The sequence below is a fragment of the Sphaeramia orbicularis genome, chromosome 21 (assembly GCF_902148855.1).
Source record: "Sphaeramia orbicularis chromosome 21, fSphaOr1.1, whole genome shotgun sequence".
In the NCBI taxonomy this organism is placed as follows: Eukaryota; Metazoa; Chordata; class Actinopteri; order Kurtiformes; family Apogonidae; genus Sphaeramia; species Sphaeramia orbicularis.
The window spans coordinates 6,825,614-6,897,702 of record NC_043977.1 but is presented as its reverse complement, the minus strand read 5'-3'; the positions used below and the strand labels follow the sequence as shown (position 1 = coordinate 6,897,702).

General features: G+C 35.5%; 3 protein-coding genes across 3 annotated transcripts in view; 1 reads left to right on the top strand and 2 right to left on the bottom strand.

Annotated features, from left to right (window-relative positions):
- LOC115412803 (leucine-rich repeat and calponin homology domain-containing protein 1-like) overlaps window positions 1-30,791 on the bottom strand; it is a 100,142-nt gene extending 69,351 nt beyond the window's left edge. Inside the window, exon 1 of the mRNA XM_030125464.1 lies at window positions 30,449-30,791. Coding sequence (XP_029981324.1) covers window positions 30,449-30,656 — 208 coding nt within the window. The 5' untranslated portion in view covers window positions 30,657-30,791. The remainder of the gene's footprint in view (window positions 1-30,448) is intronic.
- An 8,376-nt stretch (window positions 30,792-39,167) lies between these two features.
- rubcnl (rubicon like autophagy enhancer) lies at window positions 39,168-65,207 on the top strand. Its single transcript, XM_030124030.1, has 17 exons — window positions 39,168-39,245; window positions 42,366-42,447; window positions 44,863-45,091; window positions 46,082-46,275; window positions 47,849-47,946; window positions 48,968-49,352; window positions 51,510-51,555; window positions 51,640-51,745; window positions 53,528-53,661; window positions 55,360-55,424; window positions 55,811-55,850; window positions 56,796-56,873; window positions 57,150-57,270; window positions 59,083-59,144; window positions 60,210-60,363; window positions 62,560-62,650; window positions 64,219-65,207. Exons 1-17 carry the CDS (start codon window positions 39,243-39,245, stop codon window positions 64,320-64,322), a joined length of 1,992 nt encoding a protein of 663 aa, XP_029979890.1. The 5' UTR covers window positions 39,168-39,242; the 3' UTR covers window positions 64,323-65,207.
- A 2,190-nt stretch (window positions 65,208-67,397) lies between these two features.
- On the bottom strand, window positions 67,398-68,549 carry LOC115411824 (leucine-rich repeat-containing protein 15-like). Its single transcript, XM_030124031.1, has one exon. The coding sequence runs from the start codon at window positions 68,514-68,516 to the stop codon at window positions 67,443-67,445; it is 1,074 nt and encodes a 357-aa protein (XP_029979891.1). The 5' UTR covers window positions 68,517-68,549; the 3' UTR covers window positions 67,398-67,442.
- Between the last annotated feature and the right edge of the window lie 3,540 nt (window positions 68,550-72,089).

Genomic DNA, 72,089 nt, shown 5'->3' with positions numbered 1-72,089 from the left:
TTTGTGTGAAAATGTAGATGAATATTGGAGAGGACTGTTCAATCCTCCTGCTGCCTCCTCACTTGCTCTACTTTCTTTCCTCTTTGGAAGGAAAAGTAGGACGACGACCAGAGCGATGAGACTGGCTCTTTATCATCACCCCCCCCACACACACACATACATTGACGAAAGACCACAAGTCGGATCCAGAAAATTGGCTTTTCAATTTGTTGCACCTACGATATCAGTGGTTTTAATGCGTCAGAATGGAAAACAGAGATGACACTTTACACATATTGAAAAAGAGCATCAATAACAGAGCAGCAGTAGGAAACACACCTGGAATATCACACAAAGAAGGGCAATAAAACAAAATACAGCAACATTCAGAGAAGATAGGGACAGAACTGGAGGAAGTATCAACTGGGAAATACAACCAAAACTGTCTGTATCAACACTATGGATGATTGAGCATGAAAAGTCTCCAGAAGAATAATATCGATTTTGGTTTTTAGTAATTTTTCATGAATTTCAGAATGAAGAACAAGACAAAGAAGAACAAGAACCAGAACAAAAAGAAGAACAAGAACAAAAAGAAGAGCTACAAAAAGAACAACAAAAAAGACCAACAAGAAGAAGCCTCCTATTTATCAGTGAATTCCTGACGTGTTATTTTTCTGTCTCTGAGCTTCATTCTACTTTTACAGTCTCTGATCTCTGCTCTTAACACTTCCTGTCATGTTTGTAATCCTGAAACTGAAACCTTAGCTAAACTGGAAACTGAGAGAAAATCCACCAAAACACTATAACAGCTGCTATTTACCTAACAACATTTTACCACATTATTCCAACATTTTATATTCAATGTGCTGTAAGTAACAGTATTTTTTTTTTTTTTTTTTTTTTTTTAACTTTATCTTACCAGGTAAATTCAATTGAGAACAGCTTCTCATTTACAATGATGACCTGGCAAGAGGCCCCAACAGACAAAACAAAACAGAAGAAAAACAGATAATCTTCTATTCTATGTCTTCCAGTCTATATCCTAAAATGATCATGTGGAGTTTTTCCCATGCATTTGTTGATGCTGTACACAAATATTTTAGCAATCACTGCATTTTCTTGACTTAAATAATCATTTTCTGTAAGGTTAACCATTTTCTGCAGATATTTGAAGCCTCAGGTGTTGTTAAAAGTACATGACTGCTGCCGATCATATGAATGAGCAAACCTGACCACAAAGCTGAAGGTCAGGATGATCTACTATGGTGGATGATGTAATCACATCAGCATCTGTCAGAGTATTCAGACAGAGATAAAAGGAATCAAATACCACCATGCTTGGATCATAAGTACTACAAGATCATCACTGAGCCTGCTCAAGTGTGTCTTCACTCATACAGTTGTGTAATTTCACTCAGACTCATCACCAGAGGATGATCCTGACAAAGATAATGGAGATAAGTCCAGGAGGAAACAGGAAGTCTGGTGTGAAAACCAGGAGAAAAGACAAACAGGGGTTTCATTAGTCCCTTTTCCACTGGACATATACACAAAACTTGACTGATATTTACTAAATGTCGAAAAAACAGAAGTGCGTAATGTCGGTTTTTCCATTAAATCGCAAATGCAATGACTTGTTTATTATCGTGAGATGATACAATAAGTCATTCCATAAACATGTCGACAAACGTAAATATGGTGCTGACTTACAGATATATTCATTATTATTATATATTACCCCTCCATCCTATACTAAATTAAAAAAGGATTCAGTTTCCTGGTGGTTCTTTTAAAACTCTTCTTCTTCACTTGTAACGACCATCAACCTTCTGGGGTTTTTCATTCATGTGAATCTAGTTGTGAAAAAAGGTCTTTCCGTTCCAGTTTTGCGTGATATACCATTTGTGCTATGCCTGAAAAACCACCTCTTGCCAACGCAAAAACTTTTAATCAAAAAACAAGACTTTGGGCGAAAATGTCGTTTTTCCATTAGGTGAATTTTTATACGAAAGTTACATTTGCACAATTTTGAGAATCAATGGAAAAGCAAATACTGTTAGTCTTAGATGCAGAAGCTACGACAGACTCCAAAAAAAACATAGAATCATCATGTAGAGCAGGAGTGTCAAACATGTAGCCAAAATCGGCCGCCATGTTTGTTTTATATTGTGAATTTAAAACCAAAAACAGCAAAGAAAAACTAAGAAAGAAAAAAAAAACATATTCAAAAAGGAGTGAGATGAAATACAGTTTATATATATACTCCCACCCCCTTACCGCATCTTTTTCTACTGGCCACAAAATTTGATGCCAACTCCACAAAATAACTCCAAAATATTACACATGTAAAATTATATATACATCATATTGAAAATGCTCTTGTCTTTGATGAATTTAGTGAAAATCCTATAATCCAGACAGCACTAAACCCCTGGGAAAACCCTAAAAAAAAAATCTTATTTTTGGGCGGATCTATGACCCTGACATGACCCGTCCACCACCAGAAACCTACAGGAATAGTCAGCACTGGTACTAATTATAACAGCCACCAAACTAAAATATCTCCAGAGAAGCAAAGCAAGAACCACCAGAACACAACTGTGGATGCTCTTTAATTTAGTCGGATGTAAAGCAGCTGTATCCCATCTGGCAGCGAGCGTCTGACCCTGAGATCTGCAGACAGTCATGGATTAGCGCTACAGTAGATTTACAGCGCTGAGGTGATTATTACAGGGGCTCCACCAGATAAATACTGAGCTCTGAACAACACAATGCTTTAACCTCACATGGACTGGAACACATAAATATGTACGAGGTACAACAGTGATTTTCTTGCTTCTTGACTCTGAAAAGTCCATTAAACACTATGTGGACACGCTGAATTCAGATGTTTCTTTTCTAACAGGGGTCTGGGATACAAAACAATATTGACAAATGTCATAATATAGTTTTATATTGGGATAAATATCATTGCATTGGGTTAGTTTGGGTTAAATTATCTTTGCTTCCAAAATGCCAAAACATGATTTTTACTTAATTTCTCTCGACATTGATTTTGTTTTGTTTTTCTTTTATCAATGACTATAATTTTAAAGGACTATGATGTTTTTTGTTTTTTTTTTTAACCATAATTTTATTATTGAAAGTATTTCTGTTGCTGATGTTATTAGGGAACATCTTAATTTATTGTGGTGCAAATTAAATGTGTGTATGTATGACTGATGCGTTCGTATAATGTTAAAAAGTAAAAAGTCAATAAACATATTGTACAAAAAAAACATAAAGCATCTTTATTTGATGGTGAGAGAAGGTTTTTAATTCATTTCTCTCAACACAGATTTTTCTTTTTTTAATCCGTCCTCAAAATTTCTAAAATATTTTTCATGCTCTGACTGTAAATAATAATTTTCTACCACAGCTAACCATCTACTTTCTTCAAATCTCACTGAGGAAGAAAAATCTCCCATTAAACTTTAAGGAAATATTGATGTTTATATGTCAAATCCTCATGAACAGGACATCTTACAGCATCTTACATGATGTGTTCCAATACTTTTTTCCATATAGTTTATAAACATCAATATTTATAAACTTCAAATAAACATCTAAATTCAACGTGAGCAAATACTTTTGTCCATATAGTGTATGTATAAAACTCTAAATATACAGACATATATACAGTATATAGCTCTAAATATATACCAAATATACATATTAGAACACAATTACAACAGCAATTTGTATGTACTAGACAAATATTATCAATATAAGTAAAAATACATATATATAAATAAATGATCTTACAGCTGTAGCCATGATGTGTCCCAGTATTTTTGACCATATAGTTTATAAACATAATTCCAATCATAGTCATTTAATATCATAGTCATAGTTCTATGAGGATGAAACACACATACAATAAAAAAAAACAAACTGCAGATTCTCCTAAACCTGTCTCAGTGTGGACGGCCCCTAAAATAATAACAAAAACAAAATAGTACTATCTGGCAACATATCATTTTCTCTAGATATTGGTGCATCCCTAGATAAAATATAACTGAAAAATACTCTGTCTTTACTGAAGCTTAAAGTGAACAAACACATTCACAGGCTGCATTGTGAATTTGTTGAGCAACAAAGGTCTCCAGAGGAGTCGTCTCAATTTCAGAAAGAGAAACCTCAGAATCAATCCCATAAACTGCCCAGTCTGAACCCTTTCTGATCCAAACTGAGATCAAATCACATTAGGACCAATAAATTAAGCCCTAAACTGAAAAAACATCAGTTCAATAAGCAAGAGATAAAAGGCAAAAAGCTCCCTGATGTTAAAGTAAAGACAGGATGGTGTACAGACGGAAAGAGAGAGATGGAAAAAAAAAACCAAAAAAACAGCACGATTAAAAATAGGGACAAAAGAGAAGAGGAAGAGCGCTGGCAGGCAGAGACATTAATAGGATTAGATAGGGGGAGTTTCCTCAAACTGGCAACCCACACCGCTATGCTGACAGATACTCACACACAGCATCATCATCAAAAACAACCAGACCCCCCCACACACACCCCACCCCCCACATCTACCCCACATCCACCCCCTCCACCACCGCTGACCCACATCTTTCTCTACTGTCAGCATATCAATGACCTGTCTGTCTGTCTGTCTGTCTCTCACTGTCTGTCAGCCTGTCTCTGTCCGTCTGTCTGACTCTCTTTGCCTGTCTGTCTCTCTTTGCCTGTCTGTCTGTCTGTCTCTCTTTGTCTCACTGTCTACCTTTCTAGTTGTTTGTCTCTCTCTGTCCATCTGTCTGTCTCTTTACTTCTCTGTCTCTCTCTGTCTGTCTCTATCTGTCTCTCTTTGTCTGTCTCTGTCTCTCTTTGTTTGTCTGTCTCTCTGTCTGTTTGTCTCTCTACCTCTCTGTCTGTCTGTCTCTGCCTGTCTCTCCATCTCTTTGTCTGTCTGCCTCTGTATGTCTGTTTGTCTCTACCTCTTTTTGTCTGTCTCTGACTTTCTGCCGCTCTGTCTCTCTCTGTCTACCTCTGTGTGTCTGTCTGTCTGTCTCTGTCTATTTGTCTCTCTCTCTCTGTCCATCTGTCTGTCTTTGTCTGTCTGACTTACTCTGTCTGTTTGTCTCTATCTCTTTTTGTCTGTCTCTCTAGCTCTCTATCTGTCTGACTCTTTCTGTCTGTCTGTCTATCTACCTCTTTTTGTCTGTCTGTCTCTCTACCTCTCTATCTGTCTGACTGTCTGTCTCTGTCTGTCTCTCTTTCTGTCCATCTGTCTGTACCTCTTTTTGTCTGTCTCTGTCTGTCTGTCTATCTGTCTGTCTCTTTCTCTGTGTCCATCTGTCTGTCTCTCCATTGGTCCATCCTCAGGCTCAGCTCTACAGACAGACAGACAGATCACATTCTGCGTTTCCACCTTCTTCTGTACATTTAGTTTATGTATCCTTTACCCTCGAGCTCTGATGGAGATTCACAGTCTTTCCTTCCAGAGTGGAATTAATACAAACTCTCATCCCACAAAAACCTTTCTGACCACAAACCTGTCCAGATTTGCTTATAAAGTACATTTAAAGACAACAACAGCTGCACAATCAAAATACTGCACAATCAAAAATAGTAGGAAAAACAACACAGTAAAAACACAAAAGAGCAAAGAACCATAAAAATAGATGTAAAAATACTAAAGGGTACAACAACAGAAAAAGCCAATTCTTATGTTGTGTTCAAAGACAAACAGTGAAAATATTTTGTGAATGTTTTAAGATGGTTTTAGTGTTGGAGTCGGTTTCACATGTGGAGTCGAGTTGTTGCAGAGTTTGGGGGAATGTCCTCGGCTTCAGGCTGCAGCGCTGCCAATTACTCAGATGATTAATCAATTAGCTGCTTAACTGTTAATTACCCACAGCCACGAGTGATTTCCGTTGACCCGATTTAGCTTTTATTCAGCCACCAGTCCAGAAACCTAACATAATTCTGTTTCTGTCAGATATGATACAGAAGATCTTAAAATCCTCACATTTGACAACCTTTAAGGTGTGAAGCCTAACCCTAACCAAGTGTGTGTGAAGACAGGTGTGAAGATAGGTGTCAAGACACACCAACCTGACTGCTGATCTTTGCCAGAAAAGGTAGCCCGACTAATCAGTTTGCTCCCATCTCCCCAACACAGTCAAAAAAGTGTGAAGGACACACCAAATCGACTACCAACTTCAGCGTATGTTCTAAGCTTGCACGAGACATAAACCCAGAAATGACAGAACATCTCTCTAGACCAAAACACAGAGCTCGCTATCGTCAGTCATTGTTGTCAGCAGAGTGTTCAGTAGTCCAGGAGGGTTGTTGTTGTTGTACTTGTGAAAGAAGAAAGATGTCACAGGTGAAAACTGAGGAAAAAAATCGCACTATGCTAACAATGCTAACAGTGTTCACTTCATGGAATGAATGAAGTCCATAGGCAACACTGACTGGTACTCATTCAGATACAATATGGGCAGTGATGGACTATTATAGAAGACAATAATAGTGTGAAGTACCTTGGCATAGCTGTAGTCACATGGAAACTTCTCGTTCACTGATTCACTAGTCAAGGGCTATCCCTCCACCAATCAGATTGGTCCAACTGAACGACAGGTAGTGGTCGATTACACACATCGAATTGGCTGAAAAGACTGGCGACGGCATTAACGACAGAAGATCACATGGAACACACCAACCAGACTCATGTCACCGACCTCGCCAGACTGCCCAACAATGTCCGACCACCAAAAACCGGATTGGTACGTCTTCACCTTAACATTTAGTCCTTGACAAAAAAAACAGTAACTATAACTGTTCATGCAGTTCTATCAAATACCAGCAATTATGGACAAAAATGTGTTGTAAGCGCTCAGTACTCCACCAGAATAAATCTTCACTCACCAAGGCCATGGCAACTAAATGAAACAAAAATGCACAAATAAACTCCCACGAATATTTTGTACCATCACCTATGAACTATTCACACCAGCAGTGATGTGACTGGCTGATGCCTTTATTTGTATTGCAAAAGCTTAGAGTTCAAAAACATGTTGTAGAAATTAATCATTTAAAAAATGTGTGAAGGCCTTAAGGGTGAATATTTCTGCTGCAGTCAGCACGACCTACGTTTTAAGACATGTTAGTAATAGTCCATGTAGTCAGAGGATGTTCTGTTTATTTAAAATGTGTTTGGAATTTTTTAATAAACACTGATAAAGCACTTACATGTCGAGTCAGTATTACACACTACAGCCTCTAACAGGATATTATATTGGGGTGTCAAACATTTGGCCTGCGGGCCAAAACCGGCCCACCAAAGGGTTCAATCGGGCCTGTGGGATGAATTTGTAAAATGCAGAAATTAAACTGAAAACATTAACTATCATGGGTGTCAAAATCATTTTAGTTCAAGGTCACATACAGACCAATAATAACTCAACGTACAATGATAACACCAAATTTTTTTCTTAGTTTTAGTGTAAAAAAGTACACGAACATGAACAACCATGTACAACCTGAAATGTCAGAAAAATAACTGTAATTATCACAATATTCTACCCGTTACCAAATGTTTTTTGTATTTGTAGATCCAGTGTGATCTCTAAGTTATAATGTACATGTGTAAATGATAAACTGAGGCAGAATATTGTTAAAATTGCACTTACTTTTCTTGATAAATTTCAGTTTTTTCATGGTTGTTCATGTTATTCACAATTTTTTAAAGCATAGTTTGAAAACAAACATTTTCATTACGTAAAAAAAAGTTTGGAGTTATCATTTATAGGTTACTATGTTATTATTTTGGCCCACTTGAGATCATATTGGTCTGAATGTGGAACCTGAACTAAAGTGAATTTGACACTCCTTCATTAACGTTACCGACAGCAGTTATGAAGTACAGATGACAGATCACAAAAGAGTTAGACGACTGATACTGTTGGGATGGTCTGAGGTCCAACATCCTTCAGCATTTATGACCCTAGTGTGCATTTTGTTGATCAAAAATCAGACTCTTTCCCTCTTTGAGAACATAGAAAGTTGGCCCACAGACATTCTTAGACTCAGTTCATAAAATATCAAGTTCCTTATCGATTAACTAAAACTTCCAGAGCTCTGTCAGTGTCTCTGTCACTGCACTTCAAGTGTAATTACATAAAGATGAAAGAAACATTTCCACTGATGGTATTAGCTCAGCTCACCTTGACTTGACCTGGTTGTACCAAGTCAAGTCACGTACTTGGTATAGAACATCTCATTATGACTGGTCGTCGTAGCAACATAGTGTGATGTCATCTTCAACACATCTATGAACAACATTACAACGGAACTTTCTTTCATAGTTTTTCTTAGGAAGGACACAACAAACCTACATAAAGATGTTACAGACTGCCTCCCAAACTCTGAATAAAAGCTTTTCAGTCATGTAGAAATCAGGAGCCAAAGGGGATAAAAGGTCTCCATGCTTCTATCAGCAGACATGGTTGGATGCTTTCACACACCTGATCAGCAAAAGCAAAAGAAAAGAACAAAGAGTTCCAGAGGACAACAAGTTCTTGTGTGAATGACCTTAGAGGACTGAAATGTAATCCAAATGTTTCAAACACCTAACGTCAGCTCAGTTATAGAAACTGAATCTCTACTACAGGTCTTCAACCTCAAAAAGCTAAAGCAAGTTGCTGACTTTCTAGGCCATGATATTTGTCCACAGGGAATATTACAGTCCAAGCAGCCCAGAAAACCAAAACCACTTCTTCTGATGGACGAGGGGTCATTACAACTCTTACACTGGTAACCTATTTAAAAAAAAAAACTCCATTATCAAAGAATTTAACTTAAATCCTGGGCTGTTTTCAATAAATAAAATAGCTCTAATATCCTTGTATGTCAGTGTCATGTTCAATCAAGAATCAAAACCAAGTTGAATTTGTGAGGTTGCCAGGTTCTATCTCTATGTTAGGGATGTCATGTTAACAAAAATTCAGGAATCAACAGCGATACCACTACAAGTACACAATTCTCGATACCAAATCAATACCATGTACATATGTAGCATATTTATAATACTTCAAAACTTTGTAAAAAATGTAAAAATATAAGTATCTCCAAACTATGAACAAACTTTGCAGACATTGTCCCAAGGAAGAGACATAAAATTTTAAATTAATCCAACCAGTAGTGACGTAGACAACACTGGACACAGCGTATTCACAATAGCTCATGGCCTATCAGCAGGTGAGCTAAGTGGCAAAGAAAGATTACACTTGTGAACCTGTCTAAAACTCGTGACGCCCCGTTTCTTCAGGAAAACCCACTGAAACGCCTTCACCTTGGACAGTTAAAGACTAATCTCAACTTCTTAATAAAAACTACAGTTGGTTAATCATTTATCACCCAACAAGTACAGAACAGTAGGTATTTAACATCAACACTAACACTACAGAGTTTGACATGCTGTACCACTTCAGCTAATGGTGTCAGCATGATGACACCAAATGTTACCATAGTCTCTAAATATGTATACAGATGATGCACCATACTTCGCCTGTGAAACAAAACAGTTCACTTCCTGTCTTTGAAGAGGCTGAGGTGAGAAGGGTTTTATAGATTATGTAGATGGAAAGCAGATTAAGATGATCTAAATGCACTGAATAAAAATATAAATGCGGCACTTTTCATTTTACTCTTGTTTCTGATGGGTTCAAATCAAAAACGTATAACATTTTCTGTGTACACAATAGAGCTATTCCTCTCACACTGCATCAACAAATTTGTGCAGATCTGCATCACCAAGCATTTCTGCTTTGTTGAGATATTACATCCACTTATTAGATATATCAGGGATGTCAGGATGCTGAATAGACAGCAGCATTATTACACAAGTTTACTTTGAGTTGGTTACATTAAAAGGACATTCTGAAACAGATAATAAGATAACAGATAATTCTCTCCTGATGAAAGTGTCTGAAAAGTGTCATTTTAATTTTAGAATGTTTACAGGATATATAGCTTGTGAAACATATGTCCAATATTTATTTCTGGACATTAGGGTCAGAGAATCAGCCAAAAAATCTGAAATGAATGGGACTGGATCTGCCTTTAGTCTCCTACAGGGACCATGTGACCCAAAAACAGGAAGTCATTCTCCAGTGAACCATGTTTTCTTAAAGTCTTTGGTCTTGCGTAGTCAGACCTCTCTCACACAACAGCAGTGGCAAAAATAGAAATTGATGACACAGAGTGACAGCAAAACAAATGTTTAACATTAACACTCAAAAAGTCCATTAAGTGTACATGGCTGCTGTGACAGCTTCTTCAATAATTTAATGTTTAATGGGTATTAGTGTAGAGTTTTCAATGCTGTTACTTGAATTAAATTCTGTTAATGCAGTTCATAAGGTCGGAGGTTTGCACTTAGAGTTGGTATTTTTAGTATACCTTCTACAGGCGTTGGTGGTGTAGTGGTTAGCACTTCCACCTCTCAGCTAAAAGGTCAGGGTAAAGCTCTCTCCTATTTCCTCTTGGTCTTCTTCTTGTATGTGGGTCAATTCTTCTATCCGTGCCCTTAGTTGGTCTGAAAGGGCTTTTGATGACAGGTGTTCTTACTCCTAATGTTTTAAATGTTAATGCTAATTGCTAATGCTAAGTGCTGTGTGCATTATGATAGGTAAAATGCAGAGAGGAAATTAATCATCAGTTTGTAAAGATGTTTTTTTTTCTGAAACAGGTCCCACGATGTCCTCGATAAACGAATACATTATACGTATTCAAAGGCTAATAGAATAATTTAACCTCATATGGTTAGAACATGTATGTGGAACATTACTATTTATTCCTGTTGGCATATGGTGGTGGTTTATGCACTGATACAAAAACGTTTTTCCCCACAAAATGTTGTGAATGTTTAGTCAAAGCTTTCTGTTTTTTATGCTGACTGCCAAATTTAGAACCAAACCAAGGTACCAAAGAAGACCTAGAGTTTGTTCCTCTGCACCTTCAGTGGTAGTTGCACATGCTTCTAATGTGCTAAGTGCTAATGGAATAATGCTAATGCTAATGCAAAGTGTTCTGAGTATTAGGATGGGTAAAATGCAGAGACTGAATTTCTCTACTAGGATAATAAAGTAAGTTAAGCTTCAAGCTATGCTGTTTACAGTAAACTAATAAATTATATATATACGCAAAGGCTAACAAGCTAATTAAAGCTCATATAATTAGAATCTATTTGGAACATAATGATTTATTCATGTTGGCATATGGTGGTGATACGTGCACTGATACAATCATTTGTAAGTGCCTAAAAAGCTTGTAAATGTTTAGTCAAAAGTTGCTGTTCTTTATTTTTCCTTTCCTACACTGACTTTGCCAACTTTAGAACCAGACTAAAAGGAGGAGGTGGAGGAACCAGCTGCGTCCTGAAAACAATGAGGTGGGAGCAGCCACTTCCTGTCTCTGTACTGGTGTGAGGTCCAGCAGCTCCGTTGTCACCGCTCCACCTCAAAGTGTTGTTCTTAAGACCTGAAGTCCAGCTGTCAGCACCTTCAGTGTCATTCGGTCTTGCTGTATTTGGTATTTTTAATCTTGCACTAACCACTTCCTATTCTTCAGTTTGATATCTCTGCACATTTAACCCATAAAGACCCAGTGCTAGTTTTGTGGCAGGCCCCAAATGAATTTTTCTCTATATTTAACCTTTCTTCAGTAATTTATCCCCATTTTTTGTAATATTATCTTCTTTATTTTGTAATTTTTTCAATGAAAATCAGGCATTTTTCTACATTTAATTTACTTATCATATAGAAATTCATAAATGCTCAGAGTAAAGTGGAGGGTTATTATATCAGACAGAAAATACTGAAGAAAAAGTGGCTTTTTCAGCAAAGATAGCATTAAGTGTGTGTAAAAACAAGCATCTCCATCCACTGTCATTGATCCAGCTCCATGGGTTTTACTGGTAAATCAATGTTGTAGAAGATGACAGTGTTTCCACGGTAACTATGCAGCCTCCAAACATCCAAATGGGTCATATCTGATGACCATGAAAAGATGACAAACTGTATTTTACACCACTTATTTACACGTATTGATAGGATTAATGGATGAACAGGTATTAAACAGTTTAGATCAGTAGATGTTTTGGTCGACAGTGGATGTTTGGGTCTTTATGGGTTAAGGACCATTTACTCAGGCTGATTAGACTCTGAAACAATTACACCCATTTTACAAACCATATCATCAAGTACCAGCACTACAGACCGGAGCTAATGCCTCCTAAGGGTGCATTGTGTTCACTGAGTCTATCAGAGGGTGTACAGTTCATGGAGTGTGCGTTTCTGTCACTACATTCAGGTGTGGCAGGAACACCGAGCGGATAAGACCCTCCTCTATCCGACACCACGCCACATTCCTGGAAATCCACAGCATCCTCTGTGTGTGTGTGTGTGTCTGGAATGTAAATGACAGGGCAGGAAGAAGCCATGAGGTACAGGAAGTGAGGGTGTTAAACCCGAAGCCACATGATGCCTCACACATCATCCAGACACGGTACAAACACTGCAATCACATCTGGAAGCCACTCAGAGTCACAACTAAGGCTGGGGATCTCAGTCTCAGATCACGATCAATGTTAATTTGGCATACAAGCTGCTTTTTAGAGGAGTTGGACCAATAGTGTCATTAAATATATGAAACAGCATTATTAAAGCTTTACCAATGAGCTGACATTAGTTTGAAATGACCCGAATACCAGTTTAATTACAGTATTTTACACAAACTGCTGCCAAATGAGTTTACAGTAATAATGTTGCTAGGCTCCTGAGTTTAATTCATTTATGGTGATACTTTAGCACGGTGGTGTCAAACATACAGCCTGTGAGCCAAAACTGGCCAGCCAGAAGAGTCAATCTGGTCCATAGAAGGAATTTGTGAAATGCAAAATTCATGCCATACAAGATATTAAGCATAAACGGTGTCCAAATCATTTTAGTTCATGGGCAACATAGAGCCCAATTTGATATCAAGTGGGTCAGACCAGTCAAACATCATCATGAGAAGCTAAAAATAATGACAATTCAAATTATTCTTTGTTTTACTTAAAAAAAAAAAAAAAAAAGTAAAATTAGATGAAAATGTTTACATTTACAAAGTATTCTTTTTTTAAATAAGGTGTTGCTTTTTGCTCCACAAACTCATGGTTAGGAACAGGGATGTCCCGATCTGATCTAAGGATCGGTATCGGCTGCCAGTCTGGCATTTTTTTAGAAGATCCGATTGGATCAGATGTAGTCACGTGATCGGGCTGATCCAGTTTTCAGTGTAGTTCCGCATAAGGGCTTCCATAAATAAAAACTAAGCATCATGCAACATGTTAGCTGCGTGGGAATATTTTTCCCTGGAAAGCAACGAAAGTCGAGCAGCAACTTGCAAGATGTGTAAACTGGCAATTGGGCGAGGAGGGAGCATCAGGGCTCACTTTAAAACAACAAATTTGATTCATCACTTACAAAAATATCACATGACCAACTATGGGAACTCCAAGGCTGCGGCGAAGATGAATGCTGAATGAAAGCTGAATGTACACTGAATGCAGAGCCAAGAGAAGAAAAGGTTTAGTTCTTATCCAGTTCTTTACATGTAAAATCTAAGTTACTGATTGCGTGATTATTTCTTTTTTTATATTTAAAATCTTATTTTAAAAGTCTTGTTTGTTTGGGTTTTTTTTTTTTTTTTTTTTTGGGTGGGGTGGGGTGGGGTTATAAGAGGTATAATATACCACAAATACTGGATTGGATTGGACTTGGTTTTTAATATGACCTGACTTAGAGTAAGTCAGGTCATATAAAACTTCAAAGACAAAATTGAAACAATAAAAAACCTTTGGGTAATACTTTGGTTGCATTTCATTTTAATGCTGGGAAGAGCTATTTTGATGTTAACCATACACCAGAAATTAATTTCATTTCATTCATTTATTTTGTTTAAAATCAAAATTTAACAGTAAAAGGTATCAATATCAGCAAAACTAATCATAAAAAAATCGGGTCAGAAGCAAAAAAAACTCCAGACCGAGACATCACTAGTTAGGAATATACAGGAGCATTTATTTTTCTTGTATGCTTTTTAAATTTTACAGGACAAATGGTAACTGGTTTAACTGAGAAGAAAATAGATGAAACATGTCAAAGACTAGAAAAGCACTCTGAGAGCGCAGACCTCCGCCAAGGCAGATCAGTGCCCCCCCCCCCCCCCGATCACTCCCAAAATTAAATAATTTGTTCCTTGTGCCAGTATCAACATTTCCTGAAATTTTCAGCTAAATCCATCCATAACTCTTTGAGTTATCTTGCACACAGACAGACAAACCAACACCGGCAAAAGCATAACCTCCTTGGCGGAGGCAATAAGGCTTCAGTGGTTCAAATGACACAGAAATCCAATAAATTCTGTGAAAATCCTTCTAAATCTAATACAGATCTAATTCCTCCTGCCTGTCTCTATGTCTCCTGTACATTGGACCCTGTAGGGTGTCCAATCACGGGCATTTTTCCAGTTACTCAATTCCTAAAGGAAATAAAAAACGTTCTGGTGAGGGTATGTTGTCAGGGGCCAACCAACACTATGCACCAGTCAGCGTCAGAAGTCTGGAAATATTTCAGATCAAAAGGGCCTAAATATATGCTGTTGCGTCCCATTTCTAAACCCAGCAGCGACATTTCCAGCTGACAGCGGCAGCATTTAAAGAACAGCCTCTGACGAGTGTGTGAAGTGGGAACAAAGTGACGTGTTCGGATGTCATATAGAAAAGAATATATGTATGTGTGTGTGTGTGTGTGTGTGTGTGTGTGTGTGTGTGTGTGTGTGTGTGTGTGTGTGTAAAATGAGAGTCTGAAGCTGCAGGTTTTAGTCATCGCTGGAATATGTCAACAGCAGTCGGTGAGATGAGGGGGAGTTTGTGTAAGTGGTGTGAGCGCTAGTATTAGGAAAAAAAAAAAAAAGAACAAAAAACACCATTCACAGACCGTCAGCCAACCATGTGTATCAGCGAATCACATCTGATGGTACGACAAGTCAGATTCCTGTACGATGACCTACAACAACCATCCCATTCATGAGAAGATCCTGCATCAGTTCATCTCTACATGTATAACAGGCTAACGGTACTACTACTACTACTAATAACAATAATAATAATAATACTAGGTATTTAACTGAGTGAAGCCAAATCTGCTTTCCGGTGGCCATGGAAAATGGGGGGTGTGCGGACGGCACCTCCGCTAAATTCTCGCTCCATCGTGTCAGCTAGTGATGCAAATAAGTCAGAAATGCCTATTTCTTCTAAGCTGCCCCTCTTCATATCCATTTATTTTATTGAATTTCTCTGCAGAATTTCTTTAGTTCTACTCCATAAATGTCATTGTCTGTACTCTATCCAATGGTACAATGAATCAATCATTAAGGAAATGACATGCTTTTTTCATTAAGTATATAAACAATATTTAGCTTTTATTCTTATAGACCCTACTGAAAGAGAAATTCAGGTTCTCAGGAAAATTGCCACTTATCAATTAATCGTTAATCAATCGATAAGGGCAACCAACTAATGATTAATGGATTGGGTTAATGGATAATTCTTTTCCCTACTACTAATGTACGGCTGTAATTTCTACTTTTTATAACTTCTGTTGCTGTTGTCTTGTGAGGACACTCTTGCACAAAGATAATTTCGTTCATGATCATCACTTCTCTCCAGATGGGACAACAAACTGAATTCTGTTATATTTAGGGTTTAATCCAACATCTGCATCAGAGATATAATTATGTTTGTTTTTGCATATTTGGTACTGGTTAAATAAAGGATAAAATAAAAGAAAATAAATACATTTACAATGTGAAAATGGACTGAACTCTAACTGCCCCCCTTTACAGAGTAATAGGAGTAAAGAGAAAGGAACTGTTTTCATTTTAAACAAACTGAAAGCAGACTGACCGGTTTGGAAAACACCTTCCACATCTTTCTGTTTTGTGGTCTTTTCTAATTTTAGCTTTTACTTTCGTATTACCACCTTACACAACAGCGTCACTCCGATTAATTTCTTGTTATGTTTAAGCAAACTTTTAAATTGATCACAAAGAACAGATAGATACACTATATGGACAAAAGTATGTGGACACATTGAGTTCAGGTGTTTCTTTTCTAACAGGGGTTTGGGATACGAAACAATAATGACTAATGTCAAAATATAGTTTTATATTGGGATAAATATCCTTGCATTGGTTAGTTTGGTTTAAATTGTTATATTTGCATCCAAAATGCCTCAGAGATGGTTTGACTGAATTGCTCAGTTTTTTTTTAATCCATGACTATGACTTTAAATGTTCTTCCTCTAAATTTATACAATATTTTCCATGCTCTGACTGTAAATAATAATTTTCTACCACAACTAACCATCTACTTTCTTCACATCTCACTGAGGAAGAAAAATCTCCCATTAAACTTTAAGGAAATATTGATGTTTTTATCTCAAATCATCATGAACAGGACATCTTACAGCTGTAGACATGATGTGTCCTAATATTTATGTCTTTATATTTATAGACATTTACATCAAACTAACCAATACAATATTTATCCCAATATAAAACTATATTTTAACATTAGTCATTATTGTTTTGTATCCCAGACCCCTGTTAGAAAAGAAACACCTGATTTCAACATGTCCACATACTTTTGTCCATATAGTGTATATCCCTCAACCATAATAATCAGTTAATATCTCATCATCGTCTTTATCTTCTTTGTCTTCTTTATTGTTGTGTTATATTCACTCTGATAAATTTGTACCACTGATTTTCTTCTCATCGACAGATACTGCAGAGCTTTAAACTGAGCTCAGTGGTTTTTATACATGAATTCTTTGTTTCATTGGAGCAAAAGGCAATAAATGCCAACATAAAAACAACAAAAACCGAAAATAGCATCAGCTTCCAGACAACTGGCCCAGAATCTGACAAATAATGCATGACTATTCTTAATTCAATCTTATCTTTTCCTTCTGAAGCGTGTATTGGTGTTATCTTATTCGTTTTATGCTGCTCTGAGTATTTCATTGTAAGGTAACTTCAGTTCCCACTAGCAATAAAGCTGACTTTTACTTACTTTTGTCCACATGCTCTAAATATACAGCCATACATATAGCTCTAAATATATACCAAATATATATTGAAACACCATTAGAACAGCAATTTGTATACTAGACAATTATCAATATAAGTACAAGAAATAGACATAAAAAAAGTGTGCAGAAATATTGTTGTGTGTATGTGGTTTTAAGGGATATAAATATACAGATCCTGGCCAAAAAAATGAGTCCCACACTAAAATTTTTTGCATGCATTCAAAGGTCATGGACCCAAATGAAAGTCCATATATGACTGCAGGGCTTTAGATTACCTTAATTTGGGCACATCAGATGCTGGAATCGGCGGAGGGGGTGGGTGCGGGATTAGATTTTTCAACAGTAATTCCTGTTTTCTCAGACTATTTCAGATATATTCAAGAGTATGAAGGCATGGATTCCACAAGTCTAATTTCCAGAAGTATTGATCAGCATATGGCCAGCTGATTTTAATTCCAAAATCACAGGACTGCATGCAGGCAGATAATTCATATGTCATATGTTTCACTGCGTTTGTTATGTGAGTGGCCTGAACTTATAGGTCGCCCACGAGGCATGGTTGTTGAGAGAAAACCTTTGGCGTACAACGTACGAGTCAATCTCCAAGCTCTCATCACCTCTCATTGGCCGAAACGGGTGATTTAGACCAATCAAACGGCGCAAATATGTCATACCTGCTGCCAGACAATAGTCTGGTCTTGTCTGTCTTTTATGTTTTGTGTGTCACTTCCTGTTTTATTTTGTTAAGTTTTCCCTCATGTGTCTTGTCTGTCGTCTTTACTTCCTGTTCCCCGCTCATCCTGACCTCTGTCCTGATTACCTGTCTCCGCCCTAATTTGTTCCACCTGTGTCTAGTTGTCTTCCCTCCCTTTTGTGTATTTAAACCCTGTCTTTTCCCCTTGTCAGTCGCCAGTGTGTAACTCCAGTAGTTCAGACCAGCGTACTTGACCTCGTTTGTTCGTTTGCTTGCCTGTTTTTTGACCTGTTTTGGATTCCTCGGTTTCTCGTCTTCTGCCTGATCCCTGTCGGTTTTGTCTGCCTCATCTGATCTGGTTTTGACCTTCTCGCCCTGACTACCGGTACGTGAGTTTGCCTAGTCCTTATGTCCTGTTGCTCGGTTGTTAGCCTGCCTGTGTATGACCTGTTTCCGTCCCTGACCTCCCTTTGCTTTTCCCCAGTCGGGGAAAATACTCCTAACACCGCTCGGGGAGACGGGCTGCTGCCCTCGATCCGGAGGACGAATCTGAGAAGAAAAACCCCAACCATTATCCTCAAGATTCTGTCACTCATTATATTTTTTCACCTGTGTGTGAACAATAAACCTTTTGGAACTAACTTTTGTTGTCGGAGTTCTGCATTTGGATTCTGTGTTTGTGCTAACGTTATCACAAAATATGACTTCTGCGGGAAGCATGAATACTTGTGCTTTCCTGTTCGGTACATATGTGTTGTTGTTGTCAATGTTTTCTCTGTCGTTATGAACAAGCCTTGTATATTATAACCGATGTGTTTTACGGGAGGAAAAAAGCAGGGGCGAGTGAGTCAATACTTTCGTTTACACTCTGCTCTGGCCTTTTTTTATTTTTAATTTGGGGACATTTAATTTGGGCACACCGTTAGTCGGCCCAGCCAAGGTGTAATCTAAAGGCCTGGACTGAGCTTAAAATGAACTCAGTGGTTTTTATACATGAATTCTTCTTTATTTCATTGGAGCACAAGGCAAATAAATGCTAACATAAAAACAACAAAAACGGAAAATAGCATCAGCTTCCAGACAACTGGCCCAGAATCTGACAAATAATGCATGACTATTCTTAATTCAATCTTATCTTTTTCTTCTGTAGTGTGTATTGGTGTTATCTTACTCGTTTTATGCTGCTCTGAGTGTTTTAATGTAATATAAATTCAGTTCCCACTAGAAATAAAGTTGACTTGTAACTAAATACTTTTGTCCATATGCGCTAAATATACAGCCATACATATAGCTCTAAATATATACCATATATATATATATATATATATATATATATATATATATATGTATATATATATATGTATATATATATATATATATATATGTATATATATATATATATATATATATATATATATATATATATATATATATATATGTATATATATATGTATATATATATATATGTATATATATATGTATATATATGTATATGTATATATATATATATATATATATATATGTATATATATATATATATATATATATATATGTATATATATATATGTATATATGTATATATATATATATATATATATATATATATATATATATGTATATATATATATATGTATATATATATATATATATATGTATATGTAAAAGCACCATTAGAACAGCAATTTGTATACTAGACAATATAAGTACAAGAAATATAGATAAATAAGTGTCCAGAAATATGTGTATGTGGTTTTAAGGGATATAAATATACACATCCTGGCCAAAAAAATGAGGTTAAACTGAACTCAGTGGTTTTTATACTGGAATTCTTCTTTGTTTCATTGGAGCAAAAGGCGAATAAATGCCAGCATAAAAACAACAAAAACCTAAAATAGCTTCAGCTTCCAGACAACTTGCCCAGAATCTGACAAATAATGCATGACTATTCTTAATTCAATCTTACCTTTTCCTTCTGAAGTGTGTATTTTAATTGTTTTTAATTCATTTAAGTGTGTATGTAACTTCAGTTCCTGCTAGAAATAAAGTTGACTTGTAACTAAACTGAACAGCTCAAACAGCTGATTTGTTCCTGGTTTGTAGAAACACAACCCTCCTGTAGTGATGACAATCGCTGACAGACAGGAGGCTGGGTCTTAAACACTGAACTCATGACCCCGTGCTCCGTCTGCAGTGTTTTGGCGTTCGTTGAGACGGGGTCGGGTCTCTTCGTTGTCACGGCGCTGTTGGCTGTGTTACCTGGAGACCTAAACTGTGTAGAAACCGGGTGCAGTTTGTGTTTCAGTACGTGTTTGGGCTTGTGCGGCGTCTGATATGAAAGCAGGCTGCAGCTTTGTGTGTGCATGTGCGACTCAGGCTGCTCTGAAGCCCTTCGGTACATTTACTCGTGTACACGTTGACAGTCGTCTGCTGTTTTGGTCTAATTTGATTTCACGGGGTTCATCACACTTCTGAGCCCAGGGATTATTAAACTAACAGTTTACTGCCATTAGTCCATTACGTTAATGATCTGTTACGTGTGCTCTGATGTAGTTTGTATTAACATGTTCACAGCTGCAGCTTTTGAGCCCATTTTAGTCTGTAAACCTGTTCGTTTTTGATTTAGTATTATGGGATGGATTATCACAATCATCAGAATACTAATTAATCACAGGGGAAATTGTTGTGTGTTACAGTTGCTCTGTGCAGGTATAATAAAGAGTAGCAAGAAATAAATTATCAATACCACAAAAATATACACACTATATGGACAAAAGTATGTGGACACGTTGAATTCAGGTGTTTCTTTTCTAACAGGGGTCTGGGATACTAAACAATAATGAAAAACGTCATAATATAGTTTTATATTAGGATACATATCACTGCATTGGTTAGTTTGGTTTAAATTGTTATCTATAACTATGTCTTAAGACATTTAAGATACTTAATTTCTCTCAACATTGATTTTGTTTTTTTAATCCATGACTATGATTTTAAATGTTCTATTTCTAAATTTCTTCATCCTGCATATTGTGTTAAATAAAGTGAATTTAGCCAAAAACATACAAATGGACTGTTAACTATGATTTTAAATGTTCTACCTCTAAATTTCTAAAAAATATTTTTCATGCTCTGTCAGTAATAATAATAATAATAATAATAATAATAATAATAATAATAATAATAACAACTTTCTACCACAACTAACCATCTACTTTCTACACATCTCACTGAGGAAGAAAAATCTCCCTTTAAACTTTCAGGAAATATCGATGTTTTTATCTCAAATCATCATGAACTGGACATCTTACAGCTGTAGACATAATGTGTCCCAATATTTATGTCCACATCAATATTTATAAACTTCAAAGAAACACCTGAATTCAATGTGTCCAAATACTTTAGTCCAAATAGTGTGTATATAAAGCTCTAAATATACAGAGACACATATGTGTAGCTCTAAATATATGCCAAATATTCATATTAAAACACAATTACAACTAAACAGCAATTTTTAATGCACAAGACAAATATTATCAATTTAAGTAAAAGACATATACATAAATAAGTGTGCAGAAATATTGTGGTGTGTATTTCTAATTTTGTGGTTTTAAAGTATATAAATATACACACCATAGACTGACTTATATTACCAAAGGAAAACTGGAGGAATATGTACAATTACCAGAACCTTATACGAACATTATGGTATCTGGAAAATAGGGACATGACATCCAAATTATTACTGTTTTATTTTTATTATTATGACTGGTGTATTTTAATTTTATTTCTACATATATGTATACACGTTAATAAGAATATAATATTTCATATATATTATATTTGGTGCAAGTCTAAGTGGTGTGAATGGGTGTGTGTATGGGTGTTTGTGTTGTTTTAATTCATGTTCTTCATGTATATTATTATTTACTTTGTTTAGCTTTCATTATAAAACTTAAATACCAATAAAAATATTGGGGAAAAAAATATACACACCATGGCCAAAAAAATGAGTCCCAGACTAAAACCTATTGCATGCATTCACTGCAGCACTGTGTCGATAAAATTATCCAATGCCACGACATTTTTTAGACACTTAACATTGTGAACCTCGACCTGACCAAAATGAACCGACCCCAGATCATAACACACTGTAGGAGCTAGGCATGATGGGTAATCCCTTCCTCTGCCTGAAACAGGGTCAATCTGGACTCATCAGACCACATGACCCGTTTCCATTAAAACGCGGTGGAAAACATATCTAACATGAGAAAGTTGTGTCGAGAAGGGGTTAAGATGCAGACTCAGGTTTATAATTCTGTCAAACCAAACCAACACTGACTATTGATAAAGTTCATAAAATGTATGATTTATGATTGTGTGAGGAGGAGCTGCTGCTGCTGCGTTCATTCAAACACATTAACTTAATGAAATGTAAATTATTCTAGTTAGTCTAGTCAACAGAAATGCACAATTGGGCGTGAACAGATCTGAACTGCCTTTTAGCGACAGTGTAAGTGGAATTTTTTTCCACTTGATAAGTTTCCTGAGGATTTATGAGTATGCTTTAGAAGCACACACGGAAAAGAGGAAGAACTGAGATACTAATGAAATGTGATTATTTAGAGACTAAGCTGCCAAACAAACTCACACATAGATGAATTTACCCCAATATAACAATCCATCTGTGTAAACCCAGATGGTAAAAACTATCCAGCAGCAATAACACGTCTGATATCAAAACAGGAAAAAGTAAATCATCACAGCAGGTAACTGGTCGGTCAGCAGATATCTTCATGTACAGACCAGAGTCAACTCCAACTGGACAACACTTTATGGAATATAAGAGTTCCAATTTCCCTGTATGTCAGCGTCATATTCTATCAAGAATGAGGTTGTCAGGTTCTGTCTCTATAGTCACTTTTCCATTGGACATCTACGCAAAAGTTTACTGATATTTACTAAAAATCAAAAAAACAGAAAAGCGTAATGTTAGTTTTTCCATTAAATCCCAAATGCGATGATTTGTTTATTTATTATTGCGAGATGACATGAGAAGTCATTCCATAAACATGGCGACAAACGTAAATATGGTGTTGATTTACAGATATATTCATTATTATTATTACTATATTATCCCTCTATCTTGTACTAAATTAAAAAATGATTGGGTTTCCTGGTGTGTCCACACATACTGCGACATGTTTCTTCTTCTTCTTTGCTTGTTTTAACGTACATCAACATCTGTTTTTTTTATTCACATGACTCTAGTTGTGAAAAAAGATCTTTCCATTGCAGTTTTGTGTGATATACCATTTGCGCTACACCTGAAAAACCACCTCTCGCCAGCACAAAAACTTTTAAACGAAAAATGAGACTTTTGGTGAAATTATCATTTTTTCCATTAGGTAAATTTTTATGTGCAAGTTATATTTGTCCAATTTGAGAGTCAATGGAAAAGCGACTTATGTTAGAGTCCTGTGGTCTGGATGCAGATCAATCTCCCAATAGAAGTGGGCGGGACTTTCACAGGAGGAGAACTCAACTAATTCAATCAAAGTCCATATATGACTTCTGTCAGTGATCAATAAGAACTATATTGATATCTTTAACCATTTACATGTTATAAACCTATATATAAACCTTTATTTACCTAACTGACTATTTTCTGACTGTTTAAATTAAGGACAGGACTCAAATATACTCTTAATTTACTCAAATTTCATGTTATATACACCTGGAAAAACACAACTACAAGAGGGGAACAGGAAGCATTTTGTTGAGACAAATCATCTTGATTTTGCATTTGTTCACAACATTTAGAAAACATAAACTTGATTTAGCAAATGACTTTAACCCTTTAGTTTGTTTTTGTTTTGTTTTACAAAAAAATGTAATTATGATATCAAGATTTCCAAAAGCTGTATCTTGGAAGTGGTTTGAGATAAAGTTATACTGTAAATTAGAAAAATAGTGGGTTTGAACCAAAGTTTACGATAGAAGTAAATGTACTCATCTAATTTGCATATTGTGACATCACAGGGCGATGGCCATATTGGAATGCATAACTTCTTGTAAAATTGAACTCCAACTCTAAACTATTGATATATCAGCTTTTATAAATCCTCTATTAGACGACAGAGTATAACATGCAGGTTTATAATGTGACATTAAGAGATTAGACTGATCTTTACATATAATAGAGTTTTTAAGACTGAAAATATTTACAGACGACTTGAAGGGATTATTTTTTTTCCTGAGTTGTGTCTTTATTTAGCCTGGGGCGTCTTACACAGAAATCATTAAAAACATTTTCCTTTCAGCTGCACAGATCTAAACCATAGTAACCCTAAAGCTGTGTGAGTGTTTTCCTGAGACACTCAGACCCTTAACGGCCGTTTCCACTGTTTAACTTGAGGCTGCTGTGTGTATTTCTGTAAACCTGACTCTGTGGTTATGTAAGCCACATTTTCTTGAAGTCTCAATGAAGATAAACAGAGATGAAAAGTGAAATACAGCAGCATGATGTCACACAGCCTTTCCAACACAGCAGACCCTGATTTTCATGCTGCGTTTAAAGACTGTACGGCATGTTCAAGGATCACATTTTTTTGACATCCAGTGAGCTAACAAAGCTCTGGGTTTTACTTATTTAACTGTTAAATGAAAGTGAAATCATGTCTGTTTCATATTGGTTTTGGTTTAAAGATGCAGGTACTGGTTTAACGCTGAGAGAACAGACAGAAATATGTTTTGTCACTTGCATCAGCATTAAAATGCGATGCTGCTGTTGATGTACTGACACCAGCCCACAGTCATTTCTGATTTCCTTCACATTAAAACATATCATCTTCATCCACTGTTCTCAGAATATATGCCTACAGTCTGACATGATGCAGGAGCAGGTGCTGGGAAGTAATGACTTCATGTAGCTCAAGGCTTGATGCTTAAATCTTGGCAACTGGATCAACCAAAACAAACAACCACTGTTTATTTGCAGGCGTCTAAAGGCTTAGACTGGAAGATTTCCTCAACAATCTAGTTTATCGCAGCCACGCTGTGCAACACGGATGTAATAAATGTGGATAAGGCAGGTATGTGATGATAACAACGACTGAATTTTGCACAAAAATTAAAATCATCAGTGCATGTCATCAATGAAGCTAAGCTGGGGTGTGTCAAACATACGGCCTGTGGGCCAAAACCAGCCCACCAAAGGGTCCAATCCGGCCCATGTTTCCCCTACAATTGTATTAGGGGGCCGCCTCACCCCCCAATGGCACTTCCCACCCCCCTAAGACTGCAGACCGACCCCCTGTACAAAACTGATCTGGGCAAGTAGTACGTTAGTTAGAAAATAAATACATGACTTAGACATAAACAGGCAGTCAGAGAGATAACAGATAGCTGGATGGATAAAATAGCTAGGTAGCCAGCTGCTAAATAATAACAATAATAATAATAACAATAACAATAAATGAATCAATAAATTAGACAGACAGAGAGAGAGAGAGAGAGAGAGAGAGAGAGAGACAGACAGACAGACAGACAGACAGACAGAGAGAGAGAGAGAGAGAGAGAGAGCGCGAGCAAAAACTGAACAATGTACCCCCACCCCCCAAGGATGCAAGACTGGGGGAAACACTGAAGAGTGTCAAAATCATTTTAGTTCAGGGGCAAAATACAGCCCAATTCAATTCCATGTGGGTCAGACCAGTAAAATATTGCCACAATAACCTATAAATAATGACAACTCCATTTTTTTCTCTTTGTTTTAGTGAAAAAAATTTCAATTTCATGAAGACGTTTACAATTACAAATTACCCTTTTACGAAAAATGTGAATAAACTGAACAAACATGAACTTCCACTCAGTAGAAGAGAAGAAATGAGACTACCAAAGCCCACCACTGAGCTGAGCAACACCAGTAACGCACCTCTAAGCCAGTCAGACAACTACCAACAGACATTAAATAACACAAACAAGTAGGTGCAGTATCTTCAAAGCTATCAGGAAAAAGGCAGTCATGCAAGACCGTGATCAGGTTTATCGTAACTGTTTTCTTGCAGTGTTTACATGCTGCGTTATCTTCAGTTTTACAGCTGTAAACTCAACGCTGTTGCCGTATTGGAGCACTTTTCATCTCATGGTCTTCTAATCATCCCCTAAAAGCACATTAACATCCTGGTAAACAAACATAACACACACTGTGAGCATCTTCCTCCTCTCTTTGCTGAAATGTGATCTTCCTTCATGTTACCAGCAACAGTAAATCACTTCCAGTTTATCGGACACTAGTGGCTCTGTTCGTCTGTTTACAACAATTTAATAGTATTATGTTGATCATGTTGCTTATTATTGAGGCAAAACCAGGTGAATTCAGGATTATGATACCATTACCAATTTTTTCCTAAACAGGACACTTTTTAATTTGGCAAAAACTGCACCAGACCAGACCTGACAAACCACAAATCGGCCTCAGACGTCATGTCTTCAAAGCAAACTCCCTCTCAGAGAATATTTCCTATTGGGGACTCTAACGTGGAGCTCCTCATAAGCTCAACTTCAGGTTCTTTTAGTACCTGTGAGAAATTAAATCCAACATATGTAGATTCATTCATTTAAAGCCCTTCAGACACAAAAAAAAAACCCTACACCGAGGTTGATTATACAGTGACATCCTTTTATAGCTTTATTTATGTTTTACAACTATTCATATGAAGAGCCAAGAACTGATCTGAATGCAGCCTTAAGGGGATTCACTGTTTTACGGCTGTCATACATAGTTAAGAGACAAATGCAATGGGATTCACAACAACAACAACAACACAGCTCTTCTTGTAGGTTTTAGTGTGATCTCTTAAAGAGCAGCAGTAAATGAACCAAAAGACCTGATCCCACCTCGATGATCAGCTCTCATGTCAAACACACAGAGTGCACAGCAAGGGGGAGGGATTTGTGAAAGGCAAAAATTACACTGAAGATATTAACAATCAATAATGTTAAAATCATTTTAGTTCAGGTTCTACATACAGACCAATATGACCTGAAGGGGTCAGACCAGTAAAATATGATCATAATAACCTAGAAATAATGACAACTACAATTTTTCTCTTTGCTTTAGTATAAAAAAGCAAAATTTCACAAAAAATTTGAATAACCCAAACAACCATGGACAACCTGACATTTTTTAATAGAAAAATAAGTGCAAATTTGACAATATTATCCCTATTACTAAATGTTTTGTGCATTTTAGATCCACTACGATTTGTATGTTGTAATGCACTTGGGTAAATGAAAAGCTGAGGCATAATATTGTTAAAATTGTACTAATTTTTCTTAAGAAATGTTAGGGAGTTTGTGGTTGTTCAGGTTAGTCATGTTATTTTAAAGGAGTGATATTTTGCTTTTTTTTAAATGGAATTATGCATTTTTTAACATTTCGCTGTGGTCTACATAAACTGTAAATGCTCTGCTTGGCTCTGAATTCTTCCTTCATTCAACTCCACAGGTCCATCTTCAACCCTATTTCTGACTAATGACACCAGAAAGGTGGTTTGGAGCGCTGGCCCTTTAAATGCACATGAGATACTTCAGGCCCCACCCCCTCCAGGTTGTTGACTGTGCTACTCTGTCCCATTCAACCACTTGTGTTTGTTAATACAACCAACAACTGAACATTTTAGGTAATTGACTCAATGTTTGGACATATTTTCAGTATGGACTACAACCGCTGCTGCTGATAAACAATTATGTCGAACTGGAGAAATACTCGTCTCAAGTCTGGACCTTACATGTGCAAATGTTGTGATGTAACTTGTTATAAAACGTAACAAATTAAGCAGCAATTCAAACAGGTTGTAGAAATCCACTGGATTTATGCTGGAATCAATATATATAGTTTTGCAGCACCTGGAGGGTTCAAATTCAAACTGTGTGAGCTATTAGGGTCCAAATACACAAATAAATGAACCAAAGACTAATAAAAGTGGGTTTAGATAAATATGAGCCCTTTAAATGATACTTTGTAGATGTAAACATTTTCATAAGGTAATTTGACTTTTTTCACTCTAAAACAGAGAGAACATTTTGGAGTTGAAATCATCTACTGGTTATTATGTTATTATTTTACTAGTCTGGCCCATTTGAGATCATATTGGGCTGAATGCGGCCCCTGATCCAAAATGAGTTTAACACCCCTGGTTTACTGTGTCTGTATACACTCAAGCAAAACAAACCATTTACATACAGCCAAAGAACACAACTCAGTACAAAACCTCTAGTCATCCAGTCCAGTACGGGAGTTTGTCCAACTCTGCATCTAAAAAAAGACGCTTAATCACAAATCACTGATGAATGAGAGAAATTATAAACCCTAATCCTGCAAATTAACAGCACAGACTGAACTTGTCTAATCTAACCTGGCCTCTAAATGCATTATGGGAGGGAAGAGAAGTGGTGGGGAATTCCACTGCAGGCCCACTTCACAGTCAGATCCACGATAAACACTTCAGTGCCCACTTTCACTGCATAAACCTGCAGACGTTTACTTCTGGCAGGAAATCACAAGCTGCGTTTTTCTTTTTCTAATTCCAACAACCTTTCATAGGCATTTGGAGTTAAACGGGACCATGAAGTGGTCATCAGTGGAGGAGGATTTAACCCATAAAGACCCAAACAGCCACTGGAGACCAAAATCATCTATTGATGTAAAATGTTTAATATCTTCTGATCCATTAATTCTATCAATACATGTAAATAACTGGTGTAAAATACAGTTTGTCATCTTTTCATAGTCATCAGATATGACCATTTGGATGTTCAGATGCTCCATAGTGAACGTGGAAACACCGTCATCTTCTACAATACTGATTCACCAGTAAAATCCATGGAGTTGGATCAATGACAGTGGATGGAGATGCTTATTTTTATGTATAGATAATGATATCTTTGCTGAAAAAGCCATTTTTTCTTCAGTTTTCTCTGTCTGATATAATAACCCTTAACTTTACTTTGAGCATTTATGAACATCTACATGATCAGTAAATTAAATGTAGGAAAATACCAGATTTTCATTGAAAAAAATTACACACTGTCATCTTCTACAACACTGATTCACCAGTAAAACCCATGGAGTTGGATCAACGACAGTGGATGGACACACTGGGTTTATGAATGATCTGGTTTCATTGGACACTTTTAAGAGGATGTTGTATGACTTAAAGAGGGAGATATCTGGCTGCAGATGTTTTGCCTGACGCACTTTTGTCTACATTCCGTGAGCACTTTTTGAAGAGTTGACTTTGGAAGGTTTGACTTGTCTATGTGCTTTTTGTGTATTCATTTAATGTATGGAAGTCTGTCTGTAACTATTTAATGTACTGCTGTCTATCTTGGCCAGGACACTCGTGAAAAAGAGATTCTTAATCTCAATGAGGTTTTCCTGGTTACATAAAGGTAAAATAAAAAAAATAAAATAAAAAATGTTCAGTCTATTACACTGGGTTACAAAATAATGTTTTTTGCAAGTTGTCTAGGTTTTTTCAACTGAATTAGGACCATTTTGCACCGCTAAATCCAAAAAGGACATCTGTTTTTTCAATCAGGTCAGGTTTTTTTGCTAATTTGATTTTGAAAAATTTGATCTTCTCACAAAAAGATCTTCTAGTCGAAGCCATTTCATTCACCTGTAATATTAAAAAAACCATTAATCATAAATTGGCAAAAATAAAATCTTCAGGACTCGTTTATTGCAAGAAATATGAAAGAATTTTGTATCATATGATGTGAAAAGGCCCATAAATGTAAGCAAAAATACTGTACTGTATGTTGTCACTGTATAATGAAACTGTATGTTGTAACTATGTGTTGTGCTGCCTCTTGGCCAGGACTCCCTTGGAAGAGAGGTTCCTAATCTCAATGGGATTTTCTTCCTGGTTAAATAAAGGTTAAATAAATAAATAAAATGAATAAAAATGTTAAAAAGCCAATATGTAGCATAGTTCAGAAAGCTGACCTGATTGAGCAAAATTAATGTGATTTTTGGATTCAGCACACCAAAATTATCCTAAAACAGCTCAAAAAACTTAAACAATAAATTTGTTGTTGACCAGCGTTATAGGTTTTACTAAAAAAAAAAAAAAAAAAAAAAAAAAAAAAAGTCATGTTTTCTTTAGTTTTATTTGATATAATAACCCTCATCTTTAATCTGAGCTTTTATGGACATTACATTGAATATAGGAAAATACCAGATTTATACATAAAAATGCAAAACACAGAATATAATATTAGAATAAATAGTGATAAATCAGTTAAGAAAAAAAAAAAAAGGTTAAAAATAGATCAAATGTATGTAGGAACAGTCATCAAAGTAGCACTGGGTCTTTATGGGTTAATTATATAATCTGCTCCAGGTGTACACACTGGGATCTCTGCATCCAGACTCCTACAGTGGTCCAGATCCAGATGCAGTTCAGTAACCCAAGGGTTGTGGGTTCGATTCCCACCAGTGTCCATAAAGTTCACTGCGTTTAAGGAGTATCCCCTCATACCGCAGAGCAGCAGATAAACCCGGCTGTGTCCTTACCTGCCTCCACCGTGTCGGTCAGGTCGTGGTTGGCAGCAGTGCGGGGGAACTCCTTCAGTTTTCGGCTGCTCAGGTTCAGGACGCCGCTGGCCGCCGCCTCCTCCAGCGCGCGCTCCAAGCCCCGGTTCGGGGGCAGGTTCTGGATCGACGGAGAAGAGCCGAGCTGGGAGAGCGGAGGACGAGCCGCCTCCGGTCCTAACGTGGCCATAGTGTTTCCCCCCGGTCCGCCGCGTCGCTGTGGAGTGTTTGTATCCGACAGAAGAGGCGTGGGCTCGGGCTAACGCAGTGCAAACCCACGGAGCTCCGCGTTCCCGGGCGGTCAGTTCCTCTTCGGTTGATGTCGCCGCCGCGTCTGCCTCCCTCTCTCACCGCGCGGCGTCAAGCACGCAGCACGCGGCACGTTGTACGTAGCACGCACGGTGACGTCAGCCTTTCAAAATAAAACGCATCCTACTGTTTGATGCCAGGAAAAGAGGAAAATTTCTCCCAGAGCTAAAGCATTATGGAATTCAACTTTTTCTAAAACTGAGTGGTCAAAAGCATGGACATTACCATATAAATACTGTATTACAAACAAAATTAGAATTTTACATCTCAAAATTTTACATAACATATAACGCTACGCAACGCTATTTTGTGTCGATTTTCTGATATGGAAGAAATATGCAACTTATGTCAGTCTGAATGTGAAACTACTCTACATGTATTCTTTTTATGTGAACATTCTTCTAATTTTTGGTCCAAAATGGAAAATTATATCATTTCTAAAAGTAACAATAAAATAAATATAACATCCCAAAATGTAATTACTTATTTTAAACATGATACTAACAATCTAGAATTTATTGTAAATTTGTTCATATTATTTGGAAAATTTCATATACATAAAAACAAATATACTAAAACACTCCCAAATTTTAAAATCTTCCTATTAGAATTTGGAAATTATATTAAATCTTTAGAACTCATTTATGATTTAAAAAAAAAAAAAAAAAGCACTAGCACCTTGGTTATTTATAAACATTTTTTTAAGACTAACTGAACTCTCTGTTGCATTAATTTATTTATTTATATTTGTCAGAACTATTATTTTTTATTTATTACTTTTTTCTTCTTTTTTTTTCCTATTATTTATATATTATGCTTTGTATTTTTAAATCTATGCATTATTTTCTTAAACTTATATGTTCTAATGCATTTTCCCTTTTGACATCTTGTTGTTTGTTTAAAATGTTGTACTGCATATGCAAATGTTAATAAAGTTGAAAAAATATATATATATATACTGTTTGCTGCCAGATCAGTGTCAACCCTCTTTGCTCATTTTGTCACAATACTGATGAAACATTAACTCATATGTTTTGGCAATGTGCCGTCAGTCAAATTTTTTGGTGTGATATCATATAATATTAATAGCTTTATTTATATAGCACCTTGTAAAAACAAAGTTTACAAAGTGCTTTTGACAGAAAAGTAAAGGGCACAACAGCAGGATACAAGATGTAAATAAAAACCCTAAAACAGAAGCAACGCAATAGGAGAGATGTGTACAACAATGCAGAAACATGACACTTAAGAAATTAAATGAATCAGAATAAAGAGGGCAGGGATAATGTAACATGATGCTGTCAAATCAATGCAAAAACAACATCATGTTTGAGAATATAAACCAACAATCAAACAGGATGAGATTCAAATTAATATACATATATATATATATATATATATATATATATATATATATATATATATATATATGTCAGAGTAGAGATTGAAATCCAGTAGGATTCCTAATCCTACTAGGACAGATAATAATTTTAGTAAGACATTAGGATCTGAAGACTGGAATTCCAATCTGTCCTAGGAGAATTTGCAATCCTACTAGGACAGATTGTAATTCTATTTGGAAGTGGGATCTGAAGATTGGAAAAATACGGCAAAAAATATAAGAATTCTGTCAGGACAATCTCGAATTCTATTAGGAGAATGTCAGATTATATCAAAATGTATGGAAAATAGACTGAATCATTTCACAGCCAAAATTCCAGTCAGTTTCAGCATAGGTAAGCATACAATTTCGCCATCACTATTCCAGCTGAATTATTTTCATATCTTTCATATCTATATCAGTGTAAGGAAAAACCTTTGTGGTATTACTTGTTTGAAATTTTGAAGTTAGCTGTAGACTAACGTTAGTGTCACTATTGAGTAGTATGTAGCACCTTTAAGTATTAGAAAAAAACAACTGGCAAAACCTCTGTAGTATTACTTGTTTGAAATTTTGAAGTTAGTACTATAGACTAAGGTTATTGTCACTTAACTAGTGAGTAGTATGCAGCACATTTAAGTCTTAGAAAAAGTCTTTGAAGCTTAGCTATAGAATATTGGATTCAAAGTCTGAGTAAATTCTGAATAAAATCATGGTTTGTAAGAATATTGTTGTTTCTATAGAATATTGGATTCAAAGTCTGTGTAAATTCTGAATAAAATCATGGTTTGTAAGAATATTGTTTCTTTTACTTTTAACCCTACCATCTAGACCAGGGGGCAGCAAAATGCCAATGCCAACTTTAACATCGTACATTTTCTGAATGGCTTGGCAACAATTAGATAATAATAAAATTGTATGTTGCCATGGCAACGGGTTGTTTACAGGTACGTTTTTCAAATTCTACCGATTTCTGAATACAAATGTGTCTCATTTACATACCAATGACAGTTACAAACGGCCATTGAATAAGGTTGGACCAGATAGGACAGCTGGCATCCTGGTTACAATGTGTATTGACCTAAGGGCCATATACTGTTTCTAAGATATGAAAATAATTCAGCTGGAATGGTGATGGCGAAATCGTAGGACAGACTGAAATTCCAAAATTCCAATCTTTAGATCCCACTTCCAAATAGAATTACAATCTGTCCTAGTAGGATTGTAAATTCTCCTAGGACAGATTGGAATTCCAGTCTTCAGATCCTAATGTCTTACTAAAATTACTATCTGTCCAAGTAGGATTAGGAATCCTACTGGATTTCAATCTCTACTGTGACATATATATATATATATATATATATATATATATATATATATATATATATATATATATATATATGTGTGTGTGTGTGTGTGTGTGTGTGTGTGTGTGTAGGCACGCCTACTCGTGCCTTTATTCTGAAAGTTTGCTTGTTGTGTTTCCGGTGTCATTTTATCCGTCTCGACGCAGCTGGCTCACTGCGGCTGCGCAGTAGATGGTCTATATGTGAAACTGCAGGGTTGAAACAGAACAAATGAAAAGTAGTTTAACAGCGACATCTGGTGGATTAGAGTAGTACAACATGAAGAAAGTCATACAGACTCAAAGGAGAGAGGGAACAGGTTATAAAAGCCTCTGAAAGGAGTTATTCATGTTGTACTTTGTTTTCATAAATCTTTAGTCTAATTCATGTAACTACATTAGTGTCATTGTCTTTGTTTCATTTGTGGTCGTTAGTGTTTGAGACAGAAACTCCCATTTCCTCTTATTGTGGACGCCACAAACAGTAGCTGGAGTTTTCTGGTATTTTCCTGTTTTTAGTCTCAGTCTTTAAGAAAGTTTTCATGCAACAAAATTTTTATTAAATTCAGGTTTAGAGTAAGTGCAGTTTTAATAATATTATATGTTAGCTTTTCATTTCCACATGTGCATTACAACTTACAGATCACAGTGGATTTACAAACACACAAAACATTTAATAATTTTGAGAAATTTGAGAACCATGAACATAATTAACAGGGGGAAAAAATGAAAAATAACAAATATGAACAAAATAAAGAGGAACAAGAACAAGATTTGTTCAAAAATTACAAAAACTTGTGAAACATCAACAAAATGACACTAAAATTGCATTTACTTCTCTTCAGACATTTCAGCATGGTCATATTTGTTCAGGTTTGTCATATTTTTTGTAAAAGGGTAGTTTAAAAATGTAAATATTGCCATGTAACTTTCCTTTTTTTTTACACTAAAACAAAGAGAAAAATGTGTATTTGTTATTATTTATAGGTTATTATGACAGTATTTCGCTAGTTGTACTCACTGGCAAAATATACATACAGACATATCTGTCTGTATGTCCCGAAATAAAATGACTTTAATATCTTTAATATCTTTAATTAACGTTAATATCTTCAGTGTAAATTTTTAATTTCACAAAATCATCCCACATGCCAGATTGGACCCTTTGGTGGGCCAGTTTTGGCCCATGGACCATATGTTTGACACCCCTGGAATAAATAGATCAACAGGTATTAAACACTTTAGATGAGCGGATGCTTTTGGTTGACAGCTTTTAGACTGCTCATGTCTGCCATCTGCTGGAATAAAAGGGTTACTACAGATGATAAAAGAACCCCAATAAGACAAGGTTATTATTGGCTTTTATAGTATTACATTATCATCAAACTTTATATGAGGTCACTTGTCTAATAATACTGTTTCTCCCAGGTCTGTGTTGGACATTGTTCTGTTGTTGATACCAAACAAATCTTCAAATAATGGCTTGTGGACAGGAAATTCTCAGATACACTCTATTTATTATGAAATCTGAAGAATCATTTTATGTCTGCTTTATTATATACTGTTTTTGAATCCGTAGTGTCATGTAACAGGAAAAACCTGGTGTGATTCTTATATATATGAACACAAGTGTTATTTTTCCTTCACTGAATAGAATAGAATAGAATAGAATAGAATAGAATAGAATAGAATAGAATAGAATAGAATAGAATAGAATAGAATAGAATAGAATAGAATAGTCAGTTTTACTCCAGTCAGTGCAAAAATATTAACAAAATACTAATACTTCAGAAAATAAGAATAGCATGAATATAAAATTACAAAAAATAGAAATAAGATAGAAAAATAAAATATCAGTTTTCCAATTTACAAAACATAAGAAAAGACGTAAGTTGAATAAAACTAAAACTGAACAAAATATGAAGTCACACAAATTTACTGTATTAACAGAGTGTGTGTGTGTGTGTGTGTGTGTGTGTGTGTGTGTGACACACAAAAACAGTATGTATATCTATGAAAACAGTATTATATCTATATAAACAGTATGTACATCTATGAACCAAGTCTATATAAAATAATGCCTTTATTTTTGATAAATACTGAATAAATATTTCATTGTTATTGCAGGACAGAACTTATGTCCATAATTCACATTTGTCAGATTATTTGACTTTATAGGAGGTGATTTTGAGGAAACATTGAGGATCTACCTCATTTCTATTTTTTCCTTTCTTTTGTATGAATGCATCTCCAATATGTCCATTTGATATTACTGAAATATAACAGCTATAAGAGTCCATCAGGAAACTGTTTTTTATCTGTATGCACCTTTTGTAAATTACCAATAAATAGATAAATAAATAAAAAAAATTGCCCTTTTTCCACTGCAGGGTCAGATCCTCCTGTACATAGACTTTAGACACAGACCCCCAGACACTGAACCCTGTTGTAAAGGTGTAGGTTGTGGGTGTAGACAGTGGCAGAGGACGGAGCTGCAGTGTTGGAGGTGTTTATCAGAGGTTATTGTGTGTGTGACAGACCGAGGGAGGTCCGTCTGGTGTTCCTGCTGACTCATCTGATTACATAACAGGCTGGAATCAGCACATACACAGTCCACATCACTGATTACATTATGTGGGAACGCACACACACACACACACACACACACGATACCATTTAAATAAACTGTTTGTACTTTTTAACATCATGAATCTCTTGATTAAAACAATAATAGATGAGGTGAGTTTCCAGTTCTGTAGATTCACCACTTCTGGTTTAGTTTTTATAATTGTATCATAGTTTATTGTTTGTGTGTGTGTGTATGTGTGTGTGTTTTAATGTTTCCACTTTGACACATCATACATTCGTCATCATTTAAATCCTTATGATCATGTATTTCACCTGGTTTTTCCACCGTTCAGTATTTTTTCCCATAAGTCTTTACTCATTGGACTCATTACACTGGTCAACAACAAATTTATTGTTTAAGTTTTTTGAGCTGATTTAGGATGATTTTGGTGTGCTGAATCCAAAAATCACATTAATTTTGCTCAATCAGGTCAACTTTCTGAACTATGCTACATATTGGCTTTTGAACATTTTTGCTTACATTTATGGGCATTTTCACATCATATGATACAAAATTCTTTCATATTTCTTGCAATAAACGAGTTCTGAAGGTTTTACTTTTGCCAATTTATGATTAATGTTTTTTTTAATATTACAGGTGAATGAAATGGCTTCGACTAGAAGATCTTGCAAAAATAAGCCTGACGTATTCTGCTACATCTGCGGTGAATACACCATTGTACCGAACAGGAATCCTGTTGGAAAATGATTTTTTTTCTCTTAAAACCTATTTTGGGTGAGAACTATATAAAAAATCAACTGATAAAGTCACAAAAATGTAATCGATTTTGTGAGAAGATCAAATTTTTCAAAATCAAATTAGCAAAAAAAAACCTGACCTGATTGAGAAAAACAGATGTCATTTTTGGATTTAGCGGCACAAAATGGTCCGAATTCAGTTGAAAAAACCTAGACAACTTGCAAAAAACATTTTTTTGTAACCCAGTGTAATTAGTCTAATATTAACAAATGTTACTGTTAACCATTGGGCATGTTTTGGCAGATTTACTTTTGTGTATGTGAAATTTTCCAAATAAAAGTTTTAATTTCTGCTTAATTTGTTACGTGTTATAACTAGTTACATCACAACATTTGCACATATAAGGTCCAGACTTCAGACGAACATTTCTCCGAGTACGACATAATTGTTTGTCAGCAGCAGCGGTTGGAGTAAAAACTGAAAATATGTCCAAACTTGGAGCCCATTACCTAAAATGTTCAGTTGTTGGTTGTATTAACAAACACAAGTGGCTGAACGAGACAGAAAGCAACAACCTGGAGGGGGCGGGGGCCTGAAGTGTCTCATGTGCATTTAAAGGGCCAGCGCTCCAAACCACCTTTCTGGTGTCATTACTCAGAAATAGGGTTGAAGATGGACCTGTGGAGTTGAATGAAGGAAGAATTCAGATCCAAGCAGAATATTTACAGTTTATAGAGACCACAGGGAAATGTGGGAAAATGCATAATTCCATTTAAAAAGCAGAATATCACTCCTTTAAAAGAGCATGACTGACCTGAACAACCACAATCAACCTAATATTTCTTAAGAAAAATTAGTGCAATTTTAACAATATTGTGCCTCAGCTTTTCTTTTACACAAGTGCATTACAACGTACAAATAACAGTGGATCTACAAATTCACTAAACATTTAATAATCGGTATAATATTGTTTAACTTGCACTTATTTTTCTTTTAAAAAAATGTCAGGTTGTCCATGGTTGTGTGGGTTATTCAAATTTTTTGTGAAATTTTACTTTTTTACACTAAAACAAAGAGAACATTTTGGAGTTGTCATTATTTCTAGGTTATTTCTAGGAGTTAAAGATGGACCTGTGGAGACGAATTAACCCTTTCATGCATGAATTATGAGAACCTTAGTCTAGATTTTTTTCTTGAGTGTTCTTATTCCTCCTTAGGCATAAAAAAAACCAATGTGATCAAGTTTTTTTTTTCTATAGAGTTTCAAAAATATCCATGCATTTAATTTTTGAAGTAAAGAAACATATGTTTAAAACCCAATGTCAGAAAGTGATATGAAAACAATGAAATAAAAACATTTTTAATGCTGCTAATCTGATGTCCTCTCACATTTTAACATATTCTAATGCTAGTAATTACTCATTTTATGGAGATAATATGCAAAAAAAAAACAAAAAACCTTTTTGTCTAACAAATAACAATTGATTTACACTAAAACATGTCACTGCAGATCAGGTTTATCAAGAACAGGAAAGTTACAGTAATGGTCTGAATGTCAGTGTACGAGTGTCCACTGTGTTGGCTGATATGGAACTAAAACAACAAAACCCATTAATATACAAGAAAACAGTTGTAGAATAACTGTCCACTGGAGTGACTTATGCATGAAAGGGTTAATGAAGAATTCAGACCCAAGCAGAGCATTTACAGTTAATGGAGACCACAGGGAAATGTTAGAAAATGAAGAATTCCATTTAAAACTAGAAAAGCACTCAGAGAGCACGGACCTCCACCAAGGCAGATCAGTGCCCCCCCCCCCCCCCCCCCCCCCCCCAATCACCACCAAAATTGAATAATTTGTTCCTTGTGCCAGTATCAAAATTTCCTGAAATTTTCACCCAAATCCATCCATAACTTTCTGAGTTATCTTGCACACAGACAGACAGACAGACAAACCAACACTGGCAAAAACAGAACCTCCTTGGTGAAGGTAAAAAGAAAGCTAAACATCACTCCTTTAAGAAAAAACTGAACTTCCTCCATCTCTGTGTCAAAATTACCCTAAACTACACGTCTGACCACAGACGCTTCCTGTTATTCAAAGTAACTTCACATTAATGTCAAATTAAGTCATAAAGCCTGAATAGTGGGAGCGTCCTGATAACCCGCTCATATCTGAGGACGTGTGTCTTCATTTGTGAGCGTTTGGACACAGATGTGGGTTCAGGTTTTCCGTCTGTTCTTTGGAAAACTGCATGTGACGGTTTACCCGCAGAAAGTACAAACCACTGTTAAACACAGGAAGCGCTGATCACCAAACGCTGCTTCCTTTCTCTGCACAAACTCATTTTCATTTGGAGGATGAATACGTTCAGTGTGTTCGACCTCTGACAGCGTTCTTCACAGCTGCAGGATGGTGAGTTCACCTGACCAGGTTTAAGGCTTTGAATTTACAGATTTTACTGAAGTAAACTGGAGCTGAAAGGACACGTTAAACAGCTGATCATCAGAGTTTATTCTGCAGGAAAGTCAAGCTCAAATTCACATTCACACTGAATTTAATGTGTTGAAAATGCAACAAACACTTGGATTTTGGAGATCAAACTGGATCGTTTTTATTTCAGCTTTAGTTTGCACTTTCTCTTTAAGAGTTTTTGTTGTTGTTGTTTTAACGTGTATTTTTATGGTAGAAAGCTGCTTTCAATTCAGATTAAATGTAAAGTGAACAAAAATGAAAAATAATCCAAAAATCAGAACATATTTGTATCTGTTTTCAGGATCAAACCTTCAGAATTTAGTCAATTTTGAAGATAAAACTGCCTCATTCTTATTTTAACCTTATTTTACACTTTCTCAGTGTTGTTATTTGTTGTCAGCTTCCTTTAAGAGTTTTTTTTTTTTTTGCTTTAATTTGTTTTTTTATGGTTAAAAGCTGCTTTGAATTCAGATAAAATGTAAAGTGAAGTTTAGAAAACCTCGCTGCATGAACAAAAATAAAAAATAATAGAAAAATCAGAACGTATATGGAACTGTTTTTAGGATCAAAGCTTTGTAATTTAGTACATTTTGGAGATAAAACTGATTCACCCTTTTTTTTTACATTTTCTGTGCTGTTATTTGTCGTTACCTTCTATTAAGAGTTGTTTTTGTTTGTTTAAATTTGTATTTTTATGGTAGAAAGTCGCTTTAAATTCAGATGAAATGTAAAGTGAAGTTTAGAAACATCGCTGCATAAACAAAAATTTAAAATAATCCCAAAATCTGAACATATACTTATCTCAGAGCTTCTAAGGTGAGTAAATGTTGGAGATAAAACAGTTTTATTGTTATTTTAACCTTATTTTACATTTTCTTTGTGTTGTCATTTGTCATCAGCTTCCTTTAAGGGTGTTTTTTGTTTGTTTTAAGATGCATTTTTATGTTAAAAAGTCGCTTTTAAGTTCAGATTAAATGTAAAGTGAAGCTTAGAAAACCTCACTGCATAAACAAAAATTAAAAATAATAGAAAAATCTGAACGTATACTTATCTCAGAGCTTCTTAGTTGCGTTAAGCTTGGAGATAAAACTGCCTCATTCTTCTTTTAGCCTTATTTCTCAGTGTTGTTATTTGTCGTCAGCTTCCTTTAAGAGTATTTTTTGTTTGTTTTAAGGTGTATTTTTACGGTAGAAAGCTGCTTTTAATTCAGAGTAAATGTAAAGTGAAGCTTAGAATCCTCACTGCAGAGACAAAAATGTAAAATAATAGAAAAATCAGAACATATATTTATCTGTTTTTAGGATCAAAGCTTTGTAATTTAGTACATTTTGGAGATAAAAGTGTCTCACTCTTATTTTAATCTTATTTTCCATTTTTTGTGTTGTTATTTGGCATCAACTTCCTTTAAGAGATGTATTTTCGTTTGTTAAATGGTGTATTTTTATGTTAAAAAACTGCTTTAAATTCAGATTAAATATAAAATGCAAAGAAAGTGAAGATTAGAAAACCTGCATAAACAAAAATGTAAAGTAATCCAAAAATCTGAACATATAGTTATTTCAGAGCTTCTTAGTGGCGTAAATTTTGGAGATAAAACTGTCCGATTCTTATTTTAACCTTATTTTACATTTTCTTAGTGTTATTAGTCATCAGCTTCCTTTAAGAGTTTTATTCATTTTTTAAGGTGCATTTCTATGTTAAAAAGATGCTTTAAATTCAGATTAAATATAAAATGCAAAGACAGTGAAGCTTAGAAAACCTGCATAAACAAAAATGTCAAATAATCAAATAATCAAATAACCTGAACACATACTTATCTTCTTTTAGGATCACAGCCTGTTAGTTGAGTGAATTTCTTCACAGATGTAAACCCACGAAGGCTGTTGCTTCATGGTGGAAATGATGGATTTGATAAACAGTAAATGTCACCACATCAGGTTTTCCACTGTTACAGTTTGAACTGAGTCCTGCTCATCTGTGGTGTAGAATGAAAACCTGAACCTTCAGTAAAAGACTGACAGGTTTGGACGAAATCATATGTGAAAATAATAGTTTATGATACAGTTACCTCAGTCACTAGATGATATAAATGTACACACCAACTGCTAGATTTATTTATTTTCAGATTACTATCAAATAACTATTCTACGGAGCAGTAACCCAGAGAATTTAACATGAACTAAAAGTAAAATATACAGATAATATCCTCCTGAGATTCTGCAATGAGTTTATGTGCTCTGAAGGAGACGAGGGTATCACAGGTTTACTTAAAAAAACAAAAAAACAAAACAAAACAAAAAACCAAAACAAAACACCAAAACAAAACAAAACAAAACAAAACAAAAACCCATTCCATTAAATACATACATACATACATACAAAAGTTAAGTTAAAGTAAACATGAATTAATACATACACAGATAAATAAACAGATGAACAAACAAACAAATTAAATACATAAATACATAAATTAAGTTGAAGTAAACATGAATTAATATATACACAGATAAATAAACAGATGAACTAACTAACTAACTAACTAACTAAATAAATAAATAAAAAAATAAAGCTGTTTCCAATCAAAGCAAATACTTAATGTAAAAAAAAGCCCAAACTTTTCCTGGGTCTCAGGAGGATATATACATATACATACACATACACGTATACATACACATATACATATACATACACATACATATAATATATACATATACAACTACATATACACATTCGTATACATACACATACATATACATATAGATATACTCATACATATACATACATATACACATACTCGTACATATATACATATACACATACATACATACATAAACACATACATACACATATACACATACATATACAGTATACATATATAGCTAAAGCTGTTTGTAAACACATGCAGATGTAAACGTATCCACTACTCTGACAGGACAAACCCCACTGAAAACATCACTATGTGAACTCCTGATCTATTGATTTCCTCTCAGGTTTTTCAGGTTGGACTGGGTCTGTCCACTCTGTGTTCAGGTTTCAGCCTCTGTGTGTTTGTGTCCACAGCTGGAGGACGTCATGTCTTCGTCCGTCCACAGACCCAGAGTCAGCTGGTGTGTGGACTCAACACCGTCTCAAACAATGACAGGTAAGACTTTTTATTTTAGATCTGTACGAAGCCGGAAACCACAGAATATTCATTTAAATCTCCTCATTTTACGTCTATATTCACCTGAACAGACTTTTATCTAAAACAGCCTGTATTTCTGCTTTCTCTGCTGCATATTAGTGTCATTGAATCCACAACTTCAGCTCCAAACTGTCGTCTTAGCTCACCGTTCTGTCATAACTCCAGTTCCAAGTCCTTCCTGTTTGTCAATCATCAACTGTTTTCTTTTCATTTGAAGAATCTTACATCAGCTCCAAGTGTAAATCTGTGTCCTCTGACACCACATGTTGGTGCATTTACTGAGTTCATGTCTCTAAAAGCTGCAGAAAAGGTAGGCTCAAACCCAACGTACACTGTATATGAGGGTTAAAGTTGATTAAATGCTTTGTTAACGCTGGAGGACATGGTTATGACAGTGAACAGGCAGTGATAAAACATCCTAAAGTCAAACTGGTGCAGTATGAGTCAGGCTTTGACTGTTAGAGCTGACGTTTTGGTTTCATTTCTGCTGCTGCGTTCATGTGCATGTTAGGTTTTACTGCTGGGCAAAGTTTAAAGTCCAACTCATCTGATAATTTAGACACTGTTAGGAATAAAATCTACAGCGATGCCTCGTCCACAACATTAGTATTTTTCTAAAGACATATTTTCTAAATTGGTCCAAACTCTGAGAACCAGAACCAGAACAGCCTTTACTGTCACTGTGTGTTCGATGAAATTAGGAATATTACTCCAATCAGTGCAACTATGTTAATAATAATAATAATAATAATAATAATAATAATAATAATAATAATAATAATAATAATAATAAACAATATGTAAGAAAATAAAAGTCAAGTGAATTTGAAATTACAAAAAATAAAAAGTAAAATAAGAAAATAGAAGATAACATTTTACAAAAAGGGAAATAAGTATAGAACTAAAGAAGAATAAAATGAAAAATAAAGAATAAAATAAAATATAAATGGAAAATAATAAATAAATAACTAAATAAAGATAGATAGATAGATAGATAGATAGATAGATAGATAGATAGATAGATAGATAGATAGATAGATAGATAGATAGATAGATAGATAGATAGATAGATAGATAGATAGATAGATAGATAGATAGATAGATAGATAGATAGATAGATAGATAGATAGATAGATAGATAGATAGAATAAAAATACACAGAAAATATAATTGTATTTATGAAAAAGTAAATAAATAAAAAAATAAAAACTACAATTCCCCAGTTTGGAATCAAAGTCTGTCTGTGTGTCTGTCTGTCTGTCTGTGTGTCTGTGTGTCTGTGTGTCTGTGTGTCTGTCTGTCTGTCTGTGTGTCTGTCTGTGTGTCTGTGTGTCTGTGTGTCTGTGTGTCTGTCTGTGTGTCTGTGTGTCTGTGTGTCTGTGTGTCTGTCTGTCTGTCTGTCTGTGTGTCTAAACAGTAAATATAAACAGACACACATCAGTCAAATGTGGATGAATCCCATGAAAACTTTGGTAACTGAAACATGACAACCAGCTGTTGTGCCATTTGCTCTGGTTGACCACAGATGTTACTGGTTTTGTTAAATATGTGCATGAATGTAAATGAGGTCTGAGGAAGACGTCTGTGATCCCAAATGTCAGAACCTTCATGTTCCTGTAGTTGACGTGAATAAAACCAGAAAAGGCCGTTAAAGGTCAGACGTCAGAGGTGTGCGGTGGTACTTCCCATCAGTAAAACCCCAGAGCTGAAACCAGCTCCAGTGAAAACACACAGGTGAAACTTCAGTGGGTTTGGACACACTTTCACATTGGACCACACAATGATTAAATGTCATTTCCTATGAAAAAGGATTTTACTAAAGCAAATTGTATATTAAATGAACCTGTGCTGTTGATAAAGAGGAACAATAAGGAGTTGTTGTTGTAATTGCACTTATTTTCTACAGAAATGCCATTTTTTTCTTGTTGTTCACGTCATTTTTGTAAAAGGATAGTTTGTAAATGTAAATATTGTCATAATTTACCATTTTTAATGCACTAAAACAAATTTTACTGCTACTCTTCTACTATTATTTTACCTGCTTTTGATCATATTGGTCTGAATGTGGAACCTGAACTAAATGAGTTTAACAAAGTGTTTTTCAGCCTTGGGTCTGAATTCAAATGGAGTCGCCTGAAATTTCTAGTATTTTTTTCAATGACTCAATATATATTTCATTGTAATTAAAACACCACACAAAAAATGTCTGGGGTCTCCAGAAATTTGTGCTGTTAAAATGGGGTCAGGAGCCAAAAAAGGTTGAGAACCACTGGTTTGATCTTTGTTCGTCTTCATGTTCCCTCTTCATTCCGTCCTCAGATCAACATCCATCTGATGCTGAACTTGTCCCTGTTCTCCTTCTGTCACCTCCAGAAACCAGTGGAAAACTGAAGAATGCAGCATTTTCCCATCAACCCATGAGGACCAATCAGGAGGCTCCGTCCCAGATCCCCCTCATCCAGCTGAACCCAGAGGTTGATGGTCCGACGCTGGAGGGGCAGGATGAAGGCTTCCACCTGTCCAGGAGCAGTCCGGTCATCTCCAGACGCCACAGGCCTGTTTCCTGGATCGGAGGGGTCGACGATTCAACGACGTCAATGAGGTGAACGACAAAAACAAGACACACATGAACTATGTGGACAAAAGTATGTGGACACGTTGAGTTCACGTGTTTTTGTTGGTTAGTTTAGGTTTAAATTGTTATTTTTGCCTCCAAAATGCCTCAGAGATGTTTTTTTTAATCCATGACTATGATTTTAAATGTTCTTCCTCTAAATTTCTAAACTATTTTTCACACTGACGGTAAATGATAATTTTCTACCACAACTAACCATCTATTTTTTTCACATTTCACTGAGGAAGAAAAATCTGCCATTAAACTTTAAGGAAATATTGATGTTTTTTTTTTTCTCTTAAATCATCATGAACAGGACATCTTACAGCTGTAGACATGATATGTTCCAATACTTATGTCCACATAGTTTATAAACGTTAGAAATTTAGAGGTAGAACATTTAAAATCATAGTCATGGATATATATATATATATATATATATATATACACACACATATATATATATGTTGACAAAAATCAAGTGAAACCATCTCTGAGGCCTTTTGGAAGCACATAATTTTTGAGAAATTTCTGATGTTTATGCTGCAAGATGTCCTGTTCATGATGATTTGAGAATAAAATGTCAATATTTCCTTAAAGTTCAATGTTAATTTTTTTTTCCTCAGTGAGATGTGGAGAAAGTGGAAGGTTAGTTGTGGTAGAAAATGATTATTTAGTCAGAGCACGAAAAATATTTTAGAAATTTAGAAGAAGAACGTTTAAAATCATTATCATGGATAAAAAAAACACTAAGCAAGACTTTTCACAAGAGTCCATTTATATGTTTTTGGTTAAATCCACTTTAACGCAATATGCAGAATAAATCTGTTGGAGCTGGAATTAAATGTTTTGACATCATCTATGACCGAACAGCATTTGTATTTCATGTGTAAACCCGTCTGCTCTAACCCCTGCTGATGCGTTTCCACTTGTACCTCTTCAGTTTCATCAGTGTTTGTCCGTCTCGGTCTTTTCCAGTCCTGTCTCTGGTTTTTCACCCCCTTCCTCTGATTCTCTGGGTCCATGTGAACGACTGATTGACGACGCCGTGGAGGATCTGGGCTCTTCTCCAGTCCAGGAAAACAAACAGCAGCACCATCCGTTCAGGGAAACACAGGAAGTGTGTGGAGAACACAAGGGGTGGAGTCACACCGGCTCTAACAACACATCAGGTAAAAAAAAACCAACAGAATATCTGATTTCAAAGTTTAATCCAAGACTAAACCCAGACCTGAAACATGTCCTGATGAGGTTTAGATGACGTTATTCAGGGAAAACTGTAATGCAGGGTGTTTCACTGATTTTTCAGGGTCTGATGTTGAGATATATATAAACTGAAACATGTACATTAGAAACATTAGATTAGATTGAACTTGTTTGATCCCTTGGACAGATCCGTCAGGAAATTAAATTGTTTTAGTAGCAGCACAACGCTGAAAAAAAAATGTCCGGTGATTAAAAAATGTGTTTCAATTCAATTCACACAAAAAAGTAAAAAGCGCTCTGCAAGAATCCAAACTAAAGAAAATAGCCCAAAAATTAAAAATATCCTTAACTTTTTGTTTGTAGTGTGTGTGTGTGTGTGTATATATTAGTGCAGTTATGATTTAATAATAATAGAACTAATAATAATATTTATAAGAAGTTGATAATATTAACAGTAGTCGTATCAACAATATGTAAGTAAGTAATCAGTAATGTAATAAATATACCACTATCAGTCCAACTCAATTCTCGGTCTTTTCCATCATTATATTTGTTCTGGTTCTTTAACTGGTGTCATTTACACAATAACTTTAGAGGAAAACATTTTGTATTTATCTGCATTTTGCTAATGTGTTAAAACAGTGGTTTTATAAAAGCAGCAGATACAGAGTGAAAAGAATTTGCTGCCATTTTAAGAAAAACAAAAAGTAATAATGACAATAACTGTGATCTCTATTCATATATCTGATTATAAAAGGCTGAAGAGACTCAACTAAAGAATAAAAAAAAAACAAACAGACCCAGATGTTGTCTGTTTGTGGAGGCAGCTTATAATACCCCAGAGATGCTTCTTCAGCTTTTTGGCTTTTTGTTTTTGTTGTAATCAACTGTTTTTATCAATTTTAAATTTCAGTTTACAAGAATAAACAAACTAATTCAACATTACACAACAAAACGTGTACACAACACCTCCATTACACACAGAACCTGGCACAGAACTGCCTCCTATGATTTGCACTGGGGTCATTCTGCAGCGGTGTGCTCCATGAGGCTGATATAAATGTATGAGGCTGTTTTCCTTTGGGGGGGCTTTTCCCATTAGTGATACTAAAGGGTGGAGCCTCAGTTCAGCCCCCCATGGAACTTTGACCGAATTAAGTGCAGACCTGATTCCAAAGTAAAGGAATTGTGAATTTCTTCAAATATCGCTTCCTCAGCTTTTAAATGTGTCACCAGACCAAAAATATCAGATTTTGATGATGATGAAGGGACAAAAATAGGAAAAATAGAGGAAGTGTGATCATGTCCTTATACAGACTAAATGAATGTAGGAAGGAGGCGTCAGCAAAAAAACAACCATGAATTCATGTTTCCTGTCAAAACCCAAAGTCAAAGTTGCTTATTTTGTCTTTTTCTCACCATTTACTGTTACCATGGTAACAGCTGTCCTGGGACACTGACCCAGACCGTGATCTTTTCCCAAACCTGTAAAATGGGACCAGGATTTAAAATGAATTTTTCATTTTTTTCTTTTTTCAGGTTTCAGCTTCTCGACCCAACGCTGCCAAGACAGGAGGTCCAGCGGTATCCCAGAATTCCCTGCAGACATATTTAAATCCAGCTGTGAGCTGGAAAAGGTGAAATCACACATGTCAAGTTTAGCAAAACTCCAGTGAATGTATATGGTTGTTTCTATTCATTTAAAGCACATCATTTTATTTAGACAATATTTGCACTTATTTATGTTCATTTGTTTAATTACCATATTGATGATATATTGTCTAGTACATATTGTACAAACTGCTGTTCTAATTGTGTCTTAATAGAGTGTTTTAATGCTTATTTGGTGTGTGTGTGTGTGTGTATGTATATATATATATATATATATATATATATATATATACATATGTGTGTGTGTGTGTGTGTGTGTGTGTGTGTGTGTGTGTGTATGTATATATATGTATGTATATAAATTTTAAAATTTATTTATTTTTGTATATTTAGAGCTTTTTTTTTCTTTTTTATTGTTTAGTACGACAGAGGATTAGGGCCACTGGGGGAAAGGTCCAATATATATATTTTATTATTATTCTCAGAAAAAAGTCAGAATTCTGAGAAAAAAACCTAAGAATTCATTCAGAATTCTGACTTTTTTCTCAGAATTCAGATTTCTTTTTGTTTTTTTCTCTGAGTTTATTTAGTTTTTTTTTTTTTTTTTTTTTGCCTTTTTGTTGTTTAGTACAGCAGAGGATTAGGGCCACTGGGGAAAAAAAAGTCATTTATTTATTATTTATTTATTCATTCATTCATTCATTTATTAGTCTCAGAAAAAAATCAGAATTCCCAGAAAAAGTGTTTTTTTTCCCTCAGAATTCTGACTTTTTTCTCAGAATAATAATAATAAAAATATATATATTGGACCTTTTTTTTTTCCAGTGGCCCTAATCCTCTTCCGTAGTTTAGATCATTTATTTCCTGTTACTTTTTATTATATTTGAATGGAGCAACTGTAACACACAATAATTTCCTCCTTGGCTTAATAAAAAATAAATTAATAAATAAAAACCCTAGCACTTCTGCAATAGAGAGAAAATAATGAGGTTAAAAATACTTCATGCATGGTTTTTGGTTATATTAAATAAATGTTCTTAAATGCAGGAGAACGCTCATTTCGTGGTGGTGGACTTGGTTCTGGAGGTGCTGGAAGGGGTTAAATCTACCAAGAGCTTCAACAGGTGGTTTTCAAACATGAACAGAAAAGCAAATAATAAAGAACGCTGTGGAAAAACACCCTGGAGTTCAGAGGATACACTGAGATGGAAGGGAGGTGGAGCTGAGAAACACAAAACCAGAGTCAGAGGAGGAGACTTCAGGACTACACACAGAAAAACACACAGTTCTGAAGGATCTGGAAAACAGCTGCACATACAGGATGAAGAAGAAGAGGAAGAAGAAGAAGAGGAAGAGTGGGAGCCAGGGACTAATGAAGCTGAGCATCAACCAAAAACATTCTCCGTCCTCTCCAATGACAGCGGATTTGAAGGTAAAATGAGTTCTGAATTCAATGTATATGACTGAACGTTACTTTTAATGTTATTGTCGTTATCAATAAAACCCCTAAATCCTCATATATAATATCTCACTACATATAAACCCAGGAAACATGTAGCGATGCACTATTTTATGGACTTTTATAGATATACACTCTATTAATACTGTTAATATTATGTCTATTCATATTTTATGTCTATTTTTATTTTATTTATTCTACTTTTAGTTCTGTTTTTATTTTACTTTTCTTAAATTTTGTATGATATTTTTCTGTTTAGTTTTTTTGCAATTGTATATTTGTTCTACTCTTAAGTGACACATTGATTTTTTTATTTATTTTTTTTACACTGACTGGAGTGACACTCCTAATTTCATTGAACACACAATGACAACAAAGGCTATTCTATTCTATTCTATTCTATTCTATTCTATTCTATTCTATTCTAGCGATTAATAATGCAAAAGCGACCAATAACATAATAACTTGCCAATGTAATAAAGGTTTGAAATAAACTATATTTTGCTAATAACATATTAAGTTATCAGGGCATCAATAATGTCTAGCAATAAAAGAAAAAAAAAACATTGGAAATGTCTTTACTGGAGCTGATAATGTACTAATACATAAATACAACTGCATCTCAAATATCGATGTAATCCATGAAGGGACATCAGAGAAGACACTGCGCTGCTTCCTATTTATGCCAACCCTTCGGCCGATAGCTTTCACTTCGGGTGCACATTAAAAAAAATAAAACTATACCTAAAAAAGATGATAAAAATCATCATACACACACATTGACCTAAAGTCACATAATAACCCTTGAGCATAAAATAAAACATGTTACAGCATAATATCCAAAACCCACCATGCAATGTACCAAAGCTAACCTAAACACATCGTGTAGAATCCACAGTGTACACTGAATAAGTAAAGGAATATTTGAAGCTTATGTTGCATAGAGACATGATAGTCATGTAAAAATAAATTGGTTCAATGAGGATCCAGGAGGTTTCATTCAAGACAATATACCAATAAAGCATCAGCTGAAACAAGATCACAAGGGTGTTAGCAAGCTAGCCCACTATGCTAGCTTTGAAGGCTATAGTAACTAGCATAATCTGCTAAACTAAAGGTGTGGTGCAAGTTGTTTTCCTGGAGCATTTTTTACTATGTTGCTTAAAATCCCCTTCACAACCCGATTACAACCAATTAATTAAATCCTCTAACACAAAAATTAAAAAATTTAGTCACTTCTGGAATGGACAGAACTGAAAAAACACCATCCAATCATTTTAAGCGCTCAGCTGAAATGATTGAACGGTGATATGTCTATCAAACTCAAGTGCCATTTGTCCCTCCCCCCTCTGTTTGTACTCCTCTTCGTCCATGAATTGTGTGTTCTCAGAGGTTTGGAGCAACCGTACATGAAATGAAGACAGAGCCAGAGCTGGGTTATATTAATTATATTAATTACATTAGGATGGAAAGTTCACCGGTCAGCTGTTTAGTCACTAACATAAGTCAGTAGTAAATGTACCGTTAGTCAGACAGGTCTGAACTGGGGCTGTTCTGGACGAGCGGGGGGGTTGGAGGAGACTGAATGAGGTATGCATGGATCAGGGCTGGAGCTGGTGAACTGTTGCTGTGCAGCGCTCATGAACCCTCCAGAACAAGCTCTGCACATGCCAGCACTGTGGAGGCGTGGCTTCAGGAGGACGTCTGAAGAAGGGGTTTGGACTTTTGAATCGAGTGTTTTCAAAATGTAGCTGCTCAAACCCTTTTTCTAAGATCTCATACCCCACCTTTAAACCAGTGGCACTGACATAAAGAAAGAAGTTAGTGAATGTACAGGTTACTCAAAGGAGAACGGTCAGATTTCAGGGAGATGAAGCACGAGCTCAGAGTTATTAACACTGATTTGAAGGAAGGACTGAAGGTGTCCACCAGAGGGACACAAAGACAGGACTTCAAAGACCTGCTGTCCCACATTTGAACTCCAGGTGCATTTACAGACAAAGGAGGACAAACCTGGAGGCTGGTTCAAGGACAAACTATATTCACATCCACAGCATCATAGAAGGATCAGAAGGGGACGCAGAGCTGTCATGTGACGCAGACTGAACTGGTTTTATGTGTGAATTTCAGATTATGCAGATTCCAACCTGCTGACACACAGACAAGCTCCCATAAGGTAAAGACGACGCACAATAACAACATAAAAGACCTGAGTATCAGTGGAGTATCAGCTGATGACCTATGATTTCCCATAATGCAGTGCAGAGTGGCTGGCGCAGCAGCTGGTGTTGGAGTTCAAGAGGAACTGGTTTCCATCTCGTCAGCTTCGGCGAGATCGACTGAGTCTGCGCAGTTCACTACAGGAGGTGACCATGTACTAGGAGTACTAGTATATACAGTACTACTATGTGTAGTACTAGTATGTGTAGTACTAGCATGGACAGTTCTAGTATGTGTAGTACTAGTATGGACAGTACTAGTATGTGTAGTACTAGTATATATATATAGTACTAGCATGGACAGTACTAGTATGTGTAGTACTAGTATATATATATAGTACTAGTATGGACAGTACTAGTATGTGTAGTACTAGTATGTGTAGTACTAGTATGGACAGTACTAGTATATATATAGTACTAGCATGGACAGTACTAGTATGTGTAGTACTAGTATATATATATATAGTACTAGTATGGACAGTACTACTATGTGTAGTACTAGTATGTGTAGTACTAGCATGGACAGTTCTAGTATGTGTAGTACTAGTATGGACAGTACTAGTATGTGTAGTACTAGTATATATATATAGTACTAGCATGGACAGTACTAGTATGTGTAGTACTAGTATATATATATAGTACTAGTATGGACAGTACTAGTATGTGTAGTACTAGTATGTGTAGTACTAGTATGGACAGTACTAGTATATATATAGTACTAGCATGGACAGTACTAGTATGTGTAGTACTAGTATATATATATAGTACTAGTATGGACAGTACTAGTATGTGTAGTACTAGTATGTGTAGTACTAGTATGGACAGTACTAGTATATATATAGTACTAGTATGGACAGTACTAGTATGTGTAGTACTAGTATGTGTAGTACTAGTATGGACAGTACTAGTATGTGTAGTACTAGTATATATATAGTACTAGTATGGACAGTTCTAGTATGTGTAGTACTAGTATATATATATATATAGCACTAGTATGGACAGTACTAGTATGTGTTGTACTAGTATGGACAGTACTAGTCTATATATAGTACTAGTGTGGACAGTACTAGTATGGACAGTACTAGTATATATATATAGTAGTAGTATGGCCAGTACTAGTATGTGTAGTACTAGTATGGACAGTACTAGTCCATATATAGTACTAGTATGGACAGTACTAGTATATATATAGTACTAGTATGGACAGTACTAGTATGTGTAGTACTAGTATGGACAGTACTAGTACTATGCATAAAAATACTGTCCATACTAGACTATACATACTAGTACTATACATACTAGTATAAACAGTACTAGTATGTATAGTACTAGTATGTATAGTACTAGTATAAACAGTACTAGTATGTATAGTACTAGTATGGACAGTACTAGTATGTATAGTACTAGTATGGACAGTACTAGTATAAACAGTACTAGTATGTATAGTACTAGTATGGACAGTACTAGTATGTATAGTACTAGTATATACAGTACTAGTATGTATAGTACTAGTATGGACAGTACTAGTATATACAGTACTAGTATGGACAGTACTAGTATATACAGTACTAGTATGTATAGTACTAGTATATACAGTACTAGTATGTGTAGTATTTTTTCAGTTTTGACCCTGAAACCAGAAAACTTTGTAAATAACTGAACCTGTCTGTGATGGTACAGATGTCAGACTTACTGCAGACCACCCTGTGTACCTGTACTACATTTATGTACTTTTCTGTCATAAATACTGTTTAATCGTTTACTCTAAACAGAGGAGCTGTGGTACTTTGAGTACAGAACTGTTCAAATGCATAAACTCATGTACTGTTCTTTAACTGTTAAATAACACAACGCATCACATGAAGTGGATCACAGCCTGGAAACTCACCCTGTACCCTCATGGTCCTGGTCCTGGTTCTGGTCTTGCAGCTGCCTGGTACTGGAGGTGTGGTTTGCACTGGGAGTCTGACTGAGGAGATCCGACAGAGGACCAGGATGAGAGGAACCCTGAGCTGGACCCCCCCACGTTTCCAGATCATCTGCAGTGTTCAACCGACACACAGGTTCAAACACACCAGCACATGTACAAACAGGGGTCTGTCCTGGATCAGCAGGTCCAGCAGGTCTAGGGTACATATAGATGTAAGTGTGTGTGTGTGTGTGTGTGTGTGTGTGTGCTCAGACAGGGGAAGCTCATTGTCGGCTTACATCAAATAAATCGTCAGGTTATTACCTCCGCCAAAGAGGTTATGTTTTTGCCAGGGTTTGTCTGTTTGTCTGTCCGTTAGTGTGCAACATAACTCAAAAAGTTATGGACAGATTTTGATGAAATTTTCAGGGTTTGTTGGAAATGGGATAAGGAAGAACTTATTAAATTTTGGTGGTGATCGGGGGTGGGGGGGCCCACGGGGGGGGGGGGGGGGGGGGGGGGGGGCAGACCACAAAATTTTATCAAAATCTGTCCATAACTTTGAGTTATGTTGCACACTAACGGACAGACAAACAGACAAACAAACAAACAAACCCTGGCAAAAACATAACCTCCTTGGCATGGGGGGGCCCACGGGGGGGGCCACTGATCAGCCTTGGCGGAGGTCTGCGCTCTCCGAGTGCTTCTAGTTTAAACATAAATTCGTCCTTCCGTTCCTTTTTCAGAAAATGCTCAGTTTCCTTATCGTACACAGCCGGCGTCTTTTCCAGGGACTTAATAGTTAGTTCACTCCGACCTAGCCGACAGCATGACTGATTTAACTATCTACAAAACCATATTAAACTCATACAAGAAATGATTAAATTATGGAACTGAAACAAGAAAACATTGAAATTCTGTTAAATTGAAACAAGGAAATACAGTGAGTGTGTTTTATTTACAGTGCAAGAAATGAACAAGTAATGTCATAGTGGTTTCTCTGATTTCACAGCAGAATGTGTGACGGTATTAAACTGAACTGTGTCAGTGAAGGAGCAGATCTGAAAACAGCTGTCAATCAAACAGGATGCAGCCTTTCAACTGATCCTCCAATCAGCACGTGGAAGCCCGGTGTCCAGCCCGGCCGAGCTCCGCCCACAGCTCCATTCACCCCCAGACATGCCGAGCGTCCGGGGGCGGGACAACATGGTGGCATTTATCCAATTAGCATTCAGTTTTGAGGCAATGAAAAAAACAGTTCCACTCAGTCCCATTGAAGCCCAGAGACGGACACAGTCTACGGACAAATGCACTGAGCAGAGATGGAGGAGAAAACAGACACGGAGGAGAAGTGAACAACATCCAGTCTGTTCATTTGTGATAAAGCTGATTCTGAACAAACTCGTCTGTGAGATGAACGTGTTCTAACACATTTGTAGTCAATAAAATGTCAACACAACCGAACAGATTTAACCATTTAATCTGAGTCATTTTAAGGGAAGCTGAGCTTCCACTGCAGTCTGAGAGAAATCACCTCTGCTGTGGATCTTCAAACACGCACATGAAAACACTCTTAAACACCATTAGAACAGTAAAAGGATCAACAATTCCACCTCTTTTCTGTCTGCAATATTTTAATCTATATTAATTGTAAAGTTACTCAGTGTAGGTTTAGTAAAGAGTGAGGTTTTGTCTTCAGTTCAGAAAACAGCGATTAAAACTAGAACTCATCCATAAATGTAAAATGTGGTGTTTGTGTGTGTGTTTGTGTGTGTGTGTGTGTGTGTGTGTCTGTGGTGTTTGTGGTGTGTGTGTGTGTCTGTGGTGTGTGTGTGTGTTGTTTGTGTTGCAGACGCAGTGCGGTGGTGGCCTTACAGCAGTTCCTGTGTGCAGGCTGTGGGACGGAGGTGGAGCCCAGTGAGTACCATGACCTCTATGTTCATGGATTTTTGCACTGATTGTTTAAATATTTTAAATAAATGCACATATTTTCATTTCAAATCATAAATTCTCCATTTTCTGCATAATTTCAGACTCATTTGCACTGACTTCCATGTAAAATGATCAACACTTCATTATAAAACCAAAACAAAATGTAGGAAATGATTAAAAACTCATGACCTGAGATGCTGTTTGATGAACATAATTACTTATTATAATGATTGTACAGGAAAAGGTTAAAAGGTACATTTTAGCCGGTTTTTAGAATACACTGACCCCTGGTGGACAAAACCCACAACAACAGGTTTTACTATAAAAACAACCATGAATGAAGTGTCTGATGTCAATCTGTTTCTGCACAGGATACATCAAGAAACTGCGCTACTGTGAATATCTGGGCAGGTTTGTAAAAAAATAACTTTACTCATAAAAGAAAAACTATTTTAAAAAGGTATTAATGGAAAAACAGAGGAACATGATTCTGTAACTTTAATAGAAAAAAAATGGACTGATTGAATTTTATCTGTTTATCCATATTCAATCTGTATTTCTCTATATTTATCTGTATTTTATCTATATTTATTTGTGTTTTATCTGTATTTATGTGTATTTTATGTGTATTTCTCTGTATTTCTCAGTATTTTCTGTGCATTCATGTGTATTTCTCTGTATTTCTCAGTATTTTCTGTGCATTCATGTGTATTTCTCTGTATTTCTCAGGTATTTTCTGTATATTTATGTGTATTTCTCAGGTATTTTATGTATATTTATGAGTATTTCTCAGTATTTTCTGTATATTTCTCAGGTATTTTCTGTATATTTCTCTGTATTTCTCAGTATTTTCTGTGTATTTATGTGTATTTCTCTGTATTTCTCAGTATTTTCTGTACATTTATGTGTATTTCTCAGTATTTTCTGTACATTTATGTGTATTTGTCAGGTATTTTATGTATATTTATGAGTATTTCTCAGTATTTTCTGTATATTTCTCAGGTATTTTCTGTATATTTCTCTGTATTTCTCAGTATTTTCTGTGTATTTATGTGTATTTCTCTGTATTTCTCAGTATTTTCTGTACATTTATGTGTATTTCTCAGTATTTTCTGTACATTTATGTGTATTTGTCAGGTATTTTATGTATATTTATGAGTATTTCTCAGTATTTTCTGTATATTTCTCAGGTATTTTCTGTATATTTCTCTGTATTTCTCAGTATTTTCTGTGTATTTATGTGTATTTCTCTGTATTTCTCAGTATTTTCTGTACATTTATGTGTATTTCTCAGGTATTTTCTGTACATTTATGTGTATTTCTCAGGTATTTTCTGTATATTTGTGTATTTCTCAGGTATTTCTGCGACTGCTGCCACAGTGGTTCGGAGGCCGTCATCCCCGGTCGGGTTTTGTCCTGTTGGGACTTCAGCAGGTGATCAGACCCTGACCTTTAACCCCAGAACCAGAGCATGTAGAACGACAACTGATAATATGTGATATATATGAGAAAAAAAATATACAAAATGAGTGTAATATTGAAATGAACATCAGAAAACACAAAATGTCAAACAAAACATAATAAACATTTATAATTTAAGGTTTTAATGCTAAATGCTGCTGTTTTAGATCATATAGGGTTTATTTATTCACATTTATATATAATTTTAATCAACAGTCATGTGAGAATCCTTATTTTTCCTCATCGCAGACATCCTGTGAGTGATTTCTCCAAACAGCTGTTGGACTCAGTTTGGCATCAGCCGCTGTTCGACCTCACCTGTGTGGGAAAAACTCTGTACAACCAGGTGAAAGAACTCAACAGGTTCAGGGTGAGTTCAACTGCCCACAGGCGCTTTTCTGAAAAATATTATGTTATCTGCTGAGGGTTTAAAGCACTGACCTGATGGATTCTGTTCTGGGTTTTTTTAATACATTTTTTATTGGGTTTTGCAGATGTACACATGTGCATTAAAACATTTACAAAGTTAAGATCTGACGGTTTCTACTGTAGTTTTAGGTCTGTTTTTCAATGATGGTATCAGCTTGAAACAACTTTTTTTTTGTTTTTTACGTTTTCATTTTGTGAGAACATGAGGTCATTAAAAGGTGATAAAGTGACATTCAGTGTGATGTAATAATGTATGAACTTTAAGTCTTAAGTTTGTATGCAACATTTAATATTAATTTCAGCATTCACATTGTTTTCATTGTGTGAATATGTTGAGTTTTTTATTGTTAAAATATAAAGGGTAGGCAAAATAAACTCCTATTCAGTCTGACTGTATACATTAATTATTTAATTAGTGAAGTTTGTATTGATATTGTTGTTATAGATGGATCTGTGGACAGTTTGTTCTTCAGGCTGAAATAAAATAATAAAACAAACAACAAAACAAAAATGTAAAATCGTGTAGATCATGGATTAGTTGATGCAGAATTAATGTAGCATCAGCGCATGAGTGTTATGTTGAGCAGGAAATCTTAAAAACAGAGTTAAATACATGATATGGACAAAAGTATGTGGACACGTTGAATTCAAGTGTTTCTGTCAGAATATAGTTTTATATCATGGGATAAATATCATTGCATTGGTTAGTTTGGTTTAAATTGTTATCTTTGCTTCCAAAATGCCTCAAAGATGGTTTGGACTTAATTTCTCTCAAAATTGATTTTTAAACTGTGTTTTTTTTTCATCCATGACTATGATTTAAATTATTCTTCCTTTAAATTTCTAAAATATTTTTCTTGCTCTGACTGTAAATAATTTTCTACCACAGCTAACCATCTACTTTCTTCACATCTCACTGAGGAAGAAAAATCTCCCATTAAACTTTACGGAAATATTGATGTTTTTATCTCAAATCATCATGAACAGGACATCTTACAGCTGTAGACATGACACGTCCCAATATTTATGTCCATATAGTTTATAAACATCAATATTACCTTCAAGTTTAATGGGAGGTTTTTCTTCCTCATAAAAGAAAAACAAAACCTAATCAATTTTGAGAGAAATTAAGTAAAACTTCTACTTCTGTCTTCACATCTCACTTAGGAAGAAAAACCTCCTGTTAAACTTTAAGGAAATATTGATGTTTATAAACTATATGGACAAAAGTATTGGGACACATGTCTACAGTTGGAGGATGTCCTTTTCATGAGGATCTGAGATAAAAACATCAGTATTTCCTTAAAGTTTAATGAGAGATTTTTAATCTTCAGTGAAATTTGAAGAAAGTAGGTGGTTAGATGTGGTCGAAAATTATTAGTTACAGTCAGAGCAAGAAAAATATTTTAGAAATTTAGAGGAAGAACATGTTAAAAAAAAAAATGTCATAGTTATGGATTTAAAAAAAAGTGTTGAGAGAAATTAAATCAAAAACATCTGAGTCATTTTGGAAGAAAAGATAATTTAAACCAAACTAACCAATGCGATGATATTTATCCCATAATATAAAACTCTATTCTGACATTAGTCATTATTGTTTTGTATCCCAGACCCCTGTTAGAAAAGAAACACCTGAATTCAACGTGTCCACATACTTTTGTCCATATAGTGGATCATCACTAATGTTAATCATACACATTTCTACAGTATCTTCATATATTAATCTTTTTCCCTCTTTCTGTTTTCTCTTCAGGATCTCCGGGAACAGCTGCTGTTCATTAAGAAGCTGCTGAAAGCCTGTCGACTATCTGAAGGGTGTGTGGACATTCACACACATACACACACATTTATATATACACATTCACACACACACTTACACACACTCACACACATTCACGCACTTACACACACACACACACACACACACACACACCTATACACATTCACACACATTTATACACACTTACACACATTCACACACACACATTTACACACACTTACACACACATTCACGTACATTTATATATACATTCACACACACACTTACACACAATCTCGCACTTACACATACACACACACACATACACACACATTTATACACACTTACACACATTCACACACACATTTACACACACTTACACATACACACATTTATACACATTCACACACACACATTTACACACACTTACACACATTCACACACATTTATACACATTCACACACACTTACACACATTCACACACATACACACATATTCACGCACATTCACACACACACACACACTCACACACATTTATACACATTCACACACACACATACACACATTCACACACATTTATACACATTCACACACATACACACATATTCACGCACATTCACACACACACACACATTTACACACACTTACACATACACACACATTTATACACATTCACACACACTTAAACACATTCACACATTTATACACATTCACACACATACACACATATTCACGCACATTCACACACACACACATTTACACACACTTACACATACACACATTCACACACATTTATACACATTCACACACACTTAAACACATTCACACATTTATACACATTCACACACATACACACATATTCACGCACATTCACACACACATATTTACACACACTTACACACATTCACACACACTTAAACACATTCACACACATTTATACACATTCACACACACTTAAACACATTCACACATTTACACACACACATATACACACATTCATACACATTTATACACATTCACACACATACATTCACACACATTTACACACATTCACACATTCACACACACACATTCACAGATCTGAGGTTCTGACCTTTAACCTGTGTGCGTTTCCGTCTCAGGGTGTATAAACAGTTTGAGCGTCTTCCTGTCCACCTGACGGAGCAGCCCCACCTTTTCTCCATGGACGACCTGCTGAAGGTGAAGAAGGGTCAGCTGGTGGCCCAGGCCCGAGCCCTGGTCCAGTCTACGGTCCAACATGTGCAGAACTGTGAAGTGAGTACGAAACAACAACAACGTCCAGTCCAGATATGATCACCTAATACGTCAGTTTAGAATCTACAGCCCTTCGCCTGGTCTGGTACCACCTCATCCTCTCACCATCATCTCATCATACTGCTGTGACATGTGGAGGGGGTGGGGGTCATTGCTCAGGTTACCATGGTAACCTGTATCCTCCTTAAACTGTCAAAGTATCCTGGAAAAAACAAGCCATATCCTCGATCAGAAAAGCACTGTATATTTATTTTTGGTCATTTTCTTGCCTATTTTGTTATTTTTTTAATTCATTTTGTCTCATTTTGTTCATTTTTCACTGATTTTACTGCTTATTTTTTTTCTTCACTGATTTTGATGCTTACGTTTGCCCATTTTTCCTCCCGTTTTTTTTTTTTTTTTTTTTTTTACATATTTTTATTCATTTTGTTATTTATCTATCAATCTGACATTTTTTTGATTATCTATCTATCTATCTATCTTATTTTCCATTTATATTTTATTTTATTCTTTATTTTTCATTTTGTTCTTTAGTTCTATACTTATTTCCCTTTTTGTAAAATTTTATCTTCTGTTTTCTTATTTTACTTATTTTTTATTACTTTAATTATTATTATTATTATTATTATTATTATTATTATTATTATTATTATTAACATAGTTGCACAATGTACTTAACTGAGTGGATCCACAAATGAACAAAATATTTAATAACAGTTAAAATTGCATTTATTTTCTTAAGACTTTTCAGGTTTTTCATATTTATTTGTAAACGTTGATATTTTGTTAATGTAATTTTCACATTTTCATACTTCTTTTGCATCTATCTATCTATCTATCTATCTATCTATCTATCTATCTATCTATCTATCTATCTATCTATCTATCTATCTATCTATCTATCTATCGTAATTACATTATTTGTCTACATCTTCTCTTTTCAATGACCTGCTATAAAACTGTGTGTAGGATGTGATTGACTGTGTCCAGAGTGAATGTACAGTCGGTTACACTTCATCAAATAAACATTACGCTATTGAATGGACACGTAACAGCTCAGTTTACCCAAATGGTCATCTACATAGTCAGAAAATGTTCATTAAGAGCCCATACTACATATTAAATTATACTTTATGCTGATAAGAGTCAGAACATGTACCATAGAATGTACCAGGAGACTCCAGTAGATCAACCTCTGGAGCTAAATCTGATCAAATGAATGTTGAAAATGAATGAATCAAATAAACATTGGGGGAAAAATGCATTACAATCAATATAAAGAGACATAATTTTTTTAATCCTGTTTCAGTGATGCATCATTTACTCATATGATGTTTGTCAGTTTAACAGATAAAAGTGTGAGTCTGTTGTAAAACTGAACATGAACGTCCTCATAACTGTGATCTGTTCAGTCTGAACATGAAACCATTAAAACTCTGTAATACTACGTCTGACCTCTGAATCTACCACAGAAAAACATATATCACATGTCGTCCATGATGCAAACATACTGAAGGCAAATATAGAGACAGTAGCAAAGAAAAGAAAATATTACGGAATAAATGCATCAAAAACAAATTTAAACCAATATAAATTATGTATATTCATTTTATTATGACTATCATTAGTAGTTTTGCTATTATTAAACTATATACTGCATATTGTAACATGTTTATTATTATTATTATTATTATTATTATTATTATTATTATTATTATTATTATTATTATTAATAATAATAATAATAATAATAATAATAATAATAATAATAATTTCCACTAGTACTTTCTCATGTGTACTTGCCTTTTTCCACTATTGTTACTTTTTCCACTAATCTAGTGTTATTAGTAGTATTTTTTCTTTTTGTGTTGGGATATGTCTTAAATGTGTATATTCAATGTTTGTGCTGCTACTTAATTTTCTGATGGATCTACCAAAGGGATCAATAAAATTCAGTCTAATCTAATTTTATCTAGTCTAATCTAATCTAATACAGTCTAATATAATATAATTTAATCTAGTCTAATCTAATACAGTCTAATCTAATTTAGTCTAATCTAATCTAATGACGCCCAATGGAAATGTTTACTGAGTTTCTTTTTTTTTTTTTTTCAAATAAGTACATTTTTTCATCTCTATAAATGAATATAATCTGTCTATTGAAACCACTTCACTCTTGGTGTCTGTTTCTTTCAGCTTTGTCTCGCCCGAGGTTTTATCTGTGAATTTTGCCGCGAGAGAGACATCATCTTTCCTTTTCAGAGCGACATCTGCAAACGCTGTCCAGGTAAAAAAAAAAACAACAAACACAACAACACACAGGTACACACTGCATATGAACGGAGGTTAGAACATGGCATCAGTCAGTTCAAACTAATAATATTTAACCCTTAAAGACCCAAAACCATCTACTGATCTAAACTGTTTAATACCTGTTGATCCACTTGTCCTATAAATACATGTAAATCATTGGGGTCAAATACAGTTCTTCATCTTTTCATGGTCATCAGATATGACCCATTTGGACGTTCAGAGGCTCTGTAGTTACCATGGAAACGCCGTCATCTTCTACAACATTGATTCAGCAGTAAAACCCATGGAGTTGGATCAATGACAGTGGATGGAGATGCTTGTTTTTATATATATTAAGTAACACATAAAATGAAGAAAAGCAAGCCAAAACAAAGCAAAAAACTGACTAAAATGAGTAAAAAAAAAAAAAAAAAGAAAGAAAGAAAAGAAACAAAATAAACAAAAACAGCCAACGTGATCAATCAAATGAACAAAAATGAATAATAAACCACCACAATAATAAGTAACATGAGGAAACTCAGCCACAAACTGAACAAAATTGAAGAAGAATTATGAAACGGGTGACAAAAAAAATGTAGAAAAATAAACAAAATAATCAACAAACTGAACAAATAAAAAATACCAAAATAAAAATAATAAAAATGACCAAAATTAAGAAAAATAAGAATATAAGGCTATAGAGCCCTTGTAAAACCCATGGAGTTGGATCAGTGACAGTGGATGGGGACACTTTGTTTATATATATTAAGTCATAAATAAAATGAACCAAAATAATAATAATTAAAAAAAGACCAAAATGAAGTAAAAACAAAAGAAAAGACAAATGAACAAAGACAAACACAATAAACAAAAACAGCCAACATGATCAATGAAGTGAACAAAAATGAATAATAATGAGAAGAAGAAGAGGAAGAAGAAACAAAGCCACAAACTGAACAAAACTGAAGAAGAATTATGAAATGGGTGACCAAAAATTTAGAAAAATGAACAAAATAACCAACAAAATGAACAAAAACCAAAAAATATACCAAATAAAAATAATAAAAATGAACAAAATGAAGAAAGATGAAAATAATGGCGTAGAACCCTTGTAAAACCCATGGAGTTGGATCAATGACAGTGGATGGACACACTTTATGTTCAGTTAATGATTTATTTTAATGACAAACTCACTTTTTCCTCAGTTTTCTCTGTTTTTAATATAAAAACCAACTTTAATCTGAGCTTTAATGAATATCCACATGATCAGTGAATTAAATATAGGAAAATACCTGATTTACACTGAAAAACTGCAAAATACAGAAGATAATATTACTTTAAATGGCGATAAATCACTTCAGAAAAGTTAAATATAGAGAGAAAAATACTTTGGAATCGACACAAAAGTATCACTGGGTCTTTATGGGTTAAACAACAGATACAATGGTCAAATACTGTCATTGTACAGTGGATCTACTCACCTGTTCTGTATAATCTGTAAAGTGTTCAGTCCTGTTCCATTAAATTCAATATTCAAACTCCTGCCTCTGTTTTTTCTTCCAGTCTGTAAGGCCTGTTTCCACAAACACTGTTTTATGGAGAAGAAGTGTCCCAAATGTGCTCGGATCCAAACCAGAAGGAAACGAACAGACGGACCAGTGAAGTGACAGCTGAAGGCCATCATCATCATCACCATCACTGATACAAGATCACCTGGTGGAGGCGGGGCAAGGGGCGGGGCTTCCTGGAATGTTTTCCCATAACGTCCTGTGTCTTCAACTTTATATTTGAGCAAGAAATCTGTCTGTGCAGCCTTTATTTATAATATGTCCCAGTACACACACTGGAACCATAGATACCAGACATGTGACATACTTTTTTTTTTTTGTAGAACTTAAATCTTCAGGAATCTGATAGAAAAACCCTGAAGATGTTTAAAACGTCAGACTTTTATACTACCTTTGAGTTTTTTACTGAAACAAAGAGACCAAGAAACACATGATTTTAGATCAATTTAAGGTACAGTCATAAATATACGGTCTTGATTATAAGTTTAACTAATAAGTTCTATTATTAAAAGTGTAATTTTAATTAAGATTATGCAGATGTCGATCATCATTCATCAATCAAATTTTTAAAAAAATATAATTTCTTATCATGAGATTAGAGCTAAATGTTTTTCATGCCTCCAGTATCAACATTCACCTCAAGTCATTCATTCATCTGATGCCGTTTGTTTTAGTTTAACAAAACTATCTCAGTTTGATCCAAATTTAAAAAAAAAAAAATATATATATATATATATATATATATATATATATATATAATTGTATCTAATTTTTACTGCTTTTTATACTGCTCATCTGACCTGTACGATGCCAAATGAAATTTTATTGTATCATATGTAGAATGACAAATAAAGCTTCTTATTCTTATTCTTAAAATGTGAACCTGCTGATACATTTAATATTTATTTTTGTACATCACGAGGTCAATATTTCTATGTAAGTGTAATAAAATGTTTTGTAAATGTCTGCCATAAATACAACTAACTAAAGTGCTTGTTGTAATAGTGTCTTTTTTTAAATATATATAATTTAATAACCCTTCATTTATTTTCCATAACTACAGCTGAATGAATTCATATACAAGTCATTATACTTTTCTTTTGTTCAGATAAGGTATAGTTTTTAGATGTTACCTGCTGGTCAAGCAAATAAAGCGAAAAAAAAAAACAAAAAAAAAAATCTTGAATTAAGTTTAAAAAAATCTGCCAATGGAACAAGTGAAAATTATCTTGGTAAGATTTCTTGAAATCAGATTTTCCAGATCTATTGTCTATAAATCAGTTTTTATATCTCACTGAAAAGTTCCTCTTTAGGTGATTTTGTCTTATTTTAAATGTGATGAGATATTTGGACTAGAAATGAGAAAAATACACTTGGGAAGATTTAGATTTTTACAGTGTAGGAAGCTGAACTCTATACAGTGCATACTTACAGGTGTTTTATTCTTTTTTTTTAACCTTACTTTTACTGTACATATTATATATTTCATATAGCTTTTATTCTTTTTTTATTACTTCTTACCTTGTGTGTCTAATGTTGGTTGTCTGTTGGCATGGGTCGGTGTTTTTTTTTTTTTTTTTTTTTTTTTGTCACTACTGTTGTAACCAAATAATTTCCTGCAAAGAATCAAAAAAGTATCTATCTATCTATCTATCTATCTATCTATCTATCTATCTATCTATCTATCTATCTATCTATCTATCTATCTATCTATCTATCTATCTATCTATCTATCTATCTATCTATCTAGACTTTCAGTAAAAGAACAGTAAAAACTACCTAAAACAGGTTTAGAAACATTAAAATAGTTCTGCTTCTGCAGGTGGATTCTTTGTTAACGTCTCTTGATCAGTGACTGTGTTTTTGTCGAATCTGAACTGAGAATCAGTCAAAGGGCAGAGGTATTTATACAAGTCCACATTTTGGACGTCCTCACCATAAATGCTACGAGGTTCACCCTCAGACTTCTTCCTTCTGAAGAATCGTTAAATATATCCTTTGCATCCTATCCTTGTTTTCAGAACAATAACATTGTCACGTCCAGGCTTAACCCATAAAGACCCAGTGTTACTTTTCCAGCAATTCCCCAATGAATTTTTCTCTCTATTTAACCTTTATTAAGCAATTCATCACCATTTATTATAATATTATCCTCTGTATTTGGCATTTCTTCAATACAAATCAAATATTTTCCCATATTTGATTCACTGATCATGTAGGTGTTCATAAAAACTCAGATTAAAGTTAATTGTCATAATATTAGAAACAGAGAAAAATTACGAAAATGTGACTTTTTCAACAAAATGTATCATTAACTGAACATAAACCCAGTGTGTCCATCCACTGTCATTGATCCAACTCCATGTGTTTTACTGGTGAGTCAGTGTTGTAGAAGATGGTGGTGTTTCCATGGTAACTACGGAGCCTCTAAATGTCCAAATGGGTCATATCTGATGACCATGAAAAGATTGAAAAACTGTATTTTACACCAATTATTTTCATGTATTGATAGGTTTAATGGATCAGAAGTTATTAAACATTTTATACTGGTAGATGGTTTTGTTCGCCAGTGGTTGTTTGGGTCTTTATGGGTTAAAAATGGCCAAAGACAAACCAGTGGGTGATTATCCAGAGGGTTTGTCCACAAATATTTAATGGCTACAACTACAGCACATGTAGCTCCGGTGGTTTTGTTAATTACTTGGGCTGTACAGGGTAAATTAAGAACATCATGGTGCATAATTCATTCATTTAAAGGTGAACAGGATTACAGTCACACTCAGGTCAAAGGTCTGATAGAACAGTATCACATTAGCACCAGCTGATCTGAAAAGCACTAGAACTCTGATAGAACTCTGACACTAGTGATGACACAAGCAGTGTCCACATGGAAATAGAAAAACAGGATTTTTTTTCTTTTTTTTACAAGGATGTGGTGATTTTTATTATGAACCGACCCAAGAAAAGTCCCAAAAGTTCATGAGTAAAGATTCCTTTGTGTGAACACAGATATTTAACAGTTCCATCACACATTTGCCATAAAAAACTACATATTTATGCTGTGTTTGTTGACATGCTGCAAGCTACTGGCACTGAAAAGTAGCAAGTAGTATGATACAGCCACATTATTAAAGTATGATAGGATATACTGTACCCCACAATGCATTGCGGTCATCCTTTTTAGCACATAATGACAGTTTTGAATATATCATCACACCCTTAACTCTCACAGTAAGCGTCCAACCCGGCGTGCTCCTCCGTCCAGTCTTTGTCAAACCTGTGTCCTTTGTTCTTGTCGCCCATGATGATGGCAGCGACCACCGTTATCAGGACCGTGCAGGTCAGAATCAGAACCGTCACGGTCTCACCAGCGCACAGTTCGTGGGCCACCTCCACTATCAAACTGCCCTGCAACTCAGCTGGTTTGCTGCAGCGTAGTCTGTGGTAGTCGTCCAGGAAGAGGCGGTGGATGTTGGCGAGCTTCCCAAAGACCCTCTGCAGGTCGCAGTCGCAGTACCAGGGGTTTCCCTCCAGGACGACGTGGACGTTGGACGCACAGATGCTCAGGAAAGTCTTAAATTCCAGCCTGGAGAGGTTATTAAAGGTCAGGTTTAGTGCTGTCAGATGACAGAGGGAGGAGAACACGCCTGGTTCTACCACGCTGATGTGGTTGCGTTGAAGCTTCAGCACCTCCAGCGACCGTAGGCTGGAGACGGCGCCCAAGCCTAAAGCGGTGAGGTGGTTTTCATTCAAGCACAGCTGGCGTAACGCCGTCATGCTGCTCAGAGCTCTGGGTTTAATATAACGGATGAAGTTAGCCCTCAGGTCCAGCTTCACCAGATTATCCAGGTTCTCAAAGGTTGTGCTTTCCAGGATGGTGAGGTTGTTGTGGGCCAAGACGAGCTCCCTGAGGGACCCCAGACCCACAGAGAACCCATCCCCAAGGACTGAGAGCCGGTTCTGACTCAGGTCCAGCTTGTGTAAACTCTGGAGGTTGGCAAAAGCTCCATCGGCCACAAAGGAGATCATATTATCTTTGAGGACCAACACCTTCAGGCCCAGGAGACCCCAGAAGGAGACCGGGAGGACCTCTGTGACGTGGTTCCGGGACAGATCCAAGAACTCTGCGCCGGACGGGAGGTCGGTGAGGATAGCGGAGAAGTTCCCAGAGGAGCAGTTGACGTATCTTGTATCCAGCAGACAGCGACATCCCTGAGAACAAGAACTTACGGCGCTGGACGGAGGCACCAACGCATGATGGAGGACGAAGACGCAGAAGGCAGAAGCGATCATGTCTCTTGAGAAAAACAAAGAAAGGCATGTGTCTCAACGTACCAATAAGTAGTCAGATAGAGTCCGATGGGTAGACGTACAGTAGATCCACAGAAGACAGGTCCGACTCAGGTGACAGCGGAACCTCAGTGGAGACAACGTGCCCGGTCTGGACCTGCAAACGACCCGTCTGCTCGCCCTCCGCTCTGATGATAGGTGAGAGTCACTCAGACAATGAGAGTGTGAATAATTCACAACTCAACAGCCGGATGGGAGGATGGAAACCACGGCCTGTGGCTAAGACGAGACAGCTGGCACGGTGTTCTGGGTATAAGGTAACACCCAGCACCAGGAGAAGTCCCAGTTCAGGAGCAAAGAGTGGAAAATACATTCACATTAAAGCTGGGGTAGGAGAGGTTTTCCTGGAGCATTTAAATCAATCAAGTTAAATCTCACAAATTTTCATGCAATTTGAAATGAAATGTCAACTGAAGCAGCAAAACTGTACTTACATTCAGTGATTCTCAGTCACTTCAACTCTTGCCTAACCAGCTGGTCCCAGGCTGGTCGGACTGCAAACAAAACATTGGAAGTTTTGTACAAACAAGCAATTAAAGTTATGGATAAAAAAACCTAGGCACTATCATCATTGTGCAATTAAAAAAAATCCAGTCTTTTAAACTGGGATATTCTCCTTACATTTGCAGATTTAAGTTTGGTTTCTAAAGTTCTGCATGATTCGCTCCAGATCCTCTGCAGAGTTCATCAGCTGTGAGCGTCACTGGAGGCTCTGGCAGAGGTGACTGTGTCATCCCTCTGCGTAGGAGCACTGTCAGTCAGTCGGCCTGGTCAGTGGAGTGCTAGTGAGTGGAACTCAGGACCTGAGGAGCTTAAACTTCTTACAACATACAAGGCCTTCACGAAAAACTGAAAATGTGGCTTATCAACACCTACAGCTGCCAACACGAAAAGACAAGCCTGTTGAGATGTTTGGATGTCGTGATCAAATGTTGTCGTGATATGTTGTGATGTCTTATTCTCTTTTAATTGTATAGTAAGTGTTCGAATATGTATCTTGTATTATATTGTACAGGTATTGTGTGTTTTGTGCTCCCTTAACAGTCTGTTGTGTATATGTTATTTGTTACATTAGTGCCCTATCGAGTGTCTAACCATGGCTTTCTCCTGTAAATGTTTTTTTTTTTTACTGCCTTTTTAAAACTTGGCCGGGGACTACAGATGAAAACTAGCCTTCTGGTTAATTCTGGCTTTTTTTAACCATGTGTAACCATGTGTTTTATGAAACTGCATTGTCCCCTTTCAAATAAACTAAACTATAAACTATTTTTTACTATATTGCTTAAAATCCCCTTCACATTCCGATTGCAACCAATTAATTACATGCTCTAACACAAAAATTAAATAATTTAGTCGCCTGTGGAACAGACAGAACTGATAAAACACCATCCAATCATTTTAACCTGCCCACTGAAATGATTGAACACTGATATGTCTATCAAACCCAACTGCCATTTGTCCCTCCCCCCTCTTCGTGCATGAACTGTACGTTCTCAAAGGCTCGGAGCAACTGGTACAGGAAACGAAGCCAGAGCTTGGCTATATGAGCTATACTAGGATGGAAAGTTCACTGGCAAACTGCTTTGTCACTAATATAAACCACTAGGGCAAGGGTGTGAAACTCATTTTAGTTCAGGTTCCACATTCAGCCCAGTTTGATCTCCAGTAAAATAATAATATAATAACCATAAATAATGACAACTGCAAATTTTTGTCCTTGTTTTAGTGCAAAAAAACCCCCATTAAATTATGAAAATACTTACTTATATAAACTTATCAAACAAAAAAAAGATGTGAAAAACCTGGAAAAAACTGAAATTTCTTAAGAAAAATAAGTGCAGTTTGACAATATTATGTCTGAACTGATCATTTGTCCATGTGCATTATGGATCAGATCTACAAAGACACTAAACACTGAGGAACAGGCAGAAAAGAGTTCAAATTGGGCTGAATTTTCTCTTGACATTTCAGGTTGTTCATATTTGTTCAGGTTATTCACATTTTATTGTTACAGGATAGTTTGTAAATGTAAATTGTTACTACTCTGGCTCAGGAGCAGCAACAAAGAGGGGAGACCACACAAGGCACAAACGGGTTAACAAAGGTTTATTAAATAAAAATAACATGAACGTGTAAGTCAGTAGTGAAAGCAGTGATGTTGGTGCGTGTGGTGTGTGGCAGTGTGGATCAACCAGCTCAACTAAATGAAGACAGCCCATGGTCAGGTCAGGAGAGGAGCAGAGAGAGAGCAACCATGCTCTCGGCCATTTTATGGGCTTCAACCAGGTGAGGCAGATGAGGGCCTGATTGGGACAACACCCCCTGCTGGCCGTCACAAAATATTTTCATACTTTAATGTTATTTTTTGCACTAAAACAAAGACAAAAATTTGAAGTTGTCATTATTTATAGGCATAATGTCATATTTTTTTCACATCAAACTGAGAAGAAAATATGGAGTCATTCTTTTTTGTCGTTTTTTCTGCTGTTATCATTTGACTGTAGATCATACTGGTCTGTATGTGGAACCTGAACTAAAATGACTTCAACGGCCTTGACTGTGGAATTTTTACACTGTGCAAATTCATCCCAGGGGCCAGAATGGAACCTTTGGCGGGATGCATTTGGCCCCCGGGCCGCATGTTTGAGACCCCTGTTCTAGGGAATGTAACGTTAGTCAGATAAGTATGAACTGGGGCTGTTCTGCTGACAAACATAATAGTGAAATCGGCATTTTCGCAGGTAAGGTTTTGGTTTTGCCGTGGCGCTGCACCACCACACCACACATTTCATACAAAACTAGAAAAGCACTGGGAGAGCGCAGACCTCCACCAAAGCAGATCAGCCCCTAATTTTTTTGGAGCTCTGACTCATTTTATTGACGTACAAAAACAATCCACAGGTGATCAGTAACTTGACCAGATAACAAGTAAAGGTTTGGTGAAAAAAAAATTATTAGACCATTGAAATTCATCAAAAACAATGGTTATGCAATCCAGTCCTGACTCCTGTGTGTGTCATGTGACTAAAACAGAGAAAAGAAAACACGGAATGTCTAAAAGCACTGTTTTTGTCAGTACAATGACATAGATATTGATGGAAGAACTGAAGTGATTTTGGTTATTATCAAAAAACATGTTAAATGGATAGATATCATCTCTGAAATTCAGCTACTAGGAGCTAGTTTTGTCGTTATCATTATATTTGTCCAAACAAATGGACCTTTAGTTGGACCAGGCATTAAAATGAACAAGAAACTGAAGAAAACAAGAATTTTTTGGAACTGCCAAAATAAGTAGCACTGGGTCTTTATGGGTTAAATGGGCTCATTAACCCACTGATACTGTTCAAATGTTCAACTTTGTTACCAAAATGTGTTTGTTGTTCTAAAAAAAAGTTACTTTATTGTCATAGTTTAAGATAATTGTTCATTTCCTGTTTTCATTAGGAAAAATATTGTCTCAGGAGCAGTCTGGTTGAGTTTATTTGTATTATTCAAGCAAAAATCTGAGTTATT

What these genes read in the sequence shown, in the direction of transcription:
- rubcnl (XM_030124030.1), top strand. An exon ending in CGGCTCTAACAACACATCAG is followed by an intron (nt 46,276 to 47,848) that starts GTAAAAAAAAAC and finishes TTCTTTTTTCAG; the next exon opens with GTTTCAGCTTCTCGACCCAA. An exon ending in TGGGACGGAGGTGGAGCCCA is followed by an intron (nt 55,425 to 55,810) that starts GTGAGTACCATG and finishes GTTTCTGCACAG; the next exon opens with GATACATCAAGAAACTGCGC.
- LOC115411824 (XM_030124031.1), bottom strand. Translation starts at nt 68,516, where the DNA reads ATGATCGCTTCTGCCTTCTGCGTCTTCGTCCTCCATCATGCGTTGGTG.